Consider the following 72,089-nt stretch of genomic DNA (forward strand, 5'->3'; position numbering starts at 1 on the left):
TGAGCACAAATGTCCTCCTCTACCTCCTCCTCTTCTTCCTGTCCTGCCCCCACAGGGGTCATGTGGCGTTGAGATCTGTGCGCCACGTCTACCGCACCCTGACCAGCCATTGTTAACAGCATTTGTTCCAGGACGTGCAACAGAGGAATGACGTCGTTCATCCCATAGTCCTGCCGACTCACGAATAGCGTGGCCTCCTCAAAGGGCCTGAGCAAGCGGCAGGTGTCACGCATGAGCTGCCAATGGCTGACATCAAAGTTACACAGGGGAGTACCTTTATCCGCTTGTAACATCAGGAAATCGGTGATGGCCTTTCGCTGTTCGTAAAGGCGGTCTAACATGTGTAGGGTTGAATTCCACCTTGTTGCAACGTCGCAGATCAGGCGATGCTGTGCAATTCCATTCTGCCGCTGCAGCTCAATGAGGGTGTGCTTTGCGGTGTAGGAATGGCTGAAATGCATGCAAAGTTTACGTGACATTTTAAGGATGTCTTGCAGTGGGATGGTGGATTTTAGGAACCGCTTGACAACCAGATTGAACACGTGAGCCATGCATGGCGCATGGCACAACCTTCCTTGACGCAGAGCAGACACCATGTTCTTTCCGTTGTCGGTCAACATGGTTCCGATTTTCAGTTTGCGCGGAGACAGCCATCTGTCGATTTCTCTGTTCATTACACTGAGAAGTTCCTCCCCTGTGTGACTACGTTCGCCAAGGCATACCAGGTGCAGCACAGCGTGACACCGTTGCGCCCTGCACATGTGATATGCCGGTCGGGTAATGGGACTTGGCACGGGGGTGGCGGCTGAGGACACGGCGGAAGAATAGGTGGTAGAGGCGGACATCTTTTGTGGACCAAGGACGTGCAAACGTGGAGGCAAAAGCGGCGTGACCTGTCCAAGTTGCTGGTGCGGCTGTGACGGCACCACGTTCACCCAGTGGGCCGTAAATGAAATGTACTGTCCCTGACCGTAGTTACAGCTCCACACGTCGGCGCTGCCGTGCACTTTGGCAGAGACCGACATGCTCAAAGACTGGCCCACCATCTCTTCTACATGTGAATGCAGGGCTGGCACTGCCTTTTTGGCGAAGAAATGACGGCTTGGCACTCTCCACCGCGGCGCGGCACAAGCCATCATTTCTCGGAAAGGTGCTGAGTCCACCACTTGGAAAGGGAGGGACTGAAGCACCAGCAACTTGGACAGGAGGATGTTCAGCTTTTGCACCGTCGGGTGCGTGCTCGCAAACTGTTGTCTCTTGGAAACGGATTCCAAGAAAGACTGCTGACGGAATCCGTGAAGAGGAGTAGCAGGAGAAGGAGCATCTGAACGAGCGGAAGATGCCAACGAGCGACAACTCCCCTCAGCAGAGGTGTTGGAGCCTTGACTGGCTGATGGAGGGCGATTGAGGTCGGGTGACGGAGCAAGTAACGGAGCGGGTGATGGAGCGGGGGCTGGGGCGGGCAGAACCGCCGTATCTTTATCATGGTTTTCCCAGGCCACCAAATGGCGACGCTGCATATGCTGCCGCAACGCTGTAGTCCCAACATGGGCCCCCTGGCCACGCTTGACTTTCTGGCCACATAGTCGACATACGGCTACGTTTACTTCCTCGGGCGGCTTGACGAAAAATTGCCACACCGCCGAGTAGGAAACTTTGCCCCCGATACTCCTCACTGGCTGACTGCTGCTTCTTCCGTGCACACCGGCACCACTACTGGCCGTGGTGGTAGGCTGCAGTGGAGCTGGTGCTCTACTCCGTGGCCGTTTGGCTCCACTGACACTGCTGCGACCCTGCTGCCTCCTGGGCAACCCACCGACTGTTTCGCTCGCTGCCAAGCTGCCACCCTCTTCTCCTGATGATGCGGAAGAAATTGCCTGATGACGACGAGGCTGCCAAGTGCGATCAACCTCCTCATCATCAAGTAGGGTCTCCGCCTCACTACTAGCCCCCTCGGCTGCGTGTGGGTCAGGAGACAGACCTGTCTCTAGACCGGCTACCGAGCCACTCTCCTCGTCAGTACTTCTTCGCCTGGCTGCTGAAAAGGCGGATGTCTCCCCCCGTTCCTGACCGCCCTCTGTTAGCTCTTCCTCACTGTACAGTGGGGCTGAGCCCACAGCATGCGATACTTCGCTTGGTGAGGGAACACCAAAGGACAGGGGCAGGTAGAGGACACGTGATTTCAGTGGGCTTGGTCCTGGGCCATGCCAACTAACGGTTGTGTCTGACGTACCCACCGACCGTTGGCTGTAGGTGTCAGAGGTGACCTGGGAAGAGGAAGACGACCGAGCCAACCAATCGATGACGGCAGGGTTGTCGGTGGAGACACGACCGCTGGATGACACCGGGAGCACTGGCCTCTGGCTGCGAATAGTGCTGCCTCGACCCCTTCCTCTGCTGCCACGTCTGCTCGCTCCTAAAACATTGCCTCCTCTGCCACTCCTCTGACATACTGACATACTCTTTAATTCAACGATTCTGTGTCCCTGAGTAACAATTCTGTGTCCCTGAGTAACAATTCTGTGTCTGTCCCTGAGTAACAATTCTGTGGTCCTAAGTAACGGTTCTGTGGCCCTCAGTAACAATTCTGTGTCCCTGAGTAACGTTTCTGTGGCCCTAAGTAACGGTTCTGTGGCCCTCAGTAACAATTCTGTGTCCCTGAGTAACAATTCTGTGTCTGTCCCTGAGTAACAATTCTGTGGCCCTAAGTAACGGTTCTGTGGCCCTCAGTAACAATTCTGTGTCCCTGAGTAACGTTTCTGTGGCCCTAAGTAACGGTTCTGTGGCCCTCAGTAACAATTCTGTGTCCCTGAGTAACAATTCTGTGTCTGTCCCTGAGTAACAATTCTGTGGCCCTAAGTAACGGTTCTGTGGCCCTCAGTAACAATTCTGTGTCCCTGAGTAACGTTTCTGTGGCCCTAAGTAACGGTTCTGTGGCCCTCAGTAACAAATCTGTGTCTGTCCCTGAGTAACAATTCTGTGGCCCTAAGTAACGGTTCTGTGGCCCTCAGTAACAATTCTGTGTCCCTAAGTAACAATTCTGTGTCTGTCCCTGAGTAACAATTCTGTGGCCCTAAGTAACGGTTCTGTGGCCCTCAGTAACAATTCTGTGTCCCTGAGTAACGTTTCTGTGGCCCTAAGTAACGGTTCTGTGGCCCTCAGTAACAATTCTGTGTCCCTGAGTAACAATTCTGTGTCTGTCCCTGAGTAACAATTCTGTGGCCCTAAGTAACGGTTCTGTGGCCCTCAGTAACAATTCTGTGTCCCTGAGTAACAATTCTGTGTCCCTAAGTAACAATTCTGTGGCCCTAAGTAACGGTTCTATGGCCCTCAGTAACAATTCTGTGTCCCTGATTAACAATTCTGTGTCTGTCCCTGAGTAACAATTCTGTGGCCCTAAGTAACGGTTCTGTGGCCCTCAGTAACAATTCTGTGGCCCTAAGTAACGGTTCTGTGGCCCTCAGTAACAATTCTGTGTCCCTGAGTAACGTTTCTGTGGCCCTAAGTAACGGTTCTGTGGCCCTCAGTAACAATTCTGTGTCCCTGAGTAACAATTCTGTGTCTGTCCCTGAGTAACAATTCTGTGGCCCTAAGTAACGCTTCTCTGGCCCTCAGTAACAATTCTGTGTCCCTGAGTAACAATTCTGTGGCCCTAAGTAACGGTTCTGTGGCCCTCAGTAACAATTCTGTGGCCCTAAGTAACGGTTCTGTGGCCCTCAGTAACAATTCTGTGTCCCTGAGTAACGTTTCTGTGGCCCTAAGTAACGGTTCTGTGGCCCTCAGTAACAATTCTGTGTCCCTGAGTAACAATCCTGTGTCTGTCCCTGAGTAACAATTCTGTGGCCCTAAGTAACGCTTCTCTGGCCCTCAGTAACAATTCTGTGTCCCTGAGTAACAATTCTGTGGCCCTAAGTAACGGTTCTGTGGCCCTCAGTAACAATTCTGTGTCCCTGAGTAACGTTTCTGTGGCCCTAAGTAACGGTTCTGTGGCCCTCAGTAACAATTCTGTGTCCCTGAGTAACAATTCTGTGTCTGTCCCTGAGTAACAATTCTGTGGCCCTAAGTAACGGTTCTGTGGCCCTCAGTAACAATTCTGTGTCCCTGAGTAACGTTTCTGTGGCCCTCAGTAACAATTCTGTGTCCCTAAGTAACAATTCTGTGTCTGTCCCTGAGTAACAATTCTGTGGCCCTAAGTAACGGTTCTGTGGCCCTCAGTAACAATTCTGTGTCCCTGAGTAACGTTTCTGTGGCCCTAAGTAACGGTTCTGTGGCCCTCAGTAACAATTCTGTGTCCCTGAGTAACAATTCTGTGTCTGTCCCTAAGTAACAATTCTGTGGCCCTAAGTAACGGTTCTGTGGCCCTCAGTAACAATTCTGTGTCCCTGAGTAACAATTCTGTGTCCCTAAGTAACAATTCTGTGGCCCTAAGTAACGGTTCTATGGCCCTCAGTAACAATTCTGTGTCCCTGATTAACAATTCTGTGTCTGTCCCTGAGTAACAATTCTGTGGCCCTAAGTAACGGTTCTGTGGCCCTCAGTAACAATTCTGTGGCCCTAAGTAACGGTTCTGTGGCCCTCAGTAACAATTCTGTGTCCCTGAGTAACGTTTCTGTGGCCCTAAGTAACGGTTCTGTGGCCCTCAGTAACAATTCTGTGTCCCTGAGTAACAATTCTGTGTCTGTCCCTGAGTAACAATTCTGTGGCCCTAAGTAACGCTTCTCTGGCCCTCAGTAACAATTCTGTGTCCCTGAGTAACAATTCTGTGGCCCTAAGTAACGGTTCTGTGGCCCTCAGTAACAATTCTGTGGCCCTAAGTAACGGTTCTGTGGCCCTCAGTAACTATTCTGTGTCCCTGAGTAACGTTTCTGTGGCCCTAAGTAACGGTTCTGTGGCCCTCAGTAACAATTCTGTGTCCCTGAGTAACAATCCTGTGTCTGTCCCTGAGTAACAATTCTGTGGCCCTAAGTAACGCTTCTCTGGCCCTCAGTAACAATTCTGTGTCCCTGAGTAACAATTCTGTGGCCCTAAGTAACGGTTCTGTGGCCCTCAGTAACAATTCTGTGTCCCTGAGTAACGTTTCTGTGGCCCTAAGTAACGGTTCTGTGGCCCTCAGTAACAATTCTGTGTCCCTGAGTAACAATTCTGTGTCTGTCCCTGAGTAACAATTCTGTGGCCCTAAGTAACGGTTCTGTGGCCCTCAGTAACAATTCTGTGTCCCTGAGTAACGTTTCTGTGGCCCTAAGTAACAATTCTGTGGCCCTCAGTAACAATTCTGTGTCTGTCCCTGAGTAACAATTCTGTGGCCCTAAGTAACGGTTCTGTGGCCCTAAGTAACAATTCTGTGTCCCTGAGTAACGTTTCTGTGGCCCTAAGTAACAATTCTGTGGCCCTCAGTAACAATTCTGTGTCTGTCCCTGAGTAACAATTCTGTGGCCCTAAGTAACGGTTCTGTGGCCCTCAGTAACAATTCTGTGTCCCTGAGTAACGTTTCTGTGGCCCTAAGTAACAATTCTGTGGCCCTCAGTAACAATTCTGTGTCTGTCCCTGAGTAACAATTCTGTGGCCCTAAGTAACGGTTCTGTGGCCCTCAGTAACAATTCTGTGTCCCTGAGTAACGTTTCTGTGGCCCTAAGTAACGGTTCTGTGGCCCTCAGTAACAATTCTGTGTCCCTGAGTAACAATTCTGTGTCTGTCCCTGAGTAACAATTCTGTGGCCCTAAGTAACGGTTCTGTGGCCCTCAGTAACAATTCTGTGTCCCTGAGTAAAAATTCTGTGGCCCTAAGTAACAGTTCTGTGGCCCTCAGTAACAATTCTGTGTCCCTCAGTAACAATTCTGTGTCTGTCCCTGAGTAACAATTCTGTGGCCCTAAGTAACGGTTCTGTGGCCCTCAGTAACAATTCTGTGTCCCTGAGTAACGTTTCTGTGGCCCTAAGTAACAATTCTGTGGCCCTCAGTAACAATTTTGTGTCTGTCCCTGAGTAACAATTCTGTGGACCTAAGTAACGGTTCTGTGGCCCTCAGTAACAATTCTGTGTCCCTGAGTAACGTTTCTGTGGCCCTAAGTAACAATTCTGTGGCCCTCAGTAACAATTCTGTGTCTGTCCCTGAGTAACGTTTCTGTGGCCCTAAGTAACGGTTCTGTGGCCCTCAGTAACAATTCTGTGGCCCTGAGTAACAATTCTGTGTCTGTCCCTGAGTAACAATTCTGTGGCCCTAAGTAACGGTTCTGTGGCCCTCAGTAACAATTCTGTGTCCCTGAGTAACAATTCTGTGGCACTAAGTAACAGTTCTGTGGCCCTCAGTAACAATTCTGTGTCCCTCAGTAACAATTCTGTGTCTTTCCCTGAGTAACAATTCTATGTCTGTCCCTGAGTAACAATTCTGTGGCCCTAAGTAACGGTTCTGTTGCCCTGAGTAACAATTCTGTGTCCCTGAGTAACGTTTCTGTGGCCCTAAGTAACAATTCTGTGGCCCTCAGTAACAATTCTGTGTCTGTCCCTGAGTAACAATTCTGTGGCCCTAAGTAACGGTTCTGTGGCCCTCAGTAACAATTCTGTGTCCCTGAGTAACATTTCTGTGTCCCTGAGTAACGTTTCTGTGGCCCTAAGTAACAATTCTGTGGCCCTCAGTAACAATTCTGTGTCTGTCCCTGAGTAACAATTCTGTGGCCCTAAGTAACGGTTCTGTGGCCCTCAGTAACAATTCTGTGGCCCTAAGTAACGGTTCTGTGGCCCTCAGTAACAATTCTGTGTCCCTGAGTAACAATTCTGTGGCCCTAAGTAACAGTTCTGTGGCCCTCAGTAACAATTCTGTGTCCCTCAGTAACAATTCTGTGTCTGTCCCTGAGTAACAATTCTGTGGCCCTAAGTAACAGTTCTGTGGCCCTCAGTAACAATTCTGTGTCCCTGAGTAACGTTTCTGTGGCCCTTAGTAACAATTCTGTGGCCCTCAGTAACAATTCTGTGTCTGTCCATGAGTAACAATTCTGTGGCCCTAAGTAACGGTTCTGTGGCCCTCAGTAACAATTCTGTGTCCCTGAGTAACAATTCTGTGTCTGTCCCTGAGTAACAATTCTGTGGCCCTAAGTAACGGTTCTGTGGCCCTCAGTAACAATTCTGTGTCCCTCAGTAACAATTCTGTGGCCCTAAGTAACGGTTCTGTGGCCCTCAGTAACAATTCTGTGTCCCTGAGTAACAATTCTGTGGCCCTAAGTAACAGTTCTGTGGCCCTCAGTAACAATTCTGTGTCCCTCAGTAAGAATTCTGTGTCTGTCCCTGAGTAACAGTTCTGTGGCCCTCAGTAACAATTCTGTGTCCCTCAGTAACAATTCTGTGTCTGTCCCTGAGTAACAATTCTGTGGCCCTAAGTAACAGTTCTGTGGCCCTCAGTAACAATTCTGTGTCCCTGAGTAACGTTTCTGTGGCCCTTAGTAACAATTCTGTGGCCCTCAGTAACAATTCTGTGTCTGTCCATGAGTAACAATTCTGTGGCCCTAAGTAACGGTTCTGTGGCCCTCAGTAACAATTCTGTGTCCCTGAGTAACAATTCTGTGTCTGTCCCTGAGTAACAATTCTGTGGCCCTAAGTAACGGTTCTGTGGCCCTCAGTAACAATTCTGTGTCCCTGAGTAACAATTCTGTGTCTGTCCCTGAGTAACAATTCTGTGGCCCTAAGTAACGGTTCTGTGGCCCTCAGTAACAATTCTGTGTCCCTGAGTAACAATTCTGTGGCCCTAAGTAACGGTTCTGTGGCCCTCAGTAACAATTCTGTGTCCCTGAGTAACAATTCTGTGTCTGTCCCTGAGTAACAATTCTGTGGCCCTAAGTAACGGTTCTGTGGCCCTCAGTAACAATTCTGTGTCCCTGAGTAACAATTCTGTGGCCCTAAGTAACAGTTCTGTGGCCCTCAGTAACAATTCTGTGTCCCTCAGTAACAATTCTGTGTCTGTCCCTGAGTAACAATTCTGTGGCCCTAACTAACGTTTCTGTGGCCCTAAGTAACAGTTCTGTGGCCCTCAGTAACAATTCTGTGTCCCTAAGTAACAATTCTGTGGCCCTCAGTAACAATTCTGTGTCTGTCCCTGAGTAACAATTCTGTGGCCCTAACTAACGTTTCTGTGGCCCTAAGTAACAGTTCTGTGGCCCTCAGTAACAATTCTGTGGCCCTGAGTAACGTTTCTGTGGCCCTAAGTAACAATTCTGTGGCCCTCAGTAACAATTCTGTCTGTCCCTGAGTAACAATTCTGTGGCCCTAACTAGCGTTTCTGTGGCCCTAAGTAACGATTCTGTGGCCCTCACTAACAATTCTGTGTCCCTGAGTAATGTTTCTCTGTCCCTAAGTAACGTTTCTCTGTCCCCAAGTAACGTTTCTGTGGCCCTAACTCTGTCCCTAATACAGAGCGGTCTGCCTCTCTTGAATGACTGGAGGCAAATGAAGAATTCTAAAATGGCCGCCATTTATAGCTCGACCATTACACAGTGCTGGCTGGCTGGCTGCTGATTGGCTAATGCGATCACATGTCGTTAAGGAATGCATTATGGGTCAGCGCGCCTTGTCTGTGCGCCTTCCCAGACATCCCCGCTCCGTCGCCGCACATGTCCGCCGCCATTTTAGGAAAAATTTCGATTCGCGCGTCCGAAGTAGGCTATTTTTCCAATATTCGAAACGAATTCCACTTCGCCTACTTCGATTCGCTCATCTCTAATCACTTGCACAGTCATGGGCACTGAGAACAGGGGACCCGAGAGAACAATGGCACCTTTGGAGGATAGGCGTTACACACATGTTTTTTCAGGAAAAAATATGTACATCTATTTATTTATTTAACAGAAACCTGCAAAACATTGCACCTGCAATCAGTGGATCATTGGTGCAATGCCATGCTTCTGAAAGCACTTCCTCCATCTCCCTGCTTATACCTCTGCATGGACTTTCAGTTGCAGTGCTTGGGGATGTGTCAATGGACTACGCGTGTGCCGATTTCTGCACATGTAGTTTGTTGAGAACTACAAATTTGACTCGCCGCAGTGGCAAAAGGGACTTGTAGTTCATTCCTTTACAGATTCCTGCATGGGCGGTTTTTAGGGTGGGAGTTGGAGGCATTTGCACCATGTTACATGTTACACCCTAAATCAGATGAACTTATAGACCGTATAGTCCAGCAATGGGCAAACTACGGCCCGCGGGCCGTATACGGCCCGGCGGACCTTTTAATCCGGCCCGCGGAGCGTGGCAAACATTGGCTGTCAGAATGTGTGTAAGCGGGGCAGCGTGAGGAACGTGAGGGGAGCTAGGCTCCTCTCACAGTCCGCCCTGAAGACCGGAACGGCGCGGGAACACGGCGAGAGGAACGCGCGGAGCAAAGGTAAGTGAATTGACACAGGGGGGACTTGGCTTACTACTTGGGGGGGAATAGTACTGTGGGGGATGAAATACTATATGAGGGATGAATTAATATAGGGAATGAATTACTATAGGGGGGATGAATTACTATAGGGGGGATGAATTACTATATGGGGGATGAATTACTATGGGGGATGAATTACTATGGGGGATGAATTACTATATGGGGGATGAATTACTATGGGGGATGAATTACTATATGGGGGATGAATTACTATGGGGGATGAATTACTATATGGGGGATGAATTACTATATGGGGGATGAATTACTATAGGGGGGATGAATTACTATATGGGGGATGAATTACTATGGGGGATGAATTACTATATGGGGGATGAATTACTATGGGGGATGAATTACTATATGGGGGATGAATTACTATGGGGGATGAATTACTATGGGGGATGAATTACTATATGGGGGATGAATTACTATGGGGGATGAATTACTATGGGGGATTAATTACTATATGGGGGATGAATTACTATGGGGGATGAATTACTATATGTGGGATGAATTACTATATGGGGGATGAATTACTATGGGGGATGAATTACTATATGGGGGATGAATTACTATGGGGGATGAATTACTATATGGGGGATGAATTACTATATGGGGGATGAATTACTATAGGGGGGATGAATTACTATATGGGGGATGAATTACTATGGGGGATGAATTACTATATGGGGGATGAATTACTATGGGGGATGAATTACTATATGGGGGATGAATTACTATGGGGGATGAATTACTATATGGGGGATGAATTACTATATGGGGGATGAATTACTATGCTTACTATGGGGGAATATTACTATACTTACTATGGATGACACATACACATCATTCATCTACTCTTGGTCCGGCCCCCGGGTCCAATATATGAACCCATTGCGGCCCTCAAGTCAAAAAGTTTGCCCACCCCTGGTATAGTCACTATGCCTACTGTTCCTTTTGTTGAAATTGCTGCTCCAACACATAGATGCTGCATGTATTCATGGTGTGAACTGGCCCTTATTTATAACTATCCAGATACAAGAGCGGAGAAAAAAACAAATGAAAAGAGAAATGCCACTTTACCCTGTGCTCTGTAAGGTTCATCAGAGCAGAACAGGGAGGTGATGCTGAGCCGGGGAGATAATAAAGAAGAGAATGAGTGTTTTCTACACATTTATATGTTGTTTGAGGTGGACAGAACTTTGCAGCTCCAAACATCTGTGGTCATAATGGGCAGTACAGTTGATATCTGAAATCTGCAACCTCGCGTGTCGTCATCATCATCATTTGCAGGAGAGATCTCCGTGCTTTCCTGCCTAACCATTTTCTGGCTTTCTCAATAAACAAGTCACAGCAGGCTTGACTCGGGATCCTTAGAGTGAAGCCTGAGTCATAGAGAAGAAGGAAAGGAAAGTGAAAATTGTGTCTGATGATAATTTACTTCTGGTTTCTTTTTTATTTTTATTTCAACCAGATAAAGGAGTGTGAATTGACCAGAAGCCAATTCCCTACAACCTGTGAAAGTGTTGACTCCACATTAATCGTCAGTACCAATGGAGATAAAAATTTGGGATTTTCTTATATTTTCACCATCGACGATAATGGTGAGCACATTGGCCTCGCTAAGAGTTATGATTTAGAGATTTCATTTTTATATTTGTTATACTGTTATGCACACTCCCTTAATGTGTTTTTTTTTCAGCTGCGTTTTCATGAGAAAATTGAGATAACACTTTTAAGAACTGGTAAGCTGCAGTATATTACATTTTTGTTCTTGCATTTAGTCATCTTTTAAATGTTTGTCACTGATACATGTGCCCCCTTCCCTATGAATATTCCCCTTCTACTCCTGGGCTGGTGACAGCTGTAAAATATTAGATTTCCCATTGCTGTCTGTCTTGGTCACAGTGGTCACCAGGACAAAGGTTCTAATGCTTCCTCACTCTATCCAAAATGTTAAAAAATACTGTCTTTAGATACCCTTCAACTCTCATTGCCTAATCTTTATGCAGTATGGCGACAGAGCCAGGGGTGGACTGACAACTCATGGGCCCCCGGGCAATAGGGGATCATGGGGCCCCTGTGTCCTTGCCCAAACTCAAAAAGGCCTATGAAAAAGGTACCAGGGGCATCTCATGGGGCCCCCTACTGACCCTGGGCCCTCGGGCAGTGCCCGAGTTTCCAAATGGTCAGTCCGCCCCTGGACAGAGCTTAAACTGAGCCAATCTTTGGCACTCACGCTCCAAAAAACATAGAGCATGGGGCCGGTTTATGAAGATGGAAACTGCTATTTGTTTTTCTAATAAGAAATACCGTTTCCTACAGTTTCAATATTTAAAGAGCTGCTCTGGAAAATTCCTTCTTTCCTTCCTTCACCATATTTTCACTAAGAGCAAAATAACTCAACAAAATCTATTTTGCAATTCCTTTAAGAATATCTGTCTTCTTTGAAAATGAAAAATATAATTCTGAACCTGGCTTAGTACATATTCAGTGAAGGAAAGCTGCAAATATGTTTTGCTAGGTGGTTTAGTTCTCCTTCTAATATTGAACATTTGGCCCTTTTTGCTGTTTTTATAGCCAGTATATCGACTTTTTCCACTTGTTTTCCCTTGATCTCTTATGAAAAAAATTAAACAATTAAATGTCTGTAAAGGAACACAGTTAATATTTACCTGTTACTGCCCCCCGCAAAGTAAAAATTTGATCCCACCAGCTGGCCATACAATGATTGACTGCATTATGGACCAGCCAAATTTTGATCTGGCTTCCCTGCTCAACAGAAGTCCATTGTTTAATTGACTCTTGTTGAAGGGACATGTTGGAAAATATTATTGATCTGCAGCTGAAGCCAAACAGCTGCCTCCGCTGATCGTTGTACAATACAATGATGTGGGAGGGAATTCCTCCATCCACCCTGTTTGTATGGATGGAGAAAATGTTTTTTTTTGTTTGTCTTGCTACCTGGGCAAAAAAAAATTAACAGTAGATGTTCAGCCTAAGTGTGTAGAGATTCGCTGCCCTCTACTTTCAGCTGCTAGTATCACACTGCAATGTAAAATTATGTATGCCACTTCCTGACTTAGGGTTTGCTGGGAAAATATCCTGGAAGGAGGAAGTGGAGATGGAGAAGGTTCCAGCCACTGTCTTGTCCTTTTCTACCAGATTAGAAGAGACGATTATTGCTAGATAACTAAGATTGCATTCCAAGCTGGTTGGGTAACTGTTGGAGGGTCTTCTCATCACCGCAGATCTTGTCTTTAGGTCTCCGACACAAAGATCAACACTGCATCATTCTAAGAGGTCCCTGCAATGAGACTTTGCTGCAACATTTACCATGAAGTATCTCTTTTAATAACTATATATACCTGGGCATATCAGCACAATTCCTCCAGGACTCCTATTGTAGGGCCCTTTGCTGATAATATCTGTTTGTACTTTACATTTATGTACTGTTTATAAACTCTTCCTAACCGCCTCCTGCTCACCATATAAGGAAATGACGGACGGGCGGCGGGTCTCTTGTTCTGGGAGGACATCATGTGACATCCTCCCACTCTAACTGCGCATGTGCGCCCCCGTGGGTGCGCGGTGCGGCAGTCAGTGGTGTGCTGTGCCCCTAGGACACAGCAGATTACCAATCACTGTAAAAAGCTGATGATGTTGGCTCTGTTATGCGACCAGCTGTGTCCAATCACAACTGATCACATGTAAACAGGAAATGCCGGTTACCGGTAGTCCTCTCCCCACGCTGACATCGCATGAGGAGAGGAGAGACGGTAAGTAGCATTCCTCAGAGGAAACATGTACACTGATCATCAGCACACAGCCCACCAGTGATGAATGTCAATGCCTATCAGTGCTACCTAACAGTGCTGCCTATCAGTGCCCATCACTGCAGCCTCATTCACATCAGTGAAGGTAAAAAAGTGCCCGGTAGGTAAGTGGTTAAACAAAGCTTGTATTATTTCAATACTGGTGTGTGTCCTGGTGTGCAGTACTGTTGTGTCTGCTTATGGTTAATCTTATATGCTGGTTACAGTAGTTTTTCTGCTTCCAATTACTTTGATTAGATTGTTGGTTAATTTCCCAGGAAGGGAATCCCCTCTGTCTTGGGTGGAGGCACTGCCAGCTTTATTATCAATACCACTTTTCCACTTAGTGAAGGGTCTGGTTTTCTTATTTACCTACAGGTTTAGCACAATATCCTGTTTGCGGAGGGACATTTCTTAAACGCCCCCCCCCAAAAAAAAAGAGGGCTACAAGTACACAGCCTTCCTGATTTCCTATGGTTCCTTTTCTGAAATCTGGGCAGCCTTGTCCCCATCACATTGGCTGTGCCCTCAAGGACTACAGCTGGGGCTGTGTGTATCAATGTAGTCACAACTGGAAAATAAGCATGGAGTTTGTATGGCAGCACCTGGCCACCCCTAACCTTGTCTTCTGTGCCTCTAGGCAAACCTTTCTAAAGTTTTGGATAGAATGGGGAAATGTTAGACCCTCTTTTAAACTTGTGTTGCTGTCTGCATCCTTGTTGGGGAGATTCACCCCTCTAGTTGTACTAGTAATCATTATATTTGAGAAAGAAAGTAAGGAGAAATCCAACATTTTACAGCTGCCCCCAAAACAAGAGGTGATGGAAAATCTTCCACTGGAGACAACTCTCTAAGACTGACCATACACTATCCAATTTTCTGTCCATTTTCTGCCCAATTTCCTTTAGATTTACCTTCAACTATGTAGTAGAAGGGCCCGCCTAATTGGATACAATTGAAAGTGCTGTTTAGGTTTGACCTCATATTATATGATTTATGGTAAATCTAAAGTAAAATTCTCAAGAAAGTTGTATAATGTATTGTCAGTCTTAGGCTGGACATACATTATACAATTATCTGGAGATTTGTGGTTTAGATTTACCAAAAACCATATAATAGGAGGACAAACCTAAACAACACTTTCAGTTGTATCCAATCAGGCAGACCCTCGTACTACACAGTTGAAGGTAAATCTAAAGGAAATTGGGCAGAAAATTGGAAGATAATTGTATAATGTATGGCCAGCCTTAGAGGGGAATTCCCTTCAACTTTGGGGGATTTTCTCTAACTTCATGTTGCATCTGTGGGACTAGAAGTCAGACAAATTCTTCTAATGGACAGCAAAAAGAAACTGGCATGCGTTTTTAATCTCTCTACTCTCTTCAAAATATATACTGTAACTGACATCTACACTAGTGATGAATTTAGCTTGTCTCCTGCTTTGATACGGCTCATGCTTCACAGTGAGATTGTCTTACTATCCGGCACAGACATAAAGTCATGGTTTGCGACTATAGTTCTACTTTAATAGGAACTGAAGAGTAACTTTAAATGACACCTTCACCGAGAGACACATGTAGGCTGCCATTGCTGATCCCTGCCTCTGAAAATTCCAGTTCCCTGGCTGTCATGTTGACCCGATGGCTTCAACACTCATTAATTCACTGATCCACAACAAACATGAAGATCAAGCTTCTGAGTGCACTTTATACCACTTCCCGTCCGCTCTATAGCAGAAGTACTGCTACAGGGTGGCACGGGTGCGCAAAATCACGTATATATACGTGATTTTGCATTTCCAGGTAGGGGGTGCACGCGAAGTGCACATGCGCCCTACCCGCGCTGCAATTCGGAGCCGTGGCTGTCAATTACCAGGTCATGGCAGGTGATTACTCACCGGTGCCCGGTGATTGCCAAGTCTCTGACGGGGGGGGGGCACTGTGTATAAACAAAACAGTTCTCTCCCCTGTCAGCCCCTGCACACACTTTAAGGCTGTGCACAACACAGGCATGCAAAGCTGTGTGCTTACAGTGAAGCACACAGACACAGCCCTTGGTAAAACAGCTGTTAACCCTTTGATCACCCCACATGTTAACCCCTTCCTGCCCAGTGCCATTAGTACAGTTTCAGTGCTTTTTATTGCTTTAGTACTTTATGAGGATGTCAGTGACACCAAGTCAGTTCCCCCCAGTGTCAGGATGCGTGCCGCAGTCCTGCTATAAGTTGCTGATTGCCAACATTACAAGTAAAAATCCCAGTATATATACCGCCATTTGTAGATGCTATAACTTTCACGTAAACCAATTAATTTACACGTATTGGGATTTTTTTTTTAGCAAAGACATGTAGCAGAATACATTTTGGCCTAAATTTATGACAAAATTTGATTTGTTTAAAATTTTTTTGTACTGGACATGTTTAATAGCAAAAAGTCAAAAATTATTGTTTTTTTTCCTGAAAATTGTCGGTAATTTTTTTTTTATAGCGCAAAAAAATGAAAAACAGGCACAGGCGATCAAATACCACCGAAACAAAGCTCTATTTGTGGGGAAAAAGGATGTAAATTTAATTTGGGTGCAGCGTTGCATGACCGCGCAATTGCCAGTTAAAGTAACACAGCGTCGTAATGCAAAAAATGGCTTGGTCAGGAAGGGGGGGGGGGGGGGTAAATCCTCAGGAGGGCAAGTGGTTAGGTTAACTGATCTGCATGCTTGTTGCTGGTGAATGATTCTGTTATGAAATCAGTGGCAATCAAACAGCTAGCATTCATAGAGGCATCAGCAATGGCAGCTTCCACATTTTTTTTTTTTGTGTACATTCCCTTTAAGTTTAACATTGCAGCTCTGCATTAAAAAAATACAGATATAGAATAAATAACAAGGCAAGAAAACACCATTATATTATCGACCTTTACAAACAAATCATAATAACACATTAGGACTGCCATTTAAAACTGAATACTAACACTAGCTGCAAAGATTTTCAATCGATCTATATTTCTCGTCAATCAATAATCATATATTTTTAAAAAATCACCATTTTTCTGTTTCTACTCCTTCAGAAAGAAAGAATAGGAGCATGCATTAATATTTATTATCTTCCAGGCAGCAAGTCTATACATGACCACAATAGATAAGAGATTATGTCCTCAGACATGCATTGAGACATACTGTACATAGACAGAGACAACAGGCAGCATATTAATTGTCACTACTTGTCACCTCATCATATGTTAATCCTGGAGACACAGCAATATTCACACTTATAATGTGCATCAGAAATAATGTGCTCCCATCTAGAGCTGTAATCTGCTATGAAATATGATCAATTATGTGTAGTTGTCGCATATTTGACAGACAGCCGCTGATGCCTGCTGGGGATTTCAAAAGAGTTACTACTAATTTTTTATATTTTTATATATATATATATATATATATATATATATATATATATATATATAGTGTATATATATATATATATATATATATATATATACTATTTTTATGGACATGGCCCTTCCTGAAACTTACTGAATAAGTTTTAAATGGCAATGCTACTTGGATAAGTCGTCATGCACATTGGACATTTTTACAGCGGCTGTTTTTGACTTTGAACATTTTTTTCTACAGCCAGTAAACCCCCCCAGCATGTTATCCTATGTGTCCATGCACACATAGACTGTAATCAGCGTTTTTTGGCAAGGATGTTTTTTGGCTGGAGGAAAACCCAGAACTAATGGGTTTCTAGAGGAGTTTTTTAGCTGTAAAAATGCTCCAATGCTGAAAAGCGTGGTAAAACGCTGCAAACCAGCATTTTTAGTCTGTTTTTGACTAAAAAATAATCTTTTTTTGGTTAACAAAATGCAAAAAAATGCCTGCCTGCAAATTCCTCACCGCATCAGTGTTAACCAAGGCTAAGTCAGTCTATCTATCCATCTATCTACAGTGGGGATCGAAAGTTTGGGCACCCCAGCTAAAAAATTGTATTAATGTGCATAAAGAAGCCAAGGAAAGATGGAAAAATCTCCAAAAGGCATCAGATTACAGATTAGACATTCTTATAATATGTCAACAAAAGTTAGATTTTATTTCCATCATTTACACTTTCAAAATAACAGAAATCAAAAAAATGGCATCTGCAAAAGTTTGGGCACCCTGCAGAATTTATAGCATGCACTGCCCCCTTTGCAAAGCTGAGACCTGCCAGTGTCATGGATTGTTCCCAATCATCGTCTGGGAAGACCAGGTCATATCAATCTCAAAGGTTTTAAATGCCCAGACTCATCTGACCTTGCCCCAACAATCAGCACCATGGGTTCTTCTAAGCAGTTGTCTAGAAAACTGAAACTGAAAATAGTTGACGCTCACAAAGCTGGAGAAAGCTATAAGAAGATAGCAAAGCGTTTTCAGATGTCAATATCCTCTGTTCAGAATGTAATTAAGAAATGGCAGTCATCAGGAACAGTGGAAGTTAAAGCAAGATCTGGAAGACCAAGAAAAATATCAGACAGAACAGCTCGCAGGATTGTGAGAAAAACAATTCAAAACCCATGTTTGACTGCATGATCCCTCCAGAAAGATCTAGCAGACACTGGAGTTGTGGTACACTATTCCACTATAAAGAGACACTTGTACAAATATGGTCTTCATAGAAGAGTCATCAGAAGAAAACCTCTTCTACGTCCTCACCACAAAAATCATCGTTTGAACTTTGCAAATGAACATATAGACAAGACTGATGCATTTTGGAAACAAGTTCTGTGGACCGATGAGGTAAAATTTAACTTTTTGGCAGGAATGAGCAAAGGTACGTTTGGAGAAGAAGGGGCACAGAATTTAATGAAAAGAACCTCTGTCCAATTGTTAAGCATGGGGTTGGATCAATCATGCTTTGGGGTTGTGTTGCAGCCAGTGGCACAGGGAACATCTCACGAGTAGAAGGAAAAATGGATTCAATAAAATTTCAGCAAATTTTGGATGGTAACTTGATGCCATCTGTGAAAAAGCTGAAGTTAAAGAGAGGATGGCTTCTACAAATGGATAATGATCCTAAACACACCTCGAAATCCACGGGGGATTACATCAAGAGGCGTAAACTGAAGGTTTTGCCATGGCCTTCACAATCTCCTGACCTCAACATAATTGAAAATCTATGGATAGACCTTAAGAGAGCAGTGCGTGACAGACAGCCCAGAAATCTCAAAGAACTGGAAGACTTTTGTAAGGAAGAATGGGCAAAGATACCTCAAACAAGAATTTAAAGACTCTTGGCTGGCTACAAAAAGCGTTTACAAGCTGTGATACTTGCCAAAGGGGGCAGTACAAGATATTAACTCTGCAGGGTGCCCAAACTTTTGCAGACGCCATTTTTTTTTCTGTTATTTTGAAAGTGTAAATGATGGAAATAAAATCTAACTTTTGTTGACATATTATAAGAATGTCTAATCTGTAATTTGATGCCTTTTGGAGATTTTTCCATCTTTCCTTGGCTTCTTTATGCACATTAATACAAATTTTTAGCTGTTGTGCCCAAACTTTCAATCCCCACTGTATGTATCTATCTATCTAGAGATTTTGTTCCAAATACAGAGTTTTGGCAGACTCACCAACTTTTATTTTGAGGGCTTTTGCACACTTTTATTGACACTGTTTAAAGTGTTCTTTAACCCACAACAGTAAAATGAGTCTGTACATGCAGTAAAGCATGCTTGTTATATCCACTGTGGAATCTAAAGGGATAATCCTCCACAACGTGTATAAAGGCTGTTCGATCCCATCTTCTCTGATCCTACCCTTCTTCTACTGTCCTCAATCTATCTTTTGCTAGAACAGAGCCTTGTGGGCAAGCTGCACATGCTCAGTTTAGTGTGTATTGCTAGAGATTTTTTCTTGTTTTCTTGGGAGAGTGTATGTGATCAGCACAGGGTCAATCAGCGCTGTCCACACGGGGGGGGGGGGGGGGGGGTGTAAAGATCCTGCAGACTCATAGGACAATCATCAGAAGAGAATGAAATCTCCTATTTCACTCTTTAACCAGTGCTCTGCTGGACACTGATAGAAGTCACAAGACTGCTGTAACTGCTGATGAGAAAAGGTATTTAGCAGTTTACATTTACTAAAATAATTGCATTTTCAAGTGCTGTGTACTGTGGGAGACCAGAGATAGTGAATGCAGGGTCCTGGGTTTAGTAATACTTTAACTATGGGATTACCTCTGCAGGTGTTTTTTAGCAGCACACAGATAAAAATTACATGTTCAGCCTCCCGGCTAATTTGGTCTGCTTTAATCCTCAGTTGGCTTCAGACCTAAAAATACTGTATTTCTCTTGAGCTGGGTACATGCGGATCGACCAGCATTTGATCAGTGCTTGCAGCCAGTGGGTAAAAATCTGCAATGGGTAGGAATCTGCAACAATGTTTGTTAAAACCCCTGCAATATATTTTGGGCAATGTACCAAATATGCTACAGTATACTGAAACATACAGTGATAAGCACCTAATAATAAACATTATTTCAAATAAAAAGTCTAAACAATTAAAAGGTCTCTTGTGAAACAATCCAAAAATTCTTCAAAAAAACATCCTGCACTGTGATCCACCATCAGATAGAGATCTAAATCTGCTTACCAAATATTTTTGACTCTCAGAACCAACGAAAGTCAAAATCGCATTACGGATAAAATCCCACACAGGTCACCTCCTCTCTTCTGGAAGGCACATCATTGGAAAAAGCTCAGTCTCTCCTCCAGACAGTTCCTCCACATCATCCACCACAAGGGGTCTGTGCATGCAGGTAGATACCTGGAAAAAAGGTCACATGCTCCACATAATATATACAGCGCTTCAAAAACCATCAGAATCACAGAAATTGTGTTACCGGTGTTCTTCTGGTTTACATCCGGTCGGCGTGATGTCAGAACAAGCTCCAAGGAGCAGGGCCCTCCTATCTCTCTTCTATTGAACTGTATTGTTGCTGTATTGTCTTTATATTGTAAAGCGCTGAGCAAACTGTTGGTACTATATAAATCCTGTATAATAATAATAATAAGAACAAGCTCAGCTTGTTGTGTTTCGTGCGTTGGAAGACATAATCTATGATGAAACACGTTGGGCAGAGCTTGTTATGACGTCATCACGCTGAATGTAAAAGTAAGTATGCCGGTAATATGATTTCTGTACTTGCGATAGTTTTACAGCGTTGTATATGTTATTTTATTTCTGGGAGTGCAATTTTTAGTCTTTTAAATTAGGCACACAGTTTTCGCCTGTGTGGAGCATGTGATCTTCTTTACTGGATCACAGTGGAGGAAGTTTTCTTTTGAGGAATTCATTGGATTGTATCACAAGAGACTTTTTCATTATTAAGACTTTTTATTTGAAATAATTTTTTTTTATTAGATGCTTATCACTAGAGATGAGCGAATCGAACCTGGCGAAGTGGAATTCGTTTCGAATATTAGGAAAAATTCAATTCGCGCCGAATCCGAATATTAGCAAACTTCGGATGCACAAATTGAATTTTCCCCGATCGGCCGATTTTCATCCCTTCTACAGCAGGCAAAAAGTGTCCCTGCAGAGAGCTCCGCTATTTCTGACAGTTCTCTGACAGTTCCTTCACATTTACAGCAGTTGAAACATTGTATCTATTTGTTTCCATTTAGGATACAGATGTTTTTATTCGGAAACAAATACATACAATGTTTCAACCGCTGTAAATGTGAAGGAACTGTCAGAGAACTGTCAGAAATAGTGGAGCTCTCTGCAGATACACTTTTTGCTGCACTGGAATTCTTCTTCATCCTCATCCTACTTCTTCTTCTTCTTCTTCTTCTTCTTCATCCTCATCCTACTTCTTCTTCATCCTCATCCTACTTCTTCTTCTTCTTCTTCTTCTTCATCCTCATCCTACTTCTTCTTCTTCATCCTCATCCTACTTCTTCTTCTTCTTCTTCATCCTCATCCTACTTCTTCTTCTTCTTCTTCATCCTCATCCTACTTCTTCTTCTTCTTCATCCTCATACTACTTCTTCTTCTTCATCCTCATCCTACTTCTTCTTCTTCTTCTTCTTCTTCTTCTTCATCCTCATCCTACTTCTTCTTCTTCTTCTTCTTCATCCTCATCCTACTTCTTCTTCTTCTTCTTCATCCTCATCCTACTTCTTCTTCTTCTTCATCCTCATCCTACTTCTTCTTCTTCTTCATCCTCATCCTACTTCTTCATCCTCATCCTACTTCTTCTTCTTCATCCTCATCCTACTTCTTCTTCTTCTTCTTCTTCATCCTCATCCTACTTCTTCTTCTTCTTCTTCATCCTCATCCTACTTCTTCTTCTTCTTCTTCATCCTCATCATCCTACTTCTTCTTCTTCTTCTTCTTCATCCTCATCCTACTTCTTCTTCTTCTTCTTCATCCTCATCCTACTTCTTCTTCTTCATCCTCATCCTACTTCTTCATCCTCATCCTACTTCTTCTTCTTCTTCATCCTCATCCTACTTCTTCTTCTTCTTCTTCTTCATCCTCATCCTACTTCTTCTTCTTCTTCTTCTTCTTCTTCATCCTCATCCTACTTCTTCTTCTTCATCCTCATCCTACTTCTTCTTCTTCATCCTCATCCTACTTCTTCTTCTTCTTCATCCTCATCCTCATCCTCTTCTTCTTCTTCTTGCCATGGGCCCCTGTACCGCCTCCTCATGCTGCTGCCAGGTCCAGAGTGTGTCATGGGTCCCTGTACGGCCTCCCATTGCTGCTGTCTCCATCGCCACACTCTGCCATGTGCCACTTTCAGGTCTCCTCACACTGCTGGTGGCTTCCATTTTGTCATAGGGTGCTGTATGGCCTCCCATTGCTGCTGCCTCCACCGCCACACTGTGGCTCCACACTCTGGTTTTGGCCCCGTGACTGCCCAAATGAGTGAAGTATCACTGTAGGATGAGGTGTATGTTTCATTGTAGCGCAACACATTTGGTAGATAGATTGCTCATAGCATGCTGGAATATCTGTTATTTTACTGTAATTATGTTAACATTTTTTTTTCTTTTTTCTTTAGTTTTATTTTTATTTTCCACAAGCGCCTGACTTTTTTTTGTATAATGTATTTTGGTCACCCAGAGGAGAATGTGTTTTTTTTTTAAATAAAAGTGAAAGGAAAATTCACCATTCACCTATCCATTCATATCTCCATGCTTTATTTTGTTGAGAAAGTAGCATTTCTAGCAGCAGCCAGCTTGAGTAAGGGCAGATGATTTGTGTAATTTTTACGTCCTAGAATCGATCTGCTCTTAGATCAGGCATGCAGGCATGAGGGTATGCTTTGCTGAGATAGCCTCTCCTCCCCTCCTCTGGATGAAATTAAAAAACAAATGCCCATGAAGACTCCTGGGATGTATGACGTCATTTTGGCCCAGACCAGAAACCAGGAAGCAGTACTAAGGGAATGTAAAACAGAGTTTAAAACAAGTGAATATAATATGCTTTCCTATCTATTTACTAATGCTAGCAGCATAAGCATTAAAAAATGTTAATGTCGATTGAGAGAATTTAGTTCCACTTTAATTATTAAAGCCGCTGCAGAGGTTTCCAGTACTGTTACTATATTGGTGGCATGTTCTGTCACTATGTAAAGAGAGCGTGCCCCTCTAGACCACCACGCAATGTAAGGGACATCCTCCAGCCACTGACCACCAATGCTGAGGTAAAAGGGATTATTTTTACAGCCAGCCACTGGCCACCAATGCTGGGGGGGGGGGGTGTTGGCATTTTTTAGCCTTCCAGTGACCATCAATGTTGGGGGGCTTATTTTCCAGTCAGCCACAGACCACAAATACTAGGGGGAGGTTGTTTTTTCAGCCAGCTACTGCCCATCAATACTTTTGATTTATTTCAAGCGGAGTTCCACTCACACTGTAAAGAAAATAAAAGTCAACAGCTTCAAAAACTGTAGCTGCTGACTTTCAAAAAACAGCCACTTACCTGTCCCACGATCCTGCGGTGTCCTCCCCGCAGCCCATTTCACCAGCCATCTGGTGTTCCAGGCGCTGGCATCTTCAGTGTGGGCACCCGGCTGTGACAGCTTGCAGCTTCACAGCCGGGTGCCCACTGCGCATGCGTTAGTAGTGCTATGCTTCCTGAATGACCTGTCACGTGTCCCACAAGACTACGGGGAGGGAGGGTAGGAGGACAACTTCCGCTTCCGATTGCCTAGGCCAGTGGTTCTCAACCTGTGGGTTGCGACCCCTTTGGGGGTTGAATGACCCTTTCACAGGGGTCGCCTAAGACCATCAGAAAGCACATATTTCTGATGTGTAAAGAGCAGATACTGTGTTAAAAGCAGCTACTGTGCTGAAAGCAGCTACTGTGTTGAAAGCAGCTACTGTGCTGAAAGCAGCAGTATTGAAGGTAAAACGACACTTCATGAATTATAATTACTGGGTAAACAATTTTATGGTTGGGGGTCACCACAACATGAGGAACTGTATTAAAGGGTCGCGGCATTAGGAAGCTTGAGAACCACTGGCCTAGGCGATCACAGCGGAAGTGGGAACTGGTACCTGTCAATTTTGCGCTCCCCAAAGGTGTCAATCCTTAATGGGGAGCGGGGGAGCAGTCTTTAAAGCGAAACTTCCCCTTTTGAGTGGAGCTCCGCTTTAAGGTATGTTGGAAAGTGCTGATGAGTGAGGTGTGTTACCTTTCGGTGTGTAGAGAAATCACAAAACAATACCATCAGTGCTGCTTTTTGGAGTCTTGAAAACTGCCCACTTGGAGGGAAGAGCAAGAAAGCTCCAGAGTGTCACTCAACCAGTAAAAAAAAAGATATGTATGAAGGAATTTTTAATAAAACGATTATAAGAGGGTGTGCGGAAATTGGGCCACATGATAAAATGACTGAAGATGTACTTTAACAACGCACAAGTACAAAACAGTATTTCAGCCACTTCTTCAATCTATTTGTAATTTCATCACAAGCGTGTGGATCCAAATCACCCAATTAAGCACTCAGCAAGTCCAGGCACCACTTTCTGAAGCTATCAGGTAATAAGTGACTGTGTAACAGCTCAGTCAATACACTAATGCAGTTTATTTGCAGAATTTGATGTGCGCAAAATTAGAAATGAAATTTCAGGCAAACTCCAAAACACTGTTTGTTCCACATTAATGCCACGCTACTGCTTTCTACCGGCACTGCCAGAGGTGCCAATCCAGCTTGATTCTTTCTGTAAACAAATCCAAAAATCAGTGTGTGAGCAGCTCCAATTTATCTAACTTGATATGCTGTCTGCCAATCAATACATTAGATTTCTTGAAGAGTGAACAAACACAGTTACCTGATATTTCCAGAACAAGTTCTGCTCTGTGCTTCATGCCTGTGTTTAAATCACATTCCAGGTACAGAAATTGATTATTACAGCAGAAAGGGAACCAAATTCTAATGTAAATCACCCTCCCAGGAATGAGACATTTGAAGCAGCCCTTGAAATATGTCGAATAGCTCGAGAAAACCTTGTCCTGGTGTGTAGGACGTTCCATTTTATGTTTTATGATGCTTGTAGAAATATTGTCTGTTGTGACTACTAGTGTCTCTATAGAAAAGATAATACAGTGTCAGCGAGACGCACTCCAAACAAACTTGAAAGGAATCTCTTCAGAGCAGGAGCTTGCTAACATCAATGTAAAGAAAGGAAAGAAACAAACAAATCCTCAGGCCACAAATTCCACGTTGTATTTTGCCGTCAGCTTTTCACTTTCTGTTGGGTAAAGAAAGCTGCTTTATTGGTGCTTGTCTCATACACACTTTATAGGCAAATCAGTACCTTATGGTTGTTTAGGTAACGTAAAGCTGAACTCCGACCTTCCCTTTAGTCTTTATAGGCAAATCAGTACTTTATGGTTGTTTAGGTAACTTAAAGCTGAACTCCGACCTTCCCTTTAGTCTTTATAGGCAAATCAGTACTTTCTGATTTTAAAAAAATTCTATATTTAAACCTCTGCACTGGATGTGTGCCTAAAATCCCTATGACTAAGTCAGAAGTGACGAAACGCGTCAAGTGCGGCGACCGGATGTGACGCCGGAGCCGGAAGTGACGTGGGAGTGTTGTCCAAGAGGTCCGGTGGTGGTGAGGTTTCACGTACCCACATCTGATGTCAAGCAACAGTGATATGATAAGTGATTTTAGTTCTTGTACTTTGTGACTGGCTTTTCATTTTTATTAAATAAAACTGTAAACATTGATTGATTATGGTACCATTGGAGATTATTTTTATATTTCCATTGCAATGATACCTGGTGGAGAGGAGTAAGGAGGTTAATGAAGGTTTACACAGCGGTGGCTTTAAGTGGAATCTCAACAAGCAATACATACCAACCATGAGAGTGGAAAACATGTGGGTCTGTTGAGTGTACACACAGAAGGGAATGTTGTCTCGCGAGCACTTGCTGGTGTTAGCTTGGGATGTAAAGTGACAAGAAGATTGTGGAACCCACTTGATTTGATAGACTTATGCCAGGGGTCTCCAAACTATGGCCCACCAGGTGTTAAGAAACTGCAAGTCCCATGAGGCCTTGCAAGACTCTGACAGCCACAGGCAAGACTCCCAGAGGCACAAGACTCCCAGAGGCAGAAGCCTGATGGGACTTGAAGTACTTCAACAGCTGGAGGGCCATAGTTTGGAGACCCCTGACTTATGCTAATAAGGATATTTTTTAATTTGATGTGCGCGTTTTTGCTTTAGTGTTCACAGTGCCACTGTGGAAGGTGTTTTTTCACATTAGATATTAGTACTTTCTGATTGTTTAGGCAACTTAAAGCTGAACTTCGGCATTCCCTTTAGTCTTGCACAGTTGTACACACTTCTTCAAATGTGCTATAGGTCCTCCAACATCTCTAGGCAGCATATACATGATTCATGTTTTTGACTTGGTCCCCCATTCTCTCATGGGGAGTCACTCCTGTGAAGGTTTTGTATTCTGAAATCAGAATACACTGAACAGAGCCTTATCCTGCCACTATATTGTGTGTGACGTGTACATTAACACCTACAACTCCTCCTCCATCTATGTATGATCTGTACATTATTGATGTGCTATAACTATTGCACCATGCTGTATGTTTTAATCCTTTCAATATCAGCATGTTTCCTCCTCTCCATAAAATTTGGAAAATTTTGATCATCTTGGTGCATCTACTTTCCAAAAATGGTTCATTTTGTGGGTTTTCATACTGTCCTGGTACTTTATTTGAAATTTTTTATGATAGGAAATATGGGAAAATGTTTAACTGAAAAAGCTCAGTGGTTAATAAATACCATAAAAAAGCCCTAATTGTCTAAAAAATTTCACAAAATAACTTGAGTACAGTATTGCTTGGCTGAGTAATTGTCAGTCAAGTGGTCATTATAAAGTGTTGGCTATAAATTTGTGCATGGAAGCTTGCAGTTATTACTGTAGTAGCACCAATTACTACAATGATTATCAGCTTCCCCAGGTGGCCATTCAGATAAGATATGCATACTTACATTGCTCCAAGCTGGACCAATACATGTTTGCAATAAAGATCATACCTTGAGTTCAGCTTTAAGCAACCCAGCTGTGGGCTTCATAGGTTAGGTCAGGGTTGTCAAACTGATGACCCTCCAGCTGTTGCAAAACTACAAGTCCCATCATGCCTCTGCCTTTAGGAGTCATGCTTGTAACTGTCAGTCTTGAAATGTCTCATGGGACTTGTAGTTTGGCAACAGCTGGAAGGCCACCAGTTTGACACCCGTGAGTTAGGTCATGGGTAATGGCACTCTGTGATCACTTCAGGAACATTAGTTCCCTTACGAGGGCTGCCAAAATGCTGAGCCTTACCATTTCTTGCTCTGCTACTAGAATACAACTTAAAGGCATTAAAAATCTTCATACCCGCACCTTCTGTTTTTCATCTGCATATGATGTGCATTGATCATGTACAGTAGTTTCATGGGGTCCTTTTTCTGCCCTGTACATACAGCCTGTAGTAGAATAAATCTTCCAATTCCTGTGTTACATGTTACTGCTTGTGTTCACACATAAAGCATTCTGCATGGTGTGACCTCTGTCTGTAGTCTGAAAACTGACATTTCCTGAGAAGATACAACATATCCTACAATCCCCGGGTCTTTGGGTTTAGTACTCTACAGGTGACAGCTAAATAGTAATTAGATCTGAAACAGAAAATGTCAGTGTAATTAACATAGAGCTCTCACATGCTGGAAATGTGTTTCACTTCATTAGCTCTCTCATATTTGGGACTTGAGAGAGAATTAAAAAGACTTGCATTGGTTGCTATGTGACCCAGAACAGCAAATTGTCTGTCCCTAGGAACAAGCAAACTAAATGAACGTAGGATAATCCAACAAGCTACAACACTACAAACTGCAGCCACAAAATGTGAGCCCCTTATTACATGTGTAGCACCCTCCAGAGTGCTCCTAGAATAGTGTAGTGTTTTGCACGTAAAATCATTGCTGTCTGACTCATGGTAATTGTGTGAGTCTGTGATTGAGGTTGGATTATTGAAGGTCAGCTGGCTCTATCGCCTCCTCCTGACTCTAAAGGACCATAGAACCTTCCAGAAGTTGGTAAGCAGGAAGGGGTGGAGACCTAACCTGCATGTTTATGGGAGTCTGGCCTTTCCCAGGTTTGGAGACCCTGGTAGAGTGGTACACTGGCCCATAAATATGGGAGAGTCAGGCTGATGGAGGAGTCAGGTGGAAGATGGAGTGCTGTCGGTGCCTGGCAGGGGTCCCTTAGGTCTGGGGGGGGGGGCAGCTTCCAGGCTGGGCTGGGCTGGCTCAGGAGGATACACTCAGCATTACCACATGAATGGGATTGAGACCTGGATCAATGGGAGCAAAGAGGACAGAGTGAGTACATCAATACTTCCTGGGATCCACAAGGGGAAAGACTGCCACATGTAGCAAGCTTTCAAAGGACAGGGCTGGGCTCAATCCTTTATTCTTGTCCCGGGAGAACTTCGGAGCAGCCAGGAGGGCTGGTAGTGTCTGCAGGCTGAGGAGCTGTTAAGGCAAACAAATGACACAGGAAATACAACTACATTAAGGGCCTGTTCACACCAATTGCAGTGCGGGAATCACATGTGTCCATGACTGTTTTTTGCTCTGCATGGGAGGGCGCTTAGATGTGTGAGTTGTTAGATGTGCAGGAGCCATTAATTGTTAATGGCACCCCAAATGTATCTAGAAAGTGTGCACATTGCACTACCATGTGGTTTGGTGTGGCTGGATTTTAAAAGTCACACCCGCCATACTTTTTGCACATTCCTGTGTGTTTTGCAACTCATTAAAGTGAATTGGCTGTCAAAAACGCTCTGCACAGGAAGGTTCTGGTCTGGTTTAGCCCTAATCTCTAGTTAAAATAACAAAAACTTTTGAAATTGCATAAAAACGTTTAAAAAAGAATTCCAGGTATGGCAATTTTTTACAGTTACATTGGTCAAGCTTGGACCAATGTAACCACCAGGGGTGGACTGACCATTTGGAAACTCGGGCACTGCCCGAGGGCCCGGGGTCAGTAGGGGGCCCCATGAGATGCCCCTGGTACCATTTTCATAGGCCATTTTTGAGTTTGGGCAAGGACATAGGGGCCCCATGATCCCCTATTGCCCGGGGGCCCCATGAGTTGTCAGTCCGCCCCTGGTAACTACGCATATACCATACATGGTCAAACCCCCTGGTAGCTGGAAATCACTTTCAGTAGGCACCTCAACTCCATGGATCTCCAATAGCTTCTATGTTCTGTGCCAAGTGGTTGCCATGCAGCCTACTGAACACAGGAGGTGGCTTGCTAGGAACGGGTGCCATTCAGAAACGCTTTGGGGTTGATATTATAAAACTGGAAAATGCAAAAAAACCTAGAAGCTGATTGGTTTCTGTGCAGAGATGAATCATATCTTGCATGCTCCAGGTTTAGTAAATCAACCCCCACTGTATCTTCTCAATGGATGCAAAGCATGCCCTGATTGGATGAGGTGGAGCAGTGACATCTGATAGGATCAATGTCTGTCTGTATGTAGCCGACCTGTCCTCATTTCTCTCACCACCGGATCTGGGGAAAAAAAGCTATTGACACAGAAGTGTTTAAGCCGTATTTCTGAAGTTTGATACAATATACAAGGGGTTATATATAGAGATAGAAGAGGTGTTTCTTTATCAGGGTAACCAATGAAGCATTACACTCTTATCAGTATAGTTACGTGAAGAGCAGAACTTGCAATAGCAGAGGTATACCGTGTAGGGAAAATCCATTTAAACAGAAATTAAAGCAATTCCTGAGAAACAAATCTTGATCTTGTATGGTATATACATATGTGCATTTCTCCAAGCTGGACCAATGTAAAAACATCCATAATAGGAATTCATCTTTCAAGTAGAACTCCAGGGAAGCAGCTAAATTCACAAATGAATTACACATCTGTGATCTTTTGTGTCTTTTAAAAGATTTATAAAAATTTTTGCAAGTCCTGTCATCCAAGCATCCCTTCCAAACAGCACCGGACTGGACCTTCCTGCAGACTATGCTGCAGCTGATTAATTTAGCCAGGACCTGCCGCAGCCTGTTACATGATAATGATGGACAGCAGCACTGCTGTCATTCCTGACCCAGAACTTCTCCTGCATGTATGTTCACGGTTCTAGACTGACAGCACTGTGCAATACACAAGAACTTGATTGGCTAGTTCCATGACTGGTACACTGTTCACTTCTTCCTGAGATTGACTAAAATAACCACACTGACAAACAACAAACATAATTTTAACTGTGTTGATACTTTATTATTTATCAGCCACAGCTTGATATCTATGAATAATGAACAATCAACCAATAAAACACATCTAACACCAAATCCCTTTTAGTAGTGCTGAGTGGCATATCTCCACTTTTCTTCCTTAGCAGGAGCCAGTTCAGCCCTCAGCCATCCAGGTTAGGCTCAGGGGCTTACTTGGGCCTCCTGCTATCAATTCCACCTCCTCTACCAGCCACCTGCCACCTCAGCCTCGCAAAAGGGATAAACGCCAGCTGTCACAAAAAATACCACCTGACAACAAATATACATGACTGGAACCAATAATAAGTTGTCTCTTAAATAATTCCTTTGTATTTATTTATTTATTGTCCTGTAAGAAAAAACTGCACTTTTTTTAAATTTATGTACGTATTCTTTTTTCTTTTTCCCCAATATTATATATATAATTTTTTTTTTATAAAACTATAACAACAAAACCCAGGAACCAAAACTTGGGGATGGAGGTTGGGGACTTCTTTCTTCATGAAAGGGCGCCAACTGAGTGACGGGTATGTCATGGGAGTTAACGTGATGCAGGAGTCCCCTCCTTTTTCTTCCTCCTACAAATAATCTGCCACCACAATCCAAATCACGCCCCTTCACCATCCTGCCCTTCTGCCATCACTTAACCCCTTTATTACCCTACAGACTAGTCCGGAGGGACCGTCCCCCGTCATGATGCCTGCTGTGTTTATAACACAGGGCATTGCTTAAAAGCAAAAACTTCTAATTGTGTTTTTACATTGCCTAATTAAATGGCTGTTTTATGTCTCCGTGGGGTTGGCTTTAAACTAATCCAGGAAAATTGAAATTGAAGACATATTTACCTTGATCTCTGTACCCCCCACACCGCCAGTGTTTCCTTATTCTTACTTTCTTGATTACTAAAAAAAGACTGCCATAATAAATGGTATACATAACAGGGAAAGTCAATTGTCTGTGTTACTTAAAAGTGCAGATTAATGTGCGATCAATGACGAGAAGGGAGTGAATGGCCCCTTTAGGCCATCATTTCTCTGGACTGACAGTCTCACTATTCATTCTCCTTTCCAAGATAAAGTAATGCCTGTTCCCCGTGGCTCACTGACCATGTATACTGTACCTATCAATATATAAAGGGCTGCAAGCAATTGTGTTGCAAGGACACTATAGTTAACCGTTGTGATATATTTTCCTCTAAGAAGCAACTACAGGCAATGAATAAAATAATTTCAATTGCTTAGGGCCCTTGCACACGGTCATCTTACTAACCATGTTTAATGCATCAAAAAGATGCATCATTCCATTTGGGACCACTGTAGCAGAAGCTCTCTGAGACGTAAATTTGCCTATGTATAGTCACATCTGTATTTCTCATTTGGATGACTTTATTTTTTGCTGTCTGTGTCCCATTTCTGCAGATATCTCTTTACTTTCTGCAGATGCAACAGAAAGTGAGAGGAAATATCTACGAAGTGAGGAAAATGCCCCTATAATTAGTTCTTACCAAAACAGGTACCTATATTAGAAATGAACCTCATGTTTTGGTGAAAACTGGCCCAATATTATTTTCAATTAAAGGCTAAGTTCACCTTTTGAGAAAAAAAAATAACTGCAGGTAAAAAATGTGCAATTATAATTTTTTTTCTAAGGAGCCTGCAGAGCTTTGCACCCACAATCAGCAGATCATGGGTGCAGTATCAGGCTCCTGCGGACTCTCAGAATAGCTGTCTGCCTGTACCTCGTACAGGCAGGCAGTTACCTGAGGGCAGGCAGATCAATGGACTACGAAAACGCTCACCCCATCAGCGCCCTTGTAGTTCATTGAGAACTACAAGCCATCAGCTGCAATGGCTGATGAAACTTGTAGGCATTTATTCGTAGGGACTGTGAATGAATGATGCAGCCATGTGGGCGGAACTCCACATGGCCATGCTATTTTCAAATATTGACACCGGTGTCAGGAGAAGATTTCCTGTCCACTGTCAAAGGGAAGGGGGGCTGGAGGGAGAGGCTGCAGATGCTGGAACATATTGCATGTTCCACTCTGTAAATGGGTGGAACATGTTACAAAAGGTGAACTTATGCTTTAAATATGTTGAGCTGGTGCCTCTGAGTGGAGATGTGTCACCATTCAGACCTCACAGTCAGTGACAGCTGCTGTTATATAGCTACAATACGTGCAAAAAAGAAAGAAGGAGCTGACCCTTTAAATAAAAACACCATAAACTAAATATGCAAATATATACATCAATGAAATCCTATTCACTGTGACTAAAACTAAATGTCTATCAAATGAATGTTCAGAAAAAAGTCCCGTATCACCAAGCTTCTTGTGTATACAAATCAATGAAAGTTTCTGGTTCTTCTCCACAGAAAGACTTAAAAGAAAATATTAAGTGCTCCACCACATGCTCAGCTAAATTGCCAACTCACCGGAATGATATGACCAGTAGCAAAACCAGCTCTATGGATGGACTCCCGGTGTTATACAATTATCTCTTCTCCATGAGATGTAGTACAACTCCACATATAGATATTCTGAATGGTGAATTCTCATTATTCCAGTAATAAATGGAGAAATAGACCAACAATAAAGTAATATAGTGTAGTAATTTATTAAAATGAGTGAAATAACAAGGCAAAGATGTCAATGCACTCACATGATTTTGATGCCAAGTAGGGCACCAACATAAACAGCTCACTAGGGGGATCCTCACACCGCCGCTTGCAGCTATCGAGCCGACGTGCATTCCATAGATTGGATGTGACATGGACCTGGGGACTGGACGTGACATGAGCGACTCAAACCTCTATGCATTTTATCCGTGCATCATCAAGAGGCTTTTTATATAGCTATATGCTGCCCATTCAGACCAGAGATCACAACATCCAGCAGGGGGAAGCCTTCCACCACTGGCTTATGCAGATACAGTAATCCTACTCTTGTAAAGGGTCCGGGTCCGAACACACACACACACACACACACACATATATATATATATATATATATATATATATGGGACATTATACTACAAAATACTCCCACAAATGCGGGCCATTGGTTGCAAGCAAGATTTGTTAATTTGCACACACAAAAAAGTATTTTTCCAAACAAATTTGTTACACATCATGTTGCGAAAATGAATACACCCCAACGAAAGCAAAGCTACATTTTAGACAACAAAATCCTAATTACCAAGAATTCAGATACAGGTAAGTCTAATTCTCCATTAAACAGGTGTCCAGCAGACAATTGATGATAAAAGTGCGTTACTTGACAAGGAAAACCCCTTCCCATTTCATGCTGTCTGCAATGGCACCACATGGCAGAGAAATGTCACAAGGCCTGAGAAAGAAAATAATTTCTTTACTCAAGAAAGGTGAAGGCTACAAGAAGATCAGCAAAGCTTTACTTATCAGTCAGAATACTGTAGCAAAAGTGATACAAAAATTTAACCAAGATTGAACTGCAGCCATCTCACAGAACAATCCAGGCCATCCACTGAAGTTAACATCTCGACAGGAGCGTCTTCTGATGAGAAGGGTTGAAGAAAATCACCATGCAAGTTCACTGCAGTTAGCAAAAGAGGTAGAAAGCCAAACTGGTGATTGTCTCCCATTACACAATATGGTGTACACTGCAGAGAAATGGCATGCATGGGTGTCATCCACGAAGAAAGCCTTTCCTAAAGTACATGCACAAAAAAAGCCCGCCTAGAATTTGCCAGGGCTCATGTTGAAAAAGAAGAAGACTACTGGGACTCTGTACTCTGGAATGATGAAACCAAAAAAAATGTTTTTGGAACTGATGGCTTCAAAACTGTATGGCGTTGCAAAGGTGAGGAGTACAAACAAAAAGGTTGGGTGCCTACAGTGAAACATGGTGGTGGCAGTGTCCTTCTGTGGGGCTGCATGAGTGATGCTGGAGTCAGGGAGCTGCATTTCATTGATGGTTTCATCCAGAAGACACATCCAAGGCCACTGTTGCATTTCTGAAGAAGAAAAGGGTGAAAGTGATTCAGTAAATGTATATTATATAGGGCGCGCTTGTTGGAGCCCAACCTCTGTAGCTGTAGGATAAAGGTGCCAGATGGATATCAGGGATGGATGGGAGCAGTAACACTGAGGCAGCTCTTCTTAGAGTGGAAGCAAGGCTCTAATGCAGTAGTAAGAAAAAGAGCAGAAGGCGCCTCTAAGTGCAGTATTGACAATTTATTTAGTAAACAATGGATAAATTGCACTTACAAGATAAATAGTTAAAAAGACTCATCGTGTGGTAATTAGATCCAGGTGGGACATCCAGCTGTCCAGCAGCAAACTCTGTCTATAAGATCAGGAAGTAGAGTCCAGGATGTGCCTGTGCATGCTGAAGAGGTCGGAGCATGCTCAACAGGCTCCTTCTTCAGACCTCAGGTCTGAAGAAGGAGCCTATTGAGCATGCTATGAAATGCATTACTGTCCCCTTCACCTCCTACATCCGACTCTGCTCTCCTAGCTTCATTTTGATGCACAGGCACATCCTGGACTCTACTTCCTGATCTTATAGACATAGTTTGCTGCTGGACAGCTGGATGTCCCACCTGGATCTAATTACCACACGATGAGTCTTTTGAACTATTTATCTTGTAAGTGCAATTTATCCATTGTTTACTAAATAAATTGTCAATACTGCACTTAGAGGTGCCTTCCTCTCTTTTTCTTGAATGTGATTTAGTGGCCAAGTATGCCTCCTGATCTGAACCCAATTGAACACCTATGCGGAATTCTGAAGCGACAAGTTGAGCATCACTCTCCATCCAGCTGCCAGGCTCTAAAAGAGGTAATTCTTGAAGAATGGAAAAAGAAATAAATATATATGAAAGGGGTCCCTTTAAATACAATAGGTTAGCAGAATTTCTGCTAGCAAACGGCAGGGCCCTTGTTTTGAATGTAGGTTTGAACAGGCTTGAATGAAATAGCATTCATCAGGTAGGATCCGGTAGATTGTATTCTGTAAAGGGCAGATGGGTTAACAGTGATAGCTCCAAACAGGTATCCTCTGATATACAAGCAGGGAAGTGGCGTCTGTGTGCAGTGTCTATATTGTGTTAAAGAGAGTGTCGGGCTTACACCCGCTCAGCAGTCCTCTGGGAGGTGACACAACCAAAATCTGCAGTGGTGGTTCAGGTTCCTGGAAGAGTAGAGTGGCACTGGATCACCTCCTGACAACCGATCAGGACAGCAAGTAACAATACTTGCAAGGGGACTAGCAGTGGCCGACCCAATTTCCAGATGATACTGTGGTCCCTGGAACGTTGAGGGTCGCCCCGTGGTGCTGGGTGATGTTGAGCTGCTGAGCAGGATCACTGCGCTGAATGGTCGTGAGCCGCAGCCTAATCTTGAGGGGGGGAAAGAGACACGCTTCCCTCTCTCCAGCTCCAAATCCCCACGCCAAGAGCTCCAGCTCGGCTGCTTCCCCAGAATGCCCTTTGGTTTATTCCTTCTGGTAACTGTAGTCCAGACAATGCTGAAAAATACAGTGCAACTAGGCTGTGTGAAGGCAGGGAGCAGGATCCAGATACAGCCGTGCTGGATAGATGGATCACTGAGGAGTGTGTTTGAGGATGCAGAGTCAGACGAGTCGGGTTCGGTAGCAGTCGGGCAGATCAGGCACAGACGGCAGGAGGAAGCATAGTCGGGTCACAGGACAAGTCACCAGCGGAAGATCAATCAGACAGGAACAGGAGACAAAAGGGTAATCCAAGGCGAACCAGAGGTCAGGGCATGTAGCGGCCAAGCGGAGGTCAGGAACAAGCTGGTTCTGTATCAGGAGTTAATCACAGGAATCAGTAAACACAAGCAGGGATAAGACCAAACAGCAATGAGACATTACTGCAGCCAGTTTAAATAGTCCCTTTGGCGCCAGTATTAGTGACAGGCGCGCGCCTGGCTGCGCGAGTGCGCATGTGCACGCGCCTATGCCCAAGCACTCGCACATCTGCTGTTAATCATAATTCTGCACATGCACATATTTGTGCGCTGTGGATCTTCGCCTGCACTATGGGCAGGCCTTTCCTGACACTGTCTCACCACCTCCATTGCCGACATTGCTCCGCTCCTGTATGCTCCCAGTCAACAGGCTTCCTCAGTAGCGAAAAGGTTACAATAAATCATGTTCTTTATGACAACATCCACTTTTCACCATGACCGCCAATCACACTTTGTTTGTTTCACTGGAAATTGTCCCTATTATGAACGACCAGTAGGTTGTGTTTGCTTCTGAGGCAAACAGATCCCAGTCCTTTTCTGCTTCCAGAAGTGTTGATATCTGGTCCCCTACTATGTTCAGTGGTTCCTCCCACTGACCTCATATCACTGCTGTGGCTTGTAGTGGCATAGGAGTCATCAGAAGGAACCATTGAGCACAGAAGGGGACCTAGAATCCAACACTTTCAGAAGCATTGGCTTCTGCATAGATTTCTGGGGGTGATACCTCTGCATCAATGTTTGGTGACACTTTAATTAGAACTTTTTTTAAGTTACCGAGTCTCTTTAAAAGATTACGAAGGCTTAATGAGTTGTATTTTGTTTCACTCTCTATATTAATAGAACAGCAGCTGTGATAATGCTGAAGTTAGATGTCTGATTGGTTTGACACGACATGTAATGAATGGAGTATACTCTTCACTGACACGTGGTAATTATTGGGTAACAAAGAAGAGTCTTCCTACTGAAGCCTGGAGAATTAAAGTCCATACCTCAGTCAATTATCTTCCAAGTTACAAAGACAATCACGGAAAGACTTCTCATGGTTTTCGCATTAAAGCCAAACATGTTTTTGATAGAAAGCACAGATAAGTACATCTGCTGAGTTTTTATTGTTGTTTTTACCTATTTAGGAAGATTCATGCTTACATATTACAGTTAAAGCACCATTCACATGGACATACACTGATGTGAAATCGACCCAACAAGTACACAAACTGCAACTGAAGCTTGACATTGTTTCTTCTCCAATATACTAAAAAGTTGCTTTTATTATTATCTTAGTTACTTTTGGGGAGCCTTGGGTTGGATGCCATCTGGAACGAAAGGGCTCTATATACCTGGAGGTACTGCACCCAAGGCCGATGTCAGTATTTGAGAGGGATGGTCCATGTGTCCTTAGGATCTGCATGTCTGGCTGGTCATCTGCATAAGAGTGCACAAAGGCGCATTTAAAATGTGCGGTCGGTGAGTGCGCATTTTTTCTATCCGATACCAGTCACCTTTATAAGGAGGAAGACCTTCATACACCTATGGTCACTTAATTGTGGAAGGACTTTATGAACTATTTTATTTGTATTCCTTTTAGCATGTTCTTTTTTTAATTAATACACCAGCGCTGCACTATATATTATTATTCTTGCTTAAAGGTCCAGTGATTCCTTAGAGTGTTCCAGCAGCTGAACTATGAGCGCTCGCTTTACCCTTATGCAAATAATTTTTCATTTGCCTGGAGTTGGGCTTTAGATCCTCATGGAATCTGTACAGTCTTGAGATGTCCGAGATGTCTATTGCACTGGCTCTCACTTAGCACCCTCAGGAGGTGTGGCCATGACAGCCTAGGTGTACAGGAAGTGGGTTGAATAGTGTTGGCGGTCATTGTTCCAGGTAAAGGGCCAGAAGTGTGGCAGCGAAAGATGCATTTTCCATTCTAAATCTACTAGAAAACCTAATTAGAACAAGAAAAAAAATAAATTTTGAAATAACTAAACCTGGTAGAGGGTGCCAAACCCATAATGAAGACCAGTGACAGTCTGTAGTCCATTACATAAAAGCACACTTTACAGTTTTGCAAATTCCAAATAGAATATCTTTTCACATATTATATTAAATATTTTTCCAATGCTCCCAATTTGGTAATTAGCAGTTTAGTAGAATGGAAAATTACATGCCTTTATTATCAATAGAATTAAAATTCTTGAAAGGATCCTTAATAACTGCAAGCATAGGACGTTGCTTCTGTATCTTCTTCTTTGAATCATCTGTCGAAGAATGAATGTTCTGCCTGAAGAGACTTGTTTGCATCTGAATGAGATATTAATCTATTTTAATTATGGATCTCTGCTGTTGTGCATGCTGCCAACACGTTCCATTTTTGTCTCAAGAAAAAAAAAATTAAGAGTCAAGGATCTCCAGGCAACAAAACAACTGCAGCTTCTTCTATTTAGGCAATGGACAAGGACATTGTGTCCAGCACAAGGACTAATTCACGTTGAAGAATTCTCAGATTCTGTTGGTGCCAAAGCAAGGTTATAGGTATTTGCAATTACTGCCAAGGTCAGCTATTTACCACGATGTAATATAAACTGTTTCCCGGGCACAGTTCCAGTGACATCCTTTAAGGAACACTCTATTTAGACATGATGGAAAGCCAGTCTATACCAATAATTACAAATCAAATTTATTTGTACAATAAACATAGGTAAATGGTAAATGAGGTTCTTAATTGAAACCTGTATTAAGAGAAATAAACAGGCTGCCGTTGCTGATCTTCTGAAATGGATAGTTGCCTGGCTTTAGTGATGGGCCGAACATTCGTTAGGTTTGAATGTTCGACCGCGAACAAGTCTATGGGACTCGAACTTGTGAATTCAAAAGTGCCCATTTTGAAGGCTTATAGGTAAGTTATTGGCCATAAAAGGGGTTTGGGACTCGGGTACTGCCCTGAGGGACATGAATCAGTGAAAAAGAATTTCAAAAAGTACTGTTTTTAAGGAGGAAGTCATTTTTCATTGCTTAAGGTAAAAAAAAAAAATATGAAAAATTCCTTTAATTTTATGCGGGGGGGGGGGAGTCCCCTTAAACTACCTGCAAAGTTGCATATCTGTACAATGTATAGAACCTGCTGCAGAAGGACTGACATTTTTATTTAAAAAAACAACAGATGAACAAACAAAAAACAGCATGGGGTCCCCCCCAATCCTTACCAGACCTTTAGATTAGGGGGGACTTCACAGTAAAAAAAGTGCGTGGGGTTCCCCCTAAAAGCCATACCAAGCCCTTTAGGCCTGGTCAGACCTTTAAGGGGAACCCCACCTCCCAAAAATAGGGGGGAAAAGTGCATGGGGTTCCCCCTAAAAGCGAGGGAGCACCCCCCTCCTGAATCATACCAGGCCACATGCCGTTAACATGGGGGGGGTGCTTTGGGGTAGGGGGGCTCCCCCCAAAGCACCTTGTCCCCCATGTTGATGGCGACAAGGGCCTCTTTCCCATGTTGATGGGGACAAGGGAATCTTCGCCACAACCCTGGGCTGTGGTTGTGGGGATCTGTGGGGGAGCGACTTATCGGAATCTGGAAGCCCCCTTTAACAAAGGGACCTCCATATCCTGCCCCCCCCCTTTTAAATGAGTTTGGGGTACATAGTACCCCTACCCATTCACCAAATAAAGTGTAAAATGTGAATGAAAACACAACAGTTTTTGACAATCCTTTATTAAAACTAAACCACCTTACTAACCGTTCTGTATCTGCCACCGCTCTCTGCCAATCCCTCCACTGGCTTCCCATTGCCCAACTGTTGATAAATCCTGTATAATAATAATGTATAATAATTAAAGAAAAAAAAATGAATACTTATTCCAAGCATTTATGATGGCCAGTGTTTTCTGAAGCTCGGGTCTGCAGTGGCATCTTCCTCTCAGCATTAATAATCACTAATACTTTATGGTTGAAGGTGGGTGTTAGCAGCTTAGGGGTAGGGATTTTCCATTCCAGCGCAGGAGACTGCATTTGTTTTTGGTTTCCTCTCAGCATTGATTACTTTTAAATGCATACCTGTAGTGGAAAGACATTTCTTGAGAGGTCAGAAAAAAGTAAAAAAAAAGTCTTTTATCTGTTCAAAACTCTTTATAACGTGCACTTTAACCTCCCTGGTGGTATTCCCGAGTGTAGCTCGGGGTTAATTATCAGTGCCAAAAGCAGTAACCCTGAGCTACACTCGGGATTACCCTGCAGCGTTGCTCTGGGATTCCTCCAGCCCTTACCTTGTCCTGCGCTCCCACGATGTGCGTCCTGCAACGTCCCCAGCCATCTTCTCCGGCCGAAGCCGGCATCTGTATTCCGGGTTCCGGTCCCTGCGAGCGTCGGGACATACAGGGGCCGGAACCAGCGGGAAATTTAACATTTTTAAAAAGTGACATTCACTAAATACACTAAAATCACATAGTAAAACATTACTGTATCAAACCATTTCACATGCATTTTGTCCCGAGTGCTTTGTCCTGCGCCCTGCCTGCATTTTTACTTTTCTTTCTGCCTGAAAACTGAGAAAAGTCCATGACGTCCAAAAAGCATCCCTTTATGTCAAAAGCGGTTTTAGACCAGCTAGAGAACAGCGATAGTAAATCAGAACCACTTGCAGAATTGAGTGATTATGATTTTTGGGGAAATTCGTCATCAGACACTGAAAACGATTTTGCGACTAAGATCAGTGATGTGCGAACTTGGCGCTCTATTTCAAATTTCAGTGTTTTTGGTTTGATTATATTATTGAATTCAATTTTTTATTATTATTATATTATTATTTTTTATGATTTTTTATTATATTATAATTTATGATTTTGTGTTTCAAATTTTATCATACCCGGGATGTCTACTACACTCTTGTTCGGACAGATTTCAGTGAGTTATTCCTAAAAATTACAGGCCTACAATGAAAAAAGGACATATTTCCATGCAAAAAAATGTACTGCTTTCAGCACAGAAATATGGACATAATCATACCACTAGGTAGGTTAAAGGCATGAATACTGTACAGGGACATGATTAAAAATTAATTTGTAAATGCATTGAAAACCAATTAATCCGTTCGTTTTGCGAAAATAATTTGTAAATGCATTGAAAACCAATTAATCCATTCCGGACGTCAGAAAAAAGTAAAAAAAAGTCTTATCTGTTCAAAACTCTTTATAAAGTGCACTTTAAAGGCATAGTACTGTACAGGGACATGATTAAAAAAAAATTTGTAAATGCTTTGAAAACCAATTAATCCGTTCGTATTGCGAAAACAATTATTAAACCGAGACATTATTTTCAATGGATTTTCATTCGTAAACCGGAAATTACGTTAATAGAGGTGTTCGTAAACTGAGGTACGCCTGCAATTTTGCAAAGAATATCCAATCATATCCAAAGAAAATAAATAAAACACCATTTCTGCTTGTGTAGCCACCCTGCCATAAGCAGGAGTGTCTCTAAATTTAGTCTGAATGGCATGGCTGCAGTCAGCCAATAACAATTATATGTAAACAATATGTACCGTGTTTCTTGAATACCATGAATCAAAAAAAATACAAATTATTGTCTCTATCACTCATGTGCTAAAAAAAAAAAATAACAATGTGACTACTTTCATATAATAAAAATCCATTTTTATATAGCTTCATGTCCAACTTCCATTCCCAGTGTGCAAAGGTAAGGTCATCTTGTTTTAGAGTTTCTTCTCTTCAAAGAAATATGTTGAATATGATTATGCTGAATCATCTACACAAACGTCTGAATTCTCATCTGTAGCAAAATTATAAAGCAGACTATTGAATTCAATTGAAGGATATTATCTTGATACTTTGGATGATTGAGGATATTCTCTGTCAGGCGACAATTGTACGATAACTGGGTATAACAATTGTGAATCATAGTCTGTCTCTTTCAATAATATGAAACTTAAAATTTGGCATACGCTGTAAGAATACAAATAGGTCTTTCAAACTTATATTAAAGCTAAATTCCAGGTATGATCCAAATTGCATACATGTATTTACATTTAGTCAGCTTGGCCTAATGTAAACATGTGAGACCAGACTGACCTATTTGGAAGCTGTGAATCACTGTAGTAGCCTGAGCTACTACAGTGATGGCCATGATCTTCCAGGTTCTGTGCTAAGCGGCTGCCCTTATGTATAGTAACCATAGGGGGTTGCTCGCTAAGCATGGCTGCCATTCAGAGGATGTCTTGCATGTTTCTTCATGAATGCTAACCACTTTCTGGTTGGAGGAGGTGGAGTGTAGGGACAATAATGTTGCGTTCTCCACCTCATCCAATCAGAGAACGTTTTGCACTCATGGAGGAAAATGCAAGACATTCTTGTAAGCAAGTAGGGCAGAGTAGGTCCTCTTTAATATGCCTCCTTCCTCTAGGAGAAAGCTAGGAGTTCCTACAAAGACCAAGGGAGGGGTCAGTGGACCCTGAAGAAGAAAGCAGGCATGAAGATCAAGTTGCTGTCCTCCTGCTCTCCATCTTGCTGGGGGAGAGCAGGGTATCATGAGGAATCCCCTTCAGGATCCTTGGGAGAGAAGAGGCAATGCTGTTCTATGAAAGATGGAGGTGAGACTATTGGGTCTTGGTTTTCCTCGTGGTCCCTCTCTCCTTTCATTACGGGTGTAGTGCCCTCCAGGGTTAGCTAGTTGTTTTTTTTTTTTGGCAGAGACTGAGTAGCAGCCTGGGATGTGTCAACCTGTGAGTGAGGCAAGAGTTCACCTCAGGACAGGCTACGGAGGATCTGAAGGTGAGAGCTTTTGGAGCCCTTCCACCTCTCCACAAATCTGAGAACTTTCTGGGGGAGGGGCAGAGGAGGGGAGAAGGCTCAGATCTGCATACTTGAGGGACCTTGGCCAAGCCCCTGACAGGAGGCTGGGCATGGTGACCAAGGCAACACTTAGGTTTCTCAGAACCTGGGTGTGGCAGAGCAGTGTGTCAGGTGGAAGATGGAGGGAGGAGCTGGAGTTTGGAGCCTGGGAGGGGGCCCCAAGAAGGAGTCCTACCTGCAGGCAGTTGCTGGAAGGGAGGATCTCCCCTGTCCCATCGTCTCCTTGGGAGGACAGCCTGTGAAGCAGGGAAGGAGCTAGCCCAGCATAAGGCCTGAAAGCAGCCACCAACCCACTAAGCTGACAGGAAAGGACAGTGTGAGTACTCTTGCACCCCCTGGACTGGATAAGGGGAGAGGGCAGTTAGATGGAAAACCCAACTAGCTTCTCATCCAGGACTGCTGTTCTAAATCTGCAGTTCTTGGGTCCCCTTGCCCAAGGAATACCCTCAGGCAGCTGGGTGAAGAGTTGGATTCATCTGGTAAGTACACCAAAGAGCTTTTAATACTCTTAGAGGAGAGACTATTTTTGTCCACATTTTTGTACATGCTTGCTCTGTTGTCCTCAAGTCTACAGTTCATTGAGCATCCCCTATACCCCTAGACCCCTTCCAAGTTCTTTACCCCTTAATAAAATCACAAAACCAAGCTTAAGGACTGTTCTTTGACTTCAGTGTGCAAAGTGTGGGAAATGCGTGTTGCCTGGCCATGCAGAGCATAGGGGGGTTAGTGCTACATAGGAAGGAAGTTGTGACAAGGATATTAGCTGAAGGGAATGTAGGCTAATCACTCCAACTGAGCAGTGGAGCGAGCATCTTCTGAACGGGCAGGGATCAACTGCCTCCTGTATCTAGATCTAGTACTGTTCTGGGGTGTTGGACTTGACCTTGTTATGCTGCCATTTGAAATGAAGCAGTAAAGAAGTTAATGTGCAACTTTGGTCTCCACGTGACTTTGTCTACAAGCCACAGTCAATTATCAGGAGCGTATTAGAGGTTATTGCGTGTGTAAATTTGGCTGTCAAGCCCGAGGAGGAATGAGGGCCAGAGTGCAGCTATTCCTGGGAGTGGAGGAGTTGAGCAAGAACAGTCAGGAGGGTGGAGGCGGGTCCAGTCTTCAGCCACCATCATTACACTTGAGACCACAGTTGGGCTGAGAAGTGCATACTGTATGCCTTGGAAGTTGGTATCCGGCTGCTTGCTTTGGCCATGCGTGAGGTAGCTGGGGGCCTTCTTACTTTCACGCAATGGTGGCCATGCCAAGAATGCGACCTTCTCCCATAGCATTTAATATAAATGAAGTATGTAAATTAAACCTGATTGCTTGCTAGGAATCATTCTATTTTATAAATCCACCAACTGCTCGAGCAATGATTAAGTATGAGTTAATCCACACAGAAATTAATTGCTAATTAAATCTGAGCTCTGGAATAGGCAAATATTATCTAAATACAAGTGGTATGTAAATTCTTCCGTGAATCTTAGTGTCCTTTGTGTATGTCTTCCAGATCTGTGCAATAAAATAGTGTCAACCTTTTCCTCTGCACAGCAGCTTTCTGTAATAAAGAGTGGTCACTACTGCTCTTCTCTTCCGGTTGACTGGTCTTTTCTCCACCCCCTCCTGTAGATAGCTTCAGGCAGTCTGTAGTGGGTTGGCCTGTTGGGGCCCTCCCACAGCTCTGTTCTCTGCATAGGCTCCACACACCACAGTGATTATGTTGCCACTACATTTACCATGTAACATAGGAGTTTTTTAAAGGCATTTGGTGCACACACAAACTGGATTTATATCTTTTTGGCTATTAGGTTTTGATACGGTTGACCATCCCCTCCTCCTAAAAAAACTCCACTCTCTTGGCCTCAGAGACTCTGCTCTCTCCTGGGTCTCCTCCTACCAATCGCAGCGCTCCTTCAGTGTTACCTATAACGCTGCCTCTTCCTCTCCAATCCCTCTTTCTGTAGGGGTCCCTCAAGGTTCTGTTCTTGGACCCCTTCTCTTCTCCATCTACACCTCCTCCCTTGGTCACTTGATAAACTCCCACGGCTTTAAGTACCATCGCTATGCTGATGACACGCAAATCTATCTTTCTACCCCTCACCTCACCCCTTCAGTCTCCTCTCGCATTACTAACCTACTAAGTGACATATCGGCATGGATGTCACTCCACTTCCTCAAACTCAATCTTTCCAAAACTGAGCTCTTAGTATTCCCCCCAGCCCGTGCCCCCTCCCCTGACTTCTCCATCAAGATCAATAACACAATCATCAGTCCCTCCCCTCATGCCAGAGTACTAGGTGTAATCCTAGACTCCCATCTGTCCTTTCAGCCCCAAATCCAATCACTGTCCAATTCGTGTAGACTTCACCTCCGCAACATCTCCAAGATATGACCGTTCCTAACCTCGGAAACCACTAAGCAACTTATTCACTCCCTGGTTATATCTCGCCTTGACTATCGTAACTCCCTCCTCATTGGCCTACCTTATCGCTATCCCCCCTTCAGTCTATCATGAATGCTGCTGACAGGCTCATCCACCTCACTAACCGTTGTGTATCTGCCACCCCTCTCTGCCAATCCCTCTACTGGCTTCCCATTGCCCAACGGATAAAATTCAAAACACTAACAATAACGTATAAAGCTATTTATAACTCTGCCCCAAATTACATCACCGATCTTGTCTCTAAATATCACCCAAACTGTACTCTCCGCTTCTCGCAAGACCTCCTACCCTCTAGCTCCCTTGTCTCCTCCTCCCATGCTCGTATCCAGGACTTCTCCAGAGCTTCCCCCATCCTCTGGAACTCTCTACCCCAATTTATCAGACTATCGCCTACTCTGCTCACTTTTATGCGATCTCTGGAAATCTATCTCTTCCGGGAAGTCTATCCTGCCCTCAGCTAATACTGGAATCTTATACTCTTCCAACCAGTCCATCGCCCACAGTTACTACCTTTTGTACCACTAGCCCCTCCCTCCTAGATTGTAAGCTCCAAGGAGCAGGGCCCTCAAATCCCTCTTGTATTGAACTGTATTGTTGCTGTATTGTCTCCTGTTATATTGTAAAGCACTGAGCAAACTGTTGGCGCTATATAAATCCTGTATAATAATAATTAGGAATTATATTTAAGTTATAGCATTTCTGCCTGGAGTTCAGCTTTAAAGTGTTACTAAACCCACATCACTAAAATCAGTCTGCATATGCAGTAAAGAATGCTTGTTATATTCACTGGGAAACCTAAGGGGTTAATCCTCTGCATTCTGTAAAAAGGATGTTTGATCCTGTCTTCTCTGATCCTCCCCTTCTTCAAGTGCCCCCTCTTATCTCCTGATAAGACATATTGTGTGGAGACACTCTGCACATGCTCAGTTTGGTGTGCATTGCTAGAGAGAATTTTTTTTTCTTGGGAGAGAGCATGTGATCAGTACAGGGCCAATTAGCACTGTCAGGTGTTCTGCATCCTCCTAGAACAGAAAGAAAACTCCATCTATAAGCTTTAACCAGTGCTGTGCTGAACACTGGTAGAAGTCACAAGACTGCTCTAACTGCTGATAAGAAAAGGTATTTAGCAGATTATATTTACTAAAATAATTGCATTTCCATGTTGTGTGTACTGTGGGAGACCAGATATAGTGAATGCAGGGTCCTGGGTTTAGTAACACTTTAAGTGAGAGAAGATTAATGAATGTATTGAGGAACTGTTATCCATAAGTGTACAGAGTGTAATGGGGAACTGATGTCTGTATTGAACAATGTGAAGTGTTACAGAACATGGGCAATGAATTACAAGGAGCTAATTGTGTTCTTTTGATGAAGCATTGCTTTTAAATTGAAGTGCTGCCTTAATGCCAATCTTTCATTAAACAGCAGCCTTAGCTTATCATTGGGGGCAACAGTGAGCACTTTCTCTGGGTCCCCACTTGGGTGTAGTAAGCATCACCCCAAAACTGGGATATCGATAGCAGCAACATAGATATAGTTAATTGTGTATCCTTTGGTAGACATGGTGGTGGTGAGTAGGTAACACTGACTGATAATGGTGAATATATAAGTCCTGTTTGACACCCCTGCCCCTTTGGGGTAAACACAAAAACGGGTTGCTGCTTTCTGTGATGTAATGCAAGGTTCTTGGTTTTGTAACACTTTAAACCTACTGCCTTCTCCAATCATATCTTAATCCTACAGAAGATATTTCTGCTGGCTACGATTCAGACTGCTACAGAAGCTTCTCCCCATTTTAATACCTGCCGATGTTCTGAGATGGGAAAGAGGGACATGTTTCAGCACAACATATGTAGGCAAAAGACACAACCCTACCAGTTACATGGAGCTGTAAGAGTTGATAAGCAAATTAATAAATTCATTAATTTAGAGGTTGAATGAAAAGTTGTATAGTATAACACTTATATTAGTTAAAACGGAATTTTACCCATAAAAACCTGATAACAAATAATGTTCTTTAGCAAGGAACATGCATTCCACATTAATAATTATGCTACCAAAGTTACCAAAAGTGTGCTGTAAATTGCCTCCAGCATTGCTCCTGTTTTTTCTTGCTGAAGGCTAACATTTTTTTGAAGCCCAGAGCCCCTGAGTAGCTGTAAATCGTTAGGCTGTCAGCAGATCGACCTCTTCATTTTCGGCACAGTGCCAAAAAATAGGGAGCAACTGAGCATGTGCGGAGCAGGGTGAGACAGAGTATTACTGGAATTATAACAGTGTAGGCACTTACAGCTGTGTTCAAAATAATAGCAGTCAGACATCACTAACCAGATCAATCACTGGTTTTGGTAAAAATTATATTTCTACATGGCAAATAATATACTAGCAGGTGTAGTAGAGTAATAGAAATCCAACAGAACCAAGAGTCATGACATGCATGCTGCTGATTCTGTGTAATTGAATCACTAATTGAAAGGGGCATGTTCAAAATAATAGCAGTGTGGAGTTCTATTAATGAGATCATTCATTCTTTGAAAAACAGGTGGCAATTATTACCCTTATTTAAGGAAGGAAGGCAGCAAATGTTGTACATGCTGGTTACAGTGCATTTCTCTCTGAAATTCTGAGGAAAATGGGTCGTTCCAGACATTGTTCAGAAGAACAGCGTACCTTGATTAAAAAGTTGATTGGAGAGGGGAAAACATATAAAGGAGTGCAGAAAATGATAAGCTGCTCAGCTAAAATGATCACAAATGCTTTAAAATGGCAACCAAAACCTGAAAGACGTGGAAGAAAGCGAAAAACTACCATTCGAATGGATAGAAGAATAGCCAAAATGGCAAGGACTCAGCCAACAATCGGCTCCAGGAAGATGAAAGAAGGTCTAAAGTTACCTGTGAGTACTGTTACAATTAGAAGACGCCTATGTGAAGCCAAGCTATCTGCAAGAAGCCCCCGCAAAGTCCCACTGTTGAGAAAAAGACGTGCTGAAGAGGTTACAATTTGCCAAAGAGCACATTGACTGGCCTAAAGAGAAATGGCGCAACATTTTGTGGACTGATGAAAGTAAGATTGTTCTTTTTGGGTCTAGTGGCCGGAGACAGTTTGTCAGACGACCCCCAAACACTGAATTCAAGCCACAGTACACTGTGAAGACAGTGAAGCATGGTTGCGCAAGCATCATACTACGGTGTTGGGCCTATTTATCGCATACCAAGGATCATGGATCAGTTTGAATACATCAGAATACTTGAAGAGGTCATGCTGCCTTATGCTGAAGAGGAAATGCCCTTGAAATGGGTGTTCCAACAAGACAACGACCCCAAACACACCAGTAAACGTGCAACATCTTGGTTCCAGACCAACAAGATTGACGTTATGGAGTGGCCAGCCCAATCCCCGGATCTTAATCCAATAGAAAACTTGTGGGGTGACATCAAAAATGCCGTTTCTGAGGCAAAACCAAGAAATAGAGAACTGTGGAATGTAGTCCAATCATCCTGGGCTGGAATACCTGTTCACAGGTGCCAGAAATTGGGTGACTCCATGCAACACAGATGTACAGCAGTTCTCAGAAACAGTGCTTATACAATTAAATATTCATTAAGTGATTCAAAGGAAAGCAAAATCTTCAAACATTTTTTAGTTTATATAGTGAATGTTTGAGTTTGTAAAGAAGAATACAAACACTGCTATTTTTTTGAACAGTCTAATATTCACTTTTCTTCATTTTTTTTAGAGGAACAACACAAATTTGATATATTTTTCTTCATGTTTTGATTTGGAATAGAATGTGTAGTGTTCCCAATGCATTTGTGTGTATGGAAATAAAAGCTATTAGAAGGATTTTGAGCTTTATTCACTTTTTTCAACACACTGCTATTATTTTGAACACAACTGTATTTTTTTGTTTTACATAGCCACAACTGCAAAAGGGGACAGCATGAAGTGATCTAGCAAGACTTAATTTTCTGAATAAAGTTCCACTTTACATTTTTTATAGAGGTCTATATACTAGATTAAATAGAGGGCCAACTTAAGAGAAAAGAGTGATAAAGGGACTTCCAAAAGAAGGACAGTTGGGAGCTCTGCTCTTCATACCATGTCATATGATTTTTCCCACACTGGATGCATTACATATCTAATCAATCCTATCAAGTGATTAATGCTGCCAGTATAATATTATTATGCACTTATTCTACATTAATAAGCATTATCTGTTCTGTTGTTTTATGGAATACTATTGTTCTTTGTTTAAGATATGGAGAGAAATGTTTTACTACTAAGAATCAAATAATTGTTTCTAGATAACATCAACTTTTGAAATATACACGTATGTCTTTAAATTGCATTAATGAGGAGATGTGTCATAAATCCTTTTATTCCAAAATGCTTTTATTACTTTCTTTCCAACACCTTTAAATTACAGTGTTTATTAGTCACATTTGTCTCTGCGGTGAGGCTGGAGAAGACCTCTGTTAAGGGATGTCGATGTATTAGCTACTAACATATCTCTGGTCACGGTGCACTTTTTAGAAAACCAACTCCATAAAAAATAAATCACAGGCAGCATTATTCAAGGAGCAGAGACAACTTGCCTCTATCAGCTAATCTGAAAACAAGGACACAGACAACACATTTTTTGGTTAAAGTAAATCTAAACTCAGTTTAACAAATCTCACATACGCTTTAACATGTTAATAAAATGTAAAAAGTAATTTTCAATTCACTTAAATCTGTAGCTTTCATTAAAATACTTCCCGTTACAGGTCGACAATGCTCTGTCCTCTATCAGTGTATGCTACAAGCAGCCAAGCCACTATTTGTGTGTCCAGGATCTGATTGCAAACTCTAAACATATCTAAAATGCTTTAAACCTTTCACTGCCAGAGCTTTTTTCATAATATCTTGCACACATGTTAAAAAATAATTTTAGGCCTGAAGATTAGTTAAAATCTCCAAACAGAAAATATATTTTCAGAAAGCAGAAACCCTGGAAAATAAAATGGTGGTAGTTCCAATCTTTTATGTCACATGATATTAGCGCATATTTTGAGTAAAAAAAACAAAGAATACACTAAAGTTTAATTTAGTGCACACAAATGCAATACATTACCCAATTGTTTGCTAAACTATAAAAGATGAGGTTGTGATGAGTAAGTAGATAGCCAACATGTCAAGCCTTAGAATTGCACCTGCCCATGAAACGGCAACAAACTTGGGTACCCAGAATCTTCAATAGGTGACACTTTAAATGGACTTACAGGTCATCAGTGTAAACTGTGAATAATGGTTGTCACTCCAGCATAAGCCACAATCAACATTTTCATTTATAGGCACCCCCCAAGGTGTGCATTTATGTACATATGTACGTGTACATGGGGGCAGGGGAGTTCACATTTTGTTTCACTTAACCTTATTGCTATCACTAGTAGCCCCCTGTATGGTAGTATATTTACTGTGACAGGTTCTCTTAATGAGATATCTGGGGTTTATTAGACTCCCTGATGTCTCCCCTGAAATCTAGTTAAGCTAATGGAGTGAATATCATGCTTTATTAGCTTCTTCCTCAGCCACAGCAATTGGGGAAGCTGACAGTGGAAACCAAGTGACAACATCTTCATTATTTTTGGATACCTACTAGCTATGGGGAATCAACGAAAGGAGGTTTGCTGGTCCCTCTCTCCTCTACCCTGCCTGCTGGTGAGATAGCAGAGATAGGGAAACCCTAGCAAGGCAGTTTGCTGGGGGGGGGGGGGCAGTGTACAAGGGGCCTGTGGAAGCAATTGGAAGGCTGTAAAGTCACCAGATCACTAGCCCCCCCACACTGCTGACGCAGGTGCAGTAAGAGGGTTAAAGCAAGAACATCTTAACACAGGAAAAAGTGATCTGGGAAGCAAGATGTTCTTTATAATCCTAGATCCTGTATTTAGAAAAGCTAAAAGCAGGAATGCAAGTGTGAATTTAGCCTTAAAAAAACAATTGCTTGGTGCCAACTAGTGATGAGCTAAAGTTAGTTTCAAACCCATTAGAAACTGCCACATAGCAGGCTTCTGGTCTATTCCGCTGTGGCCAGAGAACTCCCTGCCCTGCGGCCACACATGAGAAATTGGCAGGGATGCTGATGACATTACTGACCTAATATGGCCACATGGCCATATTTGGACAATGTCATTGGTCAGATTGGGCTGACATCCTGCTATGTGAGATCACCCTGCAAACTTGGGCTGAACCTTGGCTCATCTGTAGTTGAGTTTGGAAGAAGAGCAATCCAGGCTTCAGTGTCTTTGGCTGAAAAGTGATTTAGCACGTGGAGCCTCCATGTCAGCAAGTTATTTTTCCCAAGTGTGCTACCATGTACGGACCAGGAAACTTGAAAGTTGTATACTTAACTTTAATTTCCTTTATTGGTGCCTGTCCATGGCAGCATACACTCGCATCATCATCTGAATCTTTTCACTAGAATGCCTGGAGTGATTATACTTGCAATCAGGACCATGCAGGGCGTGTGTGCCAACGTGGCCATTTGTCTCCCTTTTCCCACCACGGCTAAGGTGGACACCTCAGCGGTAGCTCTGCATGTATGTTTGTGTCCTCACTCACACAGACAGTTCAGTGACATGGAGCTGGCCTTCTGCTGCTGTTGCCCCTGATGATGTGTTAGGAAGCTCAGTAACACTTGGCCTGTAATTTTATCTGGCACAGAGTTATTGAACTGCACTGCGAATGGAGTGACCAGTATGGACATTCCAGCCTCTGCCACTGTGCCTCCATGAGTGCTGTCCAAGGTAGCCACCTCAATTGGCTTCCCAGGCAGCATGATCTTGCTTGCAGTTTTAAAACTTTTCACTGGTCCTGTAGGAGGGGATAGGGAAGGACTTCTATCACTAGTATGAAATACGAGTAGCATAGTAGAGGAATATTATAACCATAATGCTCCAAACTTATATAACTATTTCTACTTCATAAGAACAACTAAGTAGGTTGTCTTAAACGATGTAATGTCACAGTATTTGTCCACACAAAATCTTCCAATATTAGGACTTCTGGTGACAACCATCTTAGGGAGGGTTTCCGTTACTTTGGAAAAATCTCTTCTTACTTCCTGTTGTCTCAAGATAGGAAGTAAAGGATAATATCCCTAGCAGGACACAGACAGCAAAGGAGAACGTATCAGGGAATTTATTCATTCCCTACTCTATTCAGGAATAAATAAATAAAAAAAAAAAATGTTGGCTTTAGACATACATTATATTGCCAAAAGTATTGGGACACCCCTCCAAATCATTGGATTCATGGCCACAGCTGTATAAAATCAAGCAGCTAGGCATGCAGACTGCTTCTACAAACATTTGTGAAAGAATGGGTCGCTCTCAGGAGCTCGGGGAATTCAAGCGTGGTACCGTGATAGGTTGCCACCTGTGCAATAAATTAATCTGTGACATTTCCTTGCTACTAAATATTCCACGGTCAACTGTTAGTGGTATTATAACAAAGTGGAAGCAACTGGGAACAACAGCAACTCAGCCACGAAGTGGTAGGCCACATAAAATGACAGAGCGGGATCAGCGCATGGTGAAGCACACAGTGCGCAGAAGTCACCAACGGTCTGCAGAGTCAATAACTAAAGACCTTCAAACTTCATATGGCCTTCAGATTAGCACAACAACAGTGTATAGAGAGCTTCATGGAAAGGGTTTCCATGGCCGAGCAGCTGCATCCAAGCCTTACATCACCAAGTGCAATGGAAAATGTCAGATGCCGTGGTGTAAAGCATGCCACCACTGGACTCTAGAGCAGTGGAGAAATGTTCTCTGGTGTGATGAATCACGCTTCTCTGTCTGGCAATCTGATGGACGTGTCTGGGTTTGGCAGTTGCCAGGAGAATGGTACTTGCCTGACTACATTGTGCCAAGTGTAAAGTTTGGTGAAGGGGGATTATGGTGTGGTGGGGTTGTTTTTCAGGGGTTGGGCTTGGCTCCTTAGTTCCCTGTGAAGGGAACTCTTAAGGTGTCAGCATACTAAGACATTTTCGACAATTTCATGCTTCCAACTTTGTGGGAACAGTTTGGGGATGCCCCTTCCTTTTCCAACAACTGTGCACCAGTGCACAAAGCAAGGTCATTAAAGACATAGATGAGTGAGTTTGGGGTGGAGGAACTTGACTGGCCTGCACAGAGTCCTGACCTCAACCTGATAGAACACCTTTGGGATGAATTAGATCGGAGACTATGAGCCAGGCCTTCTCATCCGACATCAGTGCCTGACCTCACAAATGCACTTCTGAAAGAATGGTCACACATTCCCCTAAGCACACTCCTAAACCTTGTGGACAGCCTTCCCAGAAAAGTTGAAGCTGTTATAGCTGTAAAGGGTGGGGCCAACTCAATATTGAACCCTACGGACTAAGACTGGGATGCCATTATAGTTCACATGCGTGTAAAGGCAGACCGACCAATACGTTTGGCAATATAGTGTACTTTAGCATCCATGCAATCTGTACCTTTATACCTGTGAGTTATATTACTGGTGACGTATATGCTATTATCATCCTTGCTTCTGCTGTGTGGTTCCTTGATAAAATGGAAATTAATTTCCACAGAATTGCAAAAGCTTTCATGGTCTCTCTCAAGGGCTGTCTTGGTTTAGGTATAAGATTTACTTATGTCTGCTATTCGGGCTTCCAGTGACTCCCAACGGAGATACCTCTTGTCGCCCCTGATTGCTGTGCACAGTTAGGGCCAGGGGAAGCTTGTAGGATGGACTGTAAACAACAAAGGAGGTCAGAAAAGATTGTGGATAGGAAGTCATAATTTAATGGCGCTTGGAGTCCCCCTATCAGTGGAGAGTATGGCACCATTGACAGTTTTATTTACTCCTCCTTAACAGAATTTAGGCAAGGACTGCCAGTTTGCAGAGTAAGCAGCCTAAAGATCGAGTGCTCATGTTGTTGCACAATGCAAGTTTGCTACCTGAATCTCAAAGTACCTACTGTTTGTACCATTGAAAATATTCTACTAAAAAAGGTTTGAAGAGCATGAACAATATTGATAAGCTCATTTACATTATTATTATTTTTATACAGGATTTATATAGCGCCAACAGTTTGCTCAGCGCTTTACAATATAACGGGAGACAATACAGCAATGATACAGTTCAATACAAGAGGGTTAGGAGGGCCCTGCTCCTTGGAGCTTACATCAATGTGAACTCTTTTTTTTTGCCGCTGAAAACAATATAAATGTCTTTTAACAGTAGCTGGGTGCAGCCAGCTCTGTGATCTCCTGCCCCTGCTCACATTCCCTCCCCCCACCACTGTGCTGCCAACTGTGAAATAGAGGAGCGGGCTGCAAGTCTTGGTGCTGGCTCTCCTCTATTCTATGCTGTGACTGTGATCAATGAGCAGGCTGTGCTTTATTTGCTGGCTCTCCTCCTTCACCCCTGGCTGTGAGTAGTGAATAGTAACATTTCTGTTTGAGAGTTCAATCCCCTGCTCACCCCCCTTTCTGCCATGATCTGTGTAAAAGTGGCCCTGGGCAATTCTCCGCATGCTCGTGCCCCCTTCCTCCTGGCCTCCTTGACCTAGGCCAATCAGCGCAAGGATGGAGTGTGCAGCAGTGCAAAGGACACTGGGAATTGTAGGCTGTGAGGAGCACTGCACAAAGAAGTTAATACAGTTAAAACTACAGCACCCACAATTCACTGTACACTGAAGAAGAGAGTTTAACCATTTTCCGGGGCAAATTAATCCAGATTGGGGCCACTCCAGAGAGGAGAGCGAAGGGTACAGACCTATTGTCAGCATCTGTGCTCAACATTTGAGGGACCAGAGCCAAAGAGAGAAGCTAAGAGGACCTGTTGCTGTGCCTGTCCACCCATATCAGGGAGAGGGGACTGACCTACATCTGAGTCTGCCAGAGCTGCCTTCAGTGACTGATCTTGAGAGAGGGCGTTTCTGCATCTTCAGGATCAGAGTTGAGAGACTGCACCCTGTGTGAGGAGTCCCTGGCACCTATTTTCTGGGACTTGTTGATCACCAAGCCATTGGGACCAGACAAATTTCCTGCCTCCTGAACTATATGCTTTAAATGCTCACTACACACTGTTAACACAATACAGACTGCTCCTATTTAGCTAGCAGCTCACCTGCCATTCTTTACTCACCCTCTCAAAGCGATGGTTTATGCGCACCGCCTAAGGAAGGGCCCCATCGACAGCCATCCAAATGTTGAATTTCAGCCGCCTTCAGATGTACCCCATACACTACAAACGCATACACCCATCTGGCATAGGGGCTGTATGCATAGATGATACTCAAGGACCCTTTTATTTTCCAGAGTTACAGTAGTTGATGCTGTTCTAGAGACTTTAGTGGCACCTGTTCTAGTTCACTTTACCCTTGCTGCAGTTCCTTTAGGTGCGAGTTAGTGGGTCATTGATCATCTATCCATATGTCTGGGTAATTACCTGTTTATTGACTTACTTGTCTGCCTACCATAATACATTTAACTTTTTTATCACCAAGCTGCTTGTGGCTTCATTTCTGTGCATTATCATACAGTGGTAGCATAGTAATCCTTATGTCACACAGGTTTAACCGACTTTTAGTCTATGACCATGTATGTCAGTGGTGATTGTGACAGAACAGAGGACCCATCATCAATTGCTACTGTGGGGGTAAGTGCTACATAACAATTTGCAAATCTTTACTGAATAAGGTTGCACATCTTAAAATTTTTTGTGCATAGGATTCATACTCCTTTTTGTTTTCAGCATTTGAACATCAGCAGTTAGGTAAAGTTAGTGATATTAAAAGCTTTTTTTTTTTCTAAATAACAAACAAATCATACTTATCTGCTCTCTGCAGTGGTTTTGCACAGAGCAGCCAAGATCCTTCTTTTCTTGGTTCTCCTGCTGGCGCTCCTGGCCCCTCCCTCCTGTCAGGTGCCCCCCTAGCAAGCAGCTTGCTAGGGGGGCACCCACTGCTCCATGGATCCATTTACACACTGAGCCATGGCTTGGCCCCACTCCCTCTCTCTTCTTATTGGTTCACTGGCTGTGATTGATCTCAGCCAATGCGTAGAGGGAGTCCCGGGACTGCCGAGACTCCAGTGCACATCGCTGGAACCAGAGGGGGCTTAGGTGAGCATATGGGGGGCTGGGGGAGCTGCTGCAAAGAGAAGGTTTTTTACCTTCATGCATAGAATACATGAAGGTATAACACTTTGAGCCTTTACAACAGCGGTTCTCAACCTGGGGGTCGCGACCCCTTTGGGGGTCGAACGACCATTTCACAGGGGTCGCCTAAGACCATCGGAAAACATATATTTCCGATGGTCTTAGGAACCGAGACACCGCTCCTGTCTCAGGCGATCTGTGGGCGGGATGATATGCTGCCCCTGTAACCTGGCCACACCTCCGGGATCACTCAACAGCTCTGCCTCCTCGCCGCTGATTGGCCACCGGAACTGTAGCTCAGGAGAGGCACACAGGCGGCCAATCACCGGCGAGGAGGTGGAGCTTGGAGAGGAGGAGCCGAGCGGCAGCACGCAGAGATCGAAGAAGATCGAGGGAGCTGCAGGAGCGAGTGAAGAGAGAGGCCAGAGAAGGAAGACAGCTGACAGGTAAGTGCAAATTTTGCTGCTGCAGCCAGGTATGCTGCCTGTAGATGGGAGAGGGAGAGAGCGAGCCCAGGGTGGAGCAGGAGTCAGCAAGGTAAGTATCATTGGTATCAGTGGAGGGATAGTGCCCCATAATTTGTGTCACTAATACCAACGATGGGGCACTATTCCTCCCCCCACTGACACCAACGATGGGGCACTATTCCTCCCCCCACTGACACCAACGATGGGGCACTATTCCTCCCCCCACTGACACCCACGATGGGGCACTATTCCTCCCACTGACACCAACGATGGGGCACTATTCCTCCCACTGACACCAATGATGGGGCACTATTCCTCCCCTCACTGACACCAACGATGGGGCACTATTCCTCCCACTGACACCGACGATGGGGCACTATTCCTCCCACTGACACCCACGATGGGGCACTATTCCTCCCACTGACACCCACGATGGGGCACTATTCCTCCCACTGACACCAACGATGGGGCACTATTCCTCCCAATGACACCCACGATGGGGCACTATTCCTCCCACTGACACCCACGATGGGGCACTATTCCTCCCACTGACACCAATGATGGGGCACTATTCCTCCCACTGACACCCACGATGGGGCACTATTCCTCCCACTGACACCCACGATGGGGCACTATTCCTCCCACTGACACCCACGATGGGGCACTATTCCTCCCACTGACACCCACGATGGGGCACTATTCCTCCCACTGACACCCACGATGGGGCACTATTCCTCCCACTAACACCCACGATGGGGCACTATTCTTCCCAATGACACCCACGATGGGGCACTATTCCTCCCACTGACACCCACGATGGGGCACTATTCCTCCACTGACACCCACGATGGGGCACTATTCCTCCCAATGACACCCACGATGGGGCACTATTCCTCCCACTGACACCCACGATGGGGCACTATTCCTCCCACTGACACCAACGATGGGGCCCTATTCCTCCCAATGACACCCACGATGGGGCACTATTCCTCCCAATGACACCCACGATGGGGCACTATTCCTCCCACTGACACCCACGATGGGGCACTATTCCTCCCACTGACACCCACGATGGGGCACTATTCCTCCCACTGACGCCAATGATTGGGCACTATTCCTCCCACTGACGCCAATGATGGGGCACTATTCCTTCCACTGACGCCAATGATTGGGCACTATTCCTCCCACTGACACCAATGATGGGGCACTATTCCCCCCACTGACACCAATGATGGGGCACTATCCCTCTCACTGACACCAATGATGGGGCACTATTCCTCCCACTGACGCCAATGATGGGGCACTATTCCTCCCACTGACGCCAATGATGGGGCACTATTCCTCCCACTGACGCCAATGATGGGGCACTATTCCTCCCACTGACACCAATGATGGGGCACTATTCCCCCCACTGACACCAATGATGGGGCACTATTCCTCCCACTGACACCAATGATGGAGCACTATTCCTTCCACTGACACCAATGATGGGGCACTATTCCTCCCACTGACACCAATGATGGGGCACTATTCCTTCCACTGACACCAATGATGGGGCACTATTCCTCCCACTGATACCAATGATGGGGCACTATTCCTCCCACTGATACCAATGATGGGGCACTTTTCCTCCCACTGACACCAATGATAGGACACTATTCCTCCCACTGACACCAATGATGGGGCACTATTCCTCCCACTGACACCAATGATGGGGCACTATTCCTCCCACTGATACCAATGATGGGGCACTATTCCTCTCACTGACACCAACGATGGGACACTATTCCTCCCACTGACACCAACGATGGGGCACTATTCCTCCCACTGACACCAATGATGGGGCACTATTCCTCCCACTGACACCAATGATGGGGCACTATTCCTCCCACTGACACCAATGATGGGGCACTATTCCTCCCACTGACACCAATGATGGGGCACTATTCCTCCCACTGATACCAATGATGGGGCACTATTCCTCCCACTGACACCAACGATGGGGCACTATTCATCCCACTGACATCAGTGATGGGGCGCTAGTCCTCCCACTGCAAAATTACAGTTATGAAGTAGCAACGAAAATAATTTTATGGTTGGGGGTCACCACAACATGAGGAACTGTATTAGGGGTCGCGGCATTAGAAAGGTTGAGAACCACTGCTTTACAACATTCCGTTACAAATGGAGATTTGTTCCTGGCCTTGAATGCTATTGTCCTTCTTCACAGATATATTTGGAATGTACCCAGTAGACCTTTTATAATCTTACAAAGCAAAAGAACTCGAGAGTACATTGTCAGGTTTTTGTTTAGCGAGCAAGTGGTTCACTGTCAGCTTTTCCGTCACTTACAGTATGTCCACACATAAGATAAATTACAGTGTTTTTTCAGATATTACACATTTAGAAGTCTTTGTATATCATTTACCTGAAAGTAAATTTTGGCATGGCCTTCATATACATTACTTGCTTATTGTATTTGGTTATTATATTTCTTATGCAGATTTGTAAATAATGCCTTTAGTAGCTACCCTTATGGTCCTTTAACACTATACTTGAAAATAAAAATTCATTACAACACACTGAAAATGCATGTGCAGTAATGCACATTTGCATGCATTTTATGCACACTGCATCGGATTTTTATGCATTGGCATGCATTTTAACATTCATCCTTTGATAAGAGTTTGCAGTCTTATTTCCTTTTTCAATACTCAGAGTTCCCTGGAAGAATCAAAATAAGAAAAAATGCACTTCAGTACTTTGGTTGCATTTCATTGACATGCTAAGCCTACGTTTACCATTGCTGCATGATCATGCATTTTTAAGTGTGGTTTTGTAGTGCACTTTCACATGTTTTTATATGCATTTGGATGCTTTTTGAATGCTTTATGTGTTTTTTGTAACAGGGAGAGCCCAGGTAAGCACAAACCCTGCTAAAACCTACAAAAACATGCCAAAAACACATGTACAACCATGTACATGCCTATTGAAGTCTATGGAGTCAAAAACACACTATGCTTCACCAAAAGAAGCCCCTGCACCTTTTCAAGAATTGCACTGATTCTAAAGAAAATATATATGTATTTTTTAAAATAACAAACATGGTCTATTTACCTGCTTTGTGCAATAGTTTCTCCTCTTCTGCGGTCTTCTGCTGGCACTCCTGGCTCCTCCACCCTGCCCTGGGGGCACACATGCAGGATTGCTCCCAAACTGTGCTCTGTGTCTCCATTGACACACAGAGTGCAGCTTGGCCCCACCCCCTGCTCCCTCCTCACTAGCTGTGATTGAAAGGAGCAGGAGCCAATAACTCCTGTTGCTGCCTCCATGTCCAGTAAGGAGGGAGAGAGCCAAGAGATCCTCTGCTCTTGTGCACAGTGCTGGATTGAGATGGGGCTCGAGTATGTGTAAGAGGGGTTGGGGGGGAGCTTCACAGAGAAGGTTTTTTACCTTATTGCAGAGAATGCATTTAACTTTAAAAACCTTTTACCTTTAGAACTATTTTAATGTGAAAGGACACCATACAGAGTAATGTGGTTTCCATTGTCATGCATTGCAGATGCAGGGAAATTGCAATAGTGTGATTGGGCCCTTCATGTATGCTGCATTGACTTAAAATGCATTAATGTTGCATTTTAAGGCAACACACTGCACATATACACAACATTGTGATGTGAACGAATCACATCACGATCCACTCATTCCTACACTGGAAGACAAGGTTTACCTAAATGTATCATGGGGGCACTATTGGTGTCCAGTGTCCAATGGGGATCTTGGTTTGGCACACTTAAGGTGGCCATAGATGGATCAAAATTTCTATCCATGTGGGGCCACTGCAGTTGAACAGAAGTTGATCTACTGATCATCTTCTGTTCAACCACCCTGTCAGATAAAAGCTACTCGATCACCGTCTTCAGCCAATAGCTGACACGCAGATCTGTGTATTCTGACAATGGGGGAGTCTCCCTGCTGTCAGAATACAATAGCGCAGCGGTGAGGATTCCCTCATCCCATTTGAATGTGTGGATGTGGAAATCGGTTTAGTTTTTTTTGTTTAGTACTCTGGCTGAACAAAAAAAATCTGAATCATGTATGGCACAACTTTAGTCACAGGTTTGCATAGACACAAACCACAATTACCTGGCATAAGTGGGAATCCTAAAGTTTCCTATCGTATTCAAGATGATGCCTTTTCTTACACATTGAGAGGTTTTGTCATCCCAGAATTAGTAAGTGGATCAGGACTTGAACAGTGACTCACCTCCTCCACTGTGATTCACCTTATTTTAGCTAACACTGGAAATGAAAGAATCCATTTGAATAAATAAATAATTTTTATACAAAACATAGCCATTTGGGGACATTTCCCAGCTTAAGGTAAGGTACAGAACAATTACATGAAGAAGGTGGTGAGAACAGAACAAGGTCAATCACACTCACTATTTCATTTAAATGCATCTAGAACTCCATAACATATGTACTAACCAAATTCTGAACTTCTGCTTTTTTTCTCAGTAATTCCACATTATAGCATACCACTATGTATTTAATGGTAAATGGAACTTAGCCTTTACCACACATCACTGAAACTGTTCTGGGAAGTTCATATTGACAATTGTTTGCATTCAGATAAAATCTTAAAACAATTATTTTCCTCACGGTTTCCATGAGAGGGATGTCACTTATACAGCTGGACCCACAAGGTCATTAAAGCATAAGAAATTTAACATTGCAAAGAGATTGATGTATTCTTAAATGTTGCATAAGCAAGGGTCAGCTAATGCTGACGGGGTGACTGTGTCACTGCAATTATTGATGTGGAATTTGCAGACAAATATCTGACATGTTTTGCTTATCCATTCCGAAACATGCAATTATTTAAATGAACGCTCCAACTATATCTTTATTTTTCTTAAAGCACGAGTGGAGAATATTTAAAGGCCTTTATTCTTTATGTTTTCATTAAAGCGGTAGTAAACCGCATCCAAAAAAAAGGAAAAAAAAACCTGCAAGGTAAAGGCATAATGTGCTAGTATGCATTGCATACCAGAACATTATGAAGGACTTACCTTGAAATGATGGCCTCCAGTGGAGCGTTGCCACGGCTCCCCGGGCTTCCATCTTTACCCAGTCTTCCCTCCAGGTTCACGAGTTCTGGCCGGCTGACTGGCGAAGCCGTGATGACGTCACTCCCATACATGTGCGCGGAAGTCCCAGGCTACGGCACAAGGCTATGAAGGAATGGCACGGGTATGCCATTCATTCAGAGAGCATGTCCTGGCTATCAAAAAGGACTAAGATCTCCTAAATGGTGCACGTTTAGGAGATAATAAGTTTACCTACAGATAGGCTTTATTATAAGCTTACCTGTAGGTAAAATTATTAAAGAAGAGTTTACTACCACTTCAAATATGAAAAAATCTAATTACAAACCGCACCTCTCTCTGCCTTGTAATAGCCTCGGCTAATTACCTCTACTTCACCATTCAGACTAGGAGGTGGTGGGACAGCCCTGTAAGCCCATCAGACTTTACTACATTGCATGTGTTGTCATTAGAACAGATGGAGCTTGATGATTGGAAGAGAGAGAACCAAGATGACCCTATGAGTGAGGTGATGCTCCTTAATGATCCAGTCACAGGCTTGACCAAGATGCTTGTTCTGATTGCAACTGAGAAGTTTGTTGAGATAACAGCAAGTAGGAGATGTCTGAATTAGAACAATGGCTGAACAAAACAACAATATTTTTGGCTGGTAAGAGAGCTCAAAAATTTCAACCGTGTCTTAGCTTTTTCTCTACATGTTAAAATATATGAAATTATGGTTATTGAATCCTGTTTCTTACTATGTAAAGGGGAGATTCCACTTTAATTCTTCCTCCCCCAGCCCCCAGCACATTTGGCACATTATAAAGTGGGAATGGGTACCTAGTTTTGATCACCTAGGTGGTTCAAGAGGAAATTTGGCCTCCTCTCTGTTTGCCCACAGCCTTCTGGGTAACGCCACAGGTCCCAGGAAGCTGTGGGACAGTACAAAAAGTACAATGTGGCTCACATATGCGCAGTGGGAACCTGGCTGTGAGCTGGACTCCCAGCTGGACTCCCAGCTGGACTCCCACAGTAAACATGCTGATGCCGGGGACACAAAGACCAGTGAAGAACCGGCCTGGGTGAGGACAGCACTGGATCCCTGGTCAGACAAATTACCTTTTCTTAGCTGCAGACTTTTCATTTTTTTTTTCTTTCTAGGGTGAAGATCCTTTTTAAGGCAAGTTAGTTTTTCATTTTTGTTGGTACCTCCCATAATTCATCAAGGTTCTGCCTTGTTTAAAATGCTCAATTATTATACAGTACCTCAGTCATTATACCTGTCAAAACCAGTCCCACTTCCGCTCAGACCGCCTAGGCGATCTGAGCAGAAGTTCTCCACCCCACAGTTTTCTGGGATACGTCACAGGTCCCAGAAGACTGCAGGACCATTCATAATGTGTAGCCCAGCTCATGCATGCAAAGTGGGTGTCTGACTGTAAAGCCATTAGCTGCCCACAGCTGGCACTATGGACCAAAGATGGGTGGTGAAAATGGCTCAGGTGAACACAACGCTGAATTCTGGGACAGGTGAGTGACTGTTTAATTAAAGTCAGCAGCTTCAGTTTTTCTAGCTGCTGACTTTTTAAAAATATGATTGGAGCTCCTCTTTAAATAAAATTTAAAGAAAAGCCACTTAATGCTTCTTTATTGTCTATAATGGTCATTGGGTATCAGTCACTTTGCTGAATTCAAATAGTACAATAAACCAGATTCTTTGTATTTTTTAACTGAAAGCTTAGTACTATGAAAAAGGCAAATCTCTGGGTCTACTAGAATATCAACCTCTGTAATTTTCTGAATCAAGCTTACTATTTTCCCCCAATACTCTTGTATTTTAGAACACTCCCACCATATGTGATACATTGTGCCACTACCTCCACATCCACGCCAACATAAAGGTGAATTATCTTCACTCAATCTGTGTGCCACACTCGGTGTGATATACCATCTTGCCAAACGCTTATAATTCATTTCTACCTCCTGCATATTTATATTTCCATGGATTTCTATACATTTTCTTCTGTTTTTCCGCATCTATTGTAACTCCTATTTCTCTTTCCCATGTTTCTATATATGGAGGACTTATATATGCGTTTATTTCAGTGAGAATCTTATATATTTTAGAGGTTCCTTGTTTCCCATCTACCCATGTACCTAATAAGTGCTCAAAAGGATTCCAATCCTCTCTTATTCTTAAAGGCTTTAAAGGCATCCTGATGGATTGAGATGCAATAAGTATTGAAGACTATGCATATGCATGGATGCCATTACTAGTTGTGCCATTAACAAGCTCTCTATTTGGGATGAATTTTCACAGAATATAGTTATGTCTCTCTCTCTTGATATAATGTATGGAGTGGACTGGCTCTTGGAATTTTAAAAGATTATTTTTTAAGTGGATAGACCCAGTTTCCATAGTACTATATAACACTATATTCCACAGTACTTGATAGCATTTCCATTGCAGTAACTCACTGCAGGCTATGTGACTGGTTTTATAAACCTTAAACATGATTTACTCCATAAAGCTTTATATGCAGATAAAAAAAAGACACAAATTAATGCAGCACTGAAGTTTACATGTTCTTCCTGTGCCTGCGTGGGTTTCCTCTGGGTACTCTGGTTTCCTCCTGTTAAGATGTGAACAATATGGAGTCAGATCATCATATCATTCATATATCAAGAGTTCCTCTATAACTGTTTTTCTGCACTTGTTTTTCTGTTCTTGAATTCTTCTGGTATTTTATAACCTTTGTAACCTTATATATCTTGATATTGTTGGGACATCTGTGGTTTCTCTTTTCCAGAATTGGTTGACTGAACATTGTCAAGAACATTTCTCAGAAATCACTATTTTACTAAAAAGTCCCTTTTTGCATAATCATCGGTTGAGTTATTATGGCAAGTAACCATTACTTGTGTCCAATAGGTCAGTGTGACCACATCTCGTATTGAGACAATTAGTTAGGAATTTCTCGTGATTTGGATTTATGCCCTAGATTGAAAACCATGTTGAAGGTTTCTTATAAAACATCCACCAATGTATCTATCTGTATCACATTGACTCTGTATGCTCTGTGATCCAATGTACATTGTATTTCTTCAGTAAACTTATATAAAACGAATTCAACAAAATTGGTATTGATGTCCATCATTGACATACTGGTAGGTTAATTAGCTCCTATCTAAATTGTCCCTAGTATGTGTGTGTATGAATGTGAGTTAGGGACTTTAGATTGTATGCCCCTTGAGGGTTAGGGACTGATATGAATGTACAATATGTATATTTATATACTGTATATATATATATATATATATATATATAGTGCTGCATAAATTGACAACGTTATATAAGTACCTGTAATAGATAAATATACTCCTGTTGAGGAGTTCCTGCACTGAAGTTCATTTAACCTTCACATTCAAGAGGGTGCTACACCCTGAAGGAGCAGATGAGTTTTAGTGTCCTTTGTTGCTTCATTGCTAGTTGTTTGTGGATTATCCCAATTTTCACCCTCACCTCATCTAAGTTAAACCAGCAAATAAATTGCAAAAAGACGTGCGCTGTCTGTTTTCTGACTTAAGTGACTGTGAACTACAGATTTCCTGGCTGCCATGTGCATATAAGGGAATAGAACCTGGGATCAATTAGCCAGTCCAGTCTGGGATCTGTGCTACTTTGAAATTTCATTGATGGATGCCAATTGGCAGGTGCTATTCTGAGGCAGCTGTCTTCCAGTCATTGAAAGTGTATGTAATTGTGTGCACATGAAAATGATTCCTGCTTCAATATGTTAGAATGTTATATTTCAGGATCCTTGGATTACAGTTCCTTCCATTCTAAAATGTACCTATTGCGAGTATATTGTAAGGTTCCTTTTTGAAGGCCTCATGGCAGGGGTGGACTGACCATTTGGAAACTCAGGCACTGCCCGAGGGCCCGGGGTCAGTAGGGGGCCCCATGAGGTGCCCCTGGTACCTTTTTCATAGGCTTTTTTGAGTTTGGGCAAGGACACAGGGGCCCCATGATCCCCTATTGCCCGGGGGCCCCATGAGTTGTCAGTCCGCCCCTGCCTCATGGTGTGATGATAGCTTTATTGAAAGCATATATAACTACATGTGCATACAGAGAATATTATTGAATGTGTCTCATTCAAATCTTGAGTGTATTGTATGATACCCTGCAGGGTAGATTAATAAATTCTTCACTATGGATAGCTAAAGCTATATTTTTGTTTTGTAATGAGTATAGTTTTAATATTAATTGTTTTGGATACATCATGATTAACTGGATATACTGTATTAATTGTATAATATAAAATTCAACTAAAACAAAAACAACCTGCGCCACAAAAACTATGTGAAAAATTTGAAAGTGAATGCTGCTGTGCCTTGATATGAATCAAAAAGACTGATAAAAATAAAAAAATCAGTGAAATAATAAAACAGTGCAAAACATGAAATGAATAAAAAGTAATTATGCATAAATCATAATAAATTCCGTGGCTATAAAATAAATGTCCAAAACCAACAAAATGAAAAAAATATAAAATTTGTGTCCAAATACTTTAAAATAATGAAACCAAAAAACAAACAAAGTCCCCTTTAAACATGCAAATAGTGCTCCAAAAATTTTTTAGGATAAGTGTAATACAGAGAAAAGACTCCATGGATCCACATCTTCCTGTGAATACTAATGTATTCTGCACTCACCAGGGATAAGAATAAATTGCACTTTATGGATACAATATTATCCTCCAATTCCCAGGTAAAATTTCCTCTCCATAGCCTCCTCCATATACAAGAGCTTCCTTACATCCAACTTCAAAAGGGATTTCCCCTCATAATGATGTGTTATATAGGAAGACAAAGGAGATCCAATAGTGAAATATTGCAAAGACTTTTAATTGAATAAAATAGTGCTCAATCTATTCAAATTATAACTTAAAATAAGTCGCCAATTGACAAAATCCTCCAAAACAGACTTCCTAGTGTAAAATGGATTCCAGAAAGTAAACCAAACTGTCAGCACCGTATATGACGTCACACATTCAACATAGGAAGCCGGAAGTAAGTCTGTCTGACACGTTTCACCCCTCCTCCAGGGCGGTATCAAAGACCTAGATCTCCGGTTCCTCATCACTTATATATTACACTGGCGTGCCTCCCACCTACGAATTAACCAATCAGGATTACTTATGGTAAATCAGGGACAAATAGGGAAATATCCAACCTTCCCACAATGCCAAATAGTCATTAATAAGCTGCCAGTATGTTTACCTATCGGGTCCCCTTTCATAATAAACAATAAAATGAAATTAAATTAAAATTAACAATATATAATAAACAAAATAAAACCAACACAAATCTCTATGACATAGAACCTATGCAAACATATTGTTCACACACCACGAGTTTCACCAGAGATGATGAATGTATCCTTAATCATAATTAATACAAATTCAATAATAATATTTATCAGTATAAAAACATAATACATAGAAATATAAAAACATAATACATGTAAAAATAAAAACATATTACATTTAAATATAAAAACAACTCAATAAACTAAATTAAATGTACCCCATAGTGTTATTTATTCCCCTAAAAAGGATAATGGACTCATCCATCCATCCCTATAAATGGGGGACAATAAAAAACTACCAATCAGATAAAAAACAATTTAAATCAATTTTAACATTGAGCCCTTTAGGAGGTCAATGTCTTTAACCACTAGCCTACAGGGCACTTATACCCCCTTCCTGCCCAGGCCAATTTCCAGCTTTCACCGCTGTCACATTTTGAATGACAATTGCACGGTCATGCAACACTGTACCCATATGAAATTTTTATCATTTTTTTTAGACAGATAGAGCTTTCTTTTGGTGGTATTTAATCACCTCTGGGATTTTTATTTTTTCTTAAACAAACCAAAAACCACTAAAAATTTTGAAAAAAAAAAGTTTTTTCTTAGTTTTTGTTATACAATTTTGTAAATAAGTGATTTTTCTCCTTTACTGATGTGCGCTAATGAGGCTGCAGTGATGGGCACTGATAGGCTGCACTGATGGACACTGATAGGTGGCACTGATGGGCACTGATGAGGAGGCACTGGTAGGTTTCACTGATGGGCACTGAAAGGCAGCACTGATACATGACACTGATATATGGCACTGATAGGCAGCACTGATATGCAGCACTGACTGGCACTGACTGGCACTGTTAGGCGGCACTGACTGGCACTGTTAGGCGGCACTGGCTGGCACTGATAGGCAGCACTGACTGGCACTGATAGGCGGCACTGATAGGCGACACTGACTGGCACTGACAGGCGGCACTGATTGGCAGCACTGATAGGTGTCACTGATTTGCATTGATAGGTGGCACTGACTGGCACTGATGGGTGACATTGAAAGGCAGCTTACATGGGCACTGATATTTGGCATTGATGTGCACTGGTATGCACTATGTGGCATTGATGTGGCACTGATGGGCACTGGCACGTGGCACTGATGAGCACTGACTGCTGGCACTGATGGACTTTGACAGGTGGCACTGCTGGGGCTACACTGATCATCAGGGCACACTGATCATCAGTGTCCTGATGATCAGTGTACATGTCCCCTCCGTGGAAAGCCGATTACCGGCTCTCCTCTCCTCTCCTCTTGAGCTGTCAGCGTAACAGCTCGAGAGGAGAGAAATGCCGATAACCGGCATTTCCGTGTTTACATGTGATCAGCTGTGATTGGACACAGCTGATCACATGACCGAGCCGACATCTTCGGCTCTTTCCGTGATCCGTTGTGTCTGAGGGACACAGCACACCGACGACCACCGGCGTCATATGACGTCCTATCAGAACGAGAGAACCACCTTGCGCCCGTCATTGTACTATATGGCGGGCGGAAGGTGGTTAATGACAGAATCCATTTCGTTTCATTTTTTGAGATTGATCTGATCAAATTAACCCCACGCCAGTGGGGTTCCACCCTATCAATTCCACAAAATCTCAAGACAGACGGATCCTTATTTTGAAACTTCCTGAAATGATTGGATAAACTGTGATGTTTGAACCCCTTTTTTTAAATTTCTAATGAGTTCTCCCAATCTAGTAGACAATTTTCTAGTGGTTCTCCCCACATACTGTAAGTTGCACGGGCACTCTAAAAGGTAAGTTACAAAGGTACTTCCAGAAGATAAAAATTTCCAAATATTAAACACTTCCCCACTACTCTGCGACTGAAATTGTGTACATTTTTTTGTATTAAGGTCCTCTTTCATATTCCTACAGGCCAAACATCTACCGCATTTAAAAAAAACACCTGATCAAGAAAGGGCATCCTTTTTAAAGGTGGATACGGAACATTTTTTACATGTTTGGTTCTTAGGGTGGGTGGTTTTTATAAATGAATCAAGGTCCCTTGGGTAACATTTTACCTAGTATATCATCTTGTAATAAAATCGGCTTCCTAATAATTCCCTCCATGACTTTATATTGCCTAGAAAAACCCGTGATGACGGCTAAGTCGAATTTATCCACTTTCTTATCCCTCTTCACCAATAATTCCTCTCTGTTCATATTCCTCACCTGTTCCCTGATCTTATTAAGGCTATGTGTTTGATACCCCTTTTCCTCTAATCTCTGCATTAGAACATTTGATTGATCCTCAAAATCAACTTCATTGTCACAGTTTCGTTTCAGTCTTACAAACTGACTTCTAGGGATAGCCTTCAACCATCCCTGATGATGACAACTGTGTTTAGGAACGTAACCATTCCTATCCACTTTTTTAAAATGAGTTCTTGTACAAAGTTTAACCCCCTGTTTGAAAATGGTTAAATCTAAAAAATCAATTGACTGAGTGCTAAGATTTGCAGTGAATGAGATGTTATATTGATTAGTCCCCAAACTTCTAATGAATTCCTCCAGAGATTCCTGCGTTCCTTCCCATACAATGCAGATGTCATCTATGAACCTTCTATACAATTTAAGCTCTGATCTCCTATTGTTAAATATCGATTCATGTTCTCATTTACTCATAAACACATTAGTAACAGAGGGTGCATATTTAGCACGCATTGCAACACTGGTTTTCTGCCTGTAAAATTTGCCATCATGCCAAAAAAAAATTATGGCTCATAGCCAAATCCAGGGTTTGCAATAAGAATTCTCCCTGTCTATTATTAAGTTAATTATTTTTCTTCAAAGACCACTCAACCGCCTCTATTACGTCTTTTTGTGTAATATTTGTATATAAGAAATTGACGTCTATGCTTGCCAACACACAATTAGCACCAACCTCAACTCCTTTGAGAATATTACTAAGATCACTGCTATCTCTAAAATAGGCTGGAAACTCTTGTACTAGAGGTAGCAAAAATTTGTCAAGATATTCACCCTCTCTGGCAAAAAGGGAATCTACCCCACTGACTATAGGCCTCCCTGGCAGTTTGGCCACATCTTTATGAATTTTTGGTAATTGATAAATGACTGCAGTAATTGAAGCATAGGGAACCAGATACCTACTCTCTTTTTTATTAAGAAATCACTCTTTTTCACCTAAATTTACAAATTTTTTCAACTTTGCTTTATACTTATTAGTGGGATTTTCTTTAAGCACCTCGTATGTCTCTATATCCCCTACAAACCTATTCAATTCCTCATAATAGTCCTTCTTATTCATAATTACCACTCCACCTCGTTTATCAGCTGGCCTGATTACAATGTCTTTGTTCTTCTCAATTTGTATTAAACCTTGTATTAGATCTTTCTTTGGTCTCACATGAGAAATAATAAGGGGTTCAAGATCATGCTTGACCATTTTTTTTAAAGTGTCTACACAACAATATTACTAATCTTGGGATTAAAATTGATTTATTTATTAAGTTAGTGTGTACATAGGGACCATCATCCCTAACTCGACAATTAACCTTTTTATCCCAATAATTTTTAATGTTGAGTTTTCTAATAAACTTCTGAAAATCCACATACATTTCCAATCTGTCTAATTGTTTATCTGGGGCAAATTTAAGTCCCAAAGAGAACACCCTTAGTTCCTCCTCGGTGAACTGATGCTCACTGAGGTTGAAAATGCCTTGATTTAGGTCTCCCTTTTTCTTTTTCCTCTTCCGCCCTCTGCACCCCCTTCTTCTCTTTCCATGTTTCTCATGTATGGGCCTGTATGTGCCATGGGTGGATCTGGTCTCCATCCCCCCCTTCCTCTGCATGGGGGAAAATAAGGTCCACCCCTTCCCCTGCTTTGGGGGCCACCCCTTCCCCTCCATGGTGGTGATCCATACTCTCTTCTTATAAAATCCCCTCACTGAGGGTGGGAGTAAGTTCGTGATGGGGATTGTTGCCAACCTCTCAAGGGGTCAAACCTGTTATTAGTGGATACATCATACTGTGGGGTTCTTCCCTGATAATTCCCTCCCCCCTTATACATCATAGGTGATTTTTCCTTCCTCTCAGGGATATGAATGTGAGTATCCTTTTTAGTCTGAGATGAGGGAGTCTGTGGATAATCCTTATCATTATCCCTCTCTTCTGTTGATGCCCTAGAATCAGTATTGCCTTTAATAATTTCTTCCTGCCTTTTATACACCATGTTATGTTTGTGATCCTGTATGTCTCTACAATATTTTTTGATTTTCTTTTTTTGCGTATCCTCATCTACCGTCTTGATGTATTCTTGTAGATGTTGCATTTTTTCTTTACAATAATGGTGTTGGCAAAAGGAACTATTTTTTCTTTTAACACGTGGATTTTTTCATCCAGGGATTTTAATTTCTTTTTTCTCCTCGAAATAATACGTTCCAAGAGCTTTTTTTCCACGTGATTAAAGAAGGAAAACCATTCCTCATCTAGTTCTTTCCCAAAAAGACCATCATTTGATGCTACTTCCCATCTTAACGGACTAGGTGTGATTCCCTCCCTAGTATATTTCTCTAAAGTCAAAACATCCCACCATGCCCTAATTTGCTTATCTAGTGTGTTCCCCCAGGTGTCTAAAATCTTTATTCAAATCTACTTGCTCAAATTGGTTTGGATACATTATAACATAGAATTCAAATTAAGTTTCACGCTCTCCCTCCATAGACACCCCTTCCTCCTTGAGGTCCCCCAGTGGTATTTTTTTTTTTCCAAAAATATTTTATTAAAATAAGAATAGACAAGATAGCATATAGAGCATATAAAGCTATAAAGCACAGTCAGAACACAGACATGACATATTGCTTCCCGTTTCGCAGACGGGACTTAGTGTAAACTGTAATA

Source organism: Staurois parvus, unplaced genomic scaffold (genome assembly GCF_062004578.1).
Source record: "Staurois parvus isolate SC_StPar_1 unplaced genomic scaffold, SC_StPar_1.0 ptg002753l, whole genome shotgun sequence".
Lineage (NCBI taxonomy): Eukaryota > Metazoa > Chordata > Amphibia > Anura > Ranidae > Staurois > Staurois parvus.